At 43.3% G+C, this 71,109-nt stretch overlaps 5 protein-coding genes and 1 long non-coding RNA gene across 12 annotated transcripts; 1 reads left to right on the top strand and 5 right to left on the bottom strand.

Moving 5' to 3' along the window:
* Positions 1-15,060: 15,060 nt before the first annotated feature.
* coq3 (coenzyme Q3 methyltransferase) lies at positions 15,061-54,366 on the bottom strand. 4 transcript variants are annotated; one of them, XM_076981293.1, is made up of 6 exons: positions 54,111-54,366; positions 53,839-53,991; positions 53,309-53,408; positions 51,749-51,991; positions 51,072-51,231; positions 15,062-23,484 (listed from the first exon to the last, which is right to left on the bottom strand). In XM_076981293.1, coding segments are annotated over exons 1-6 (810 nt in total). In that variant the 5' UTR covers positions 54,263-54,366; the 3' UTR covers positions 15,062-23,482. The 4 variants fall into 4 exon arrangements, with proteins under 4 accessions (XP_076837405.1, XP_076837408.1, XP_076837406.1 ...); XM_076981291.1 differs by lacking the exon at positions 15,062-23,484 and adding an exon at positions 42,454-49,567; XM_076981292.1 differs by lacking the exon at positions 15,062-23,484 and adding an exon at positions 42,454-42,891.
* Positions 23,494-25,224, bottom strand: LOC143483318 (uncharacterized; the record flags this gene model as incomplete). Its single annotated transcript, XM_076982160.1, has 1 exon — positions 23,494-25,224. A coding segment is annotated over exon 1 (1,731 nt), but the record flags the coding sequence as incomplete, so codon positions are not given.
* LOC143482772 (uncharacterized) lies at positions 25,271-27,612 on the bottom strand. Its single transcript, XM_076981287.1, has one exon. The coding sequence runs from the start codon at positions 27,358-27,360 to the stop codon at positions 25,285-25,287; it is 2,076 nt and encodes a 691-aa protein (XP_076837402.1). The 5' UTR covers positions 27,361-27,612; the 3' UTR covers positions 25,271-25,284.
* Positions 32,255-47,333, top strand: LOC143482774 (uncharacterized). 4 transcript variants are annotated; one of them, XR_013122294.1, is made up of 11 exons: positions 32,285-32,347; positions 34,054-34,105; positions 38,589-38,817; positions 38,912-39,003; positions 39,558-39,602; positions 39,700-39,729; positions 40,407-40,445; positions 40,523-40,585; positions 40,786-40,821; positions 41,572-41,807; positions 42,054-47,333. XR_013122294.1 is itself a non-coding variant. In XM_076981295.1 (9 exons), the coding sequence occupies exons 1-9, from the start codon at positions 38,768-38,770 to the stop codon at positions 42,132-42,134; spliced, it is 654 nt and encodes a 217-aa protein (XP_076837410.1). In that variant the 5' UTR covers positions 37,684-38,767; the 3' UTR covers positions 42,135-47,333. The 4 variants fall into 4 exon arrangements, 2 of the variants coding, with proteins under 2 accessions (XP_076837410.1, XP_076837409.1); XR_013122293.1 differs by having other exon boundaries at positions 32,255-32,347; positions 34,054-38,817; XM_076981295.1 differs by lacking the exons at positions 32,285-32,347; positions 34,054-34,105 and having other exon boundaries at positions 37,684-38,817; positions 38,930-39,003.
* A 1,173-nt stretch (positions 54,367-55,539) lies between the features above and the next one.
* pnisr (PNN-interacting serine/arginine-rich protein) lies at positions 55,540-63,974 on the bottom strand. Its single transcript, XM_076981468.1, has 12 exons — positions 63,858-63,974; positions 62,828-62,944; positions 62,525-62,701; positions 62,186-62,418; positions 61,896-62,058; positions 61,596-61,783; positions 60,150-60,302; positions 59,186-59,285; positions 58,567-58,620; positions 58,069-58,242; positions 56,274-57,327; positions 55,540-55,882 (listed from the first exon to the last, which is right to left on the bottom strand). The coding sequence occupies exons 2-12, from the start codon at positions 62,913-62,915 to the stop codon at positions 55,852-55,854; spliced, it is 2,415 nt and encodes an 804-aa protein (XP_076837583.1). The 5' UTR covers positions 62,916-62,944; positions 63,858-63,974; the 3' UTR covers positions 55,540-55,851.
* A 2,117-nt stretch (positions 63,975-66,091) lies between these two features.
* Positions 66,092-69,321, bottom strand: LOC143482889 (uncharacterized). The gene is made up of 3 exons (XR_013122320.1): positions 68,624-69,321; positions 66,242-67,652; positions 66,092-66,129 (listed from the first exon to the last, which is right to left on the bottom strand). It is a non-coding gene; the product is annotated as an uncharacterized LOC143482889 (long non-coding RNA).
* Between the last annotated feature and the right edge of the window lie 1,788 nt (positions 69,322-71,109).

Here is a 71,109-nt window from a genome sequence, read left to right as displayed (position 1 = left end):
ACGTCACCAGGCGCAAGCACCTGCTGACCCAACAGCCGTAACCCCGTCAGGTGTTCGATAACATTTCGTTTTATCTCGGATTTTAACAATTGACGAGACAAAGACAGACCCACAGCCTCAGCTATTTCCAACAACTGATCCTTTTTACATGTGTCCAAACACTCGACTGAGGGACAACTCAAAAACGCCTGTATGTCAAAGGCAGCCATGTGCAGTACTAATACACCTCACCACACCCGTCTCATACACACTGTAAGCTCTTACAACAGCACAAAACAATCCCGGACGAGCCCCCACTTGTTACGACCCGGGACGCCACAAAGGTGAACTCAGGGGTCGCACATATGCTGTTACTATGTTCTGTGTTGTGCTGGCCAGAGAACCCACATAAGAATAGTAAGACACGGAAGCCAAGGTTGGAGGGATCAAGACTCAGTGTATTGCACGTATGCAAGTAACAGCTCAAAGCGCAATACACAACCCTTCAGCCCTGGGCAATGGGCTAGGAGCGGTGATGAAATAAACCAAACCAAACAAAACACCTATACTAAACCTTATCTCCCAACAACCCATCACATACAACATACAAAACCACTCTACACTAACCTGCTATACACATACAATAAACACATCACCGCCGCTTACCTGAGGTGTCTAGACAAGAGTTCAACTACGTGATGTTAAATGTAGGAGTGCACTCATCTACTCTTGCCCAGCCCAGAGCAGACAAAAGAGTAACAATCAATCACCTCTTCTCAATGCTACAAAACCAAGGAAAGAGACTAACAAACGAAGGTCGTGTGCATAAAATCAAACAAAAACACAGCAGCATGGCTCTCCTCCTGCTCTCCTGGTCTTCGTCTGCTTTTATCCATTAGTCCTGATTGTAAGCCCCGCCTCCACTCAGGCAAGCCTGCAAAATAAGAGTCATGCATGCAAAGCAAACAACCCTTACCAGAAGGGCATACCAGATCTTGGCACGTAACAATAACAAAGTCTATCATTGAGCTTATTTACAACAGAGTACATGGTACAAGCATTATGCAGAATATTGAGTTCCGTAATTTTCAGAAGACCCAATCGATAGAAAAGTGGTTCAGAGGGTGTATCAAATCCGGACCAAGAAATGACACGAATAATTTTCTTCTGTAAAATGAGAAGTTTCCTCAGATGGCTGGGAAAGGTATTACTCCAAATAATATTACAATAATTCAGATGAGGTTCAAATAAGGTCCGATATAATATTAAGAGTGCTTTTCCAGGTAAGAAATGCCTCAATTTGAGAAATAATCCAACATATTTTGATAATTTCTTTATTAATTCATCAATATGGCTCCTGAAGTTTACGAACTCATCTATGTGAACCCCCAGGAATCTAGTAGATGCCACTCTCACAATAGAGATACCATTAATTTCTATTTTCACTTGTTCAATATTACTTCGATTTCTAGGTGAACGAAAGCTGCTAAAATTTGTCTTTTTTATGTTTAAATATAATTTATTACTTTTTAGCCATGTATCAACTTTAATTAATCATTTAGAACATTTTCCAAGATATTTGTATTTTTGTGGGATATAAATAAATTTGTGTCATCTGCAAACAGTATGTTATGTAGAATATTGGAGGAAAGTGGAAAATCATTTATATATAAAATGAAAAGAAGTGGCCCTAAAATAGATCCCTGGGGAACACCACATTGCATTATTTGATAGAATAGCAACATATTGATGCCTCCCATACAAATAACTTTTAAACCAACTTAAAGTTGTCCCTCTAATACCATAATATTGTAATTTATGTAATAAAATTTCAAAATCAATGGTGTCAAATGCCTTCGACAGGTCAAGGAAAACTCCAATACCACACTCGCCTTTTTCAATTGCTTCGTTAATTTTTTCTAGAAGATCCAGAATTGCCATAGCAGTGGTACTCTTTTTCCTAAAGCCATATTGTGAAGGAGTCAAAATTTTGTATTTTTCCAAGAAATTATTTAGTCTGCTATATACAACCCTCTCCAACACTTTAGACAGTGCAGGTAATATTGATATAGGTTGATAATTGGAAAGATCATTTTTGTCCCCTGACTTATATACCGGTACGACTCTGGAAATTCATGTCAGGCACAACCCCACAGACCAAAGAAAGATTAATAGAGTAGACAAGTGGTTCCAGTTTGTGTCAGGAGTGGTTGCAACACATCTCCTGTATTCACTTCCCTGCCACTCATAGTCTCCTGTTCATCGTCGGTATCCTGATACTGTCTGAGCTATCTAGTGCAGTGTGTGTCATGTCTCCCTCACTTTCTGTGTTTTTGTTAGTTTCATCTTGTCCAGTTTGCTTGTCCTGTGAATTCAACTTACAAAGCCTGGAGTGATGTACCCTAACAAGAATACCCCCATTGTCTTACAAATACAACAACTCAAGTCAAGTCAAGTCAAGTTTATTTATAAAGCACATTTAAAAGACATCAAGTGTCAACCAAAGTGCTGTACAAAGGATAAAAAGTTAAAATAATAAAATAATAAAATTAATTAAGAATAATAAGTCACAAAACATAATAAAACCAGCAAAACAGACCGAAACACAGACTCTAAATGGATCCAAATGCCTGGGTAAATAAATGAGTTTTTAGATTTGTTTTAAAAGCCTCAAGCGTCTGAGAGGATTTGATGCAGAATGGAAGACTGTTCCAGAGTTTGGGGGCAGCAACTGAGAATGCCCGATCACCCTTAAACTTCAGCCGAGATCGTGGGACGGTTAACAACAGCTGATTTGAGGAGCGCAGCGACCGAGTGGAGGAATAAAAACACAGCATCTCAGAGATGTAGCTCGGAGCTAAGCCATGTAGCGCCTTAAAAACAAACAGTAGCATCTTAAATTCAATACGGTATCTCACAGGTAACCAATGGAGGGAGGCAAGTACAGGAGTAATGCTCTCCCTTTTCTTCGTACCTGTCAGTAGCCTGGCAGCAGCATTTTGAACCAGCTGCAGGCGAGCCAGGCTGGACTGACACACACCGAAGTACAGCGAGTTGCAATAGTCAATGCGAGAGGAGACAAATGCATGAATGACCGTTTCCAAGTCCTTGGTGCATAAAATGTGTTTAAGTTTTGCTATGTTCCTGAGGTGGTAAAAACCAGCACGCACAACGCTACTAATTTGTTTCGCAAATGTGAGGGTGGAATCAAAATTGATTCCAAGATTTTTAGCATGCATATGAACATTTAAAGATAACGATCCCAGAGCTTTTGCTACAGTGCTGGTTTGATCAGGGTTTCCGAAAATGATGATGTCAGTTTTATTTTGATTTAACTGTAGAAAGTTGTTGGACATCCAGCAATTTATGTCTTGCAGACAGTTTGTGAGGAGGTTGATTGAACCATCATCTCCTGGTCTAAGTGGAAGATAAATCTGTGTATCGTCAGCGTAACAATGATAAGAAACATTGTACTTCTGACAGATTGAGCCAAGTGGGAGCATGTATAGAGTAAACAGAATGGGACCTAAAATGGATCCTTGAGGGACTCCACAGGTAATGGCCGCAGTTGTGGAAAATTTATTTCCCATCTTAACACAGAAGGATCTGTTCTTCAGATAAGATTCAAACCACTTCAGCGCAGAACCCTGGATGCCAACATGGTAATTTAGACGGTCCAACAGGATAGCATGATTGACAGTGTCAAAGGCTGCAGTAAGGTCTAAGAGAACTAAGACAGCACATTTTCCTGAATCCACTGTTAAAAGCAAATCATTGGATACTTTTAGGAGGGCCGTTTCAGTGCTATGGTGTGGTTTAAAACCGGACTGGAACTTATCCGTAATAGAGTTTGCACATAAGAACCTAGAGAGTTGAGCAAGTACAACTTTCTCCAGGACTTTAGACAGAAAAGGTAATTTTGAAATCGGTCTAAAGTTATTTAGATCTGTCATGTCTAGTCCTGGTCTTTTCAAGAGAGGCTCAATAGTTGCATGTTTAAAATAAGATGGGACAGTACCATTAATGAGACTGCCATTTATAATAGATAAAATACTAGGACCAACGGACTGCAACACATCTCGGAGAAATTTTGTGGGAAGTAAATCCGAGGAGCAAGTGGTGGGTTTCATGTGCAAAATGAGGTCAGTTAAGTTTGACAAAGACACGGGATCAAACTGAGTAAAAGCAACAGTAATAACCGGTGACTCTGATGAATCATAATGGGCAGGTGTAATTTTTGCTCTTATACTGTCTATTTTATCCATGAAGAATTGGCAAAAGTCTTCACAGGACTCAGTAGTGGCCTCAGAAATAACCAAGGCCGAAGGGTGTATGACAGTATTTATTGTTTTGAACAAAGCCCTTGGACTGTGAGAGTTTTTGGCAATTATATCCGCGAAATACTTTGCTCTAGATGCTTTAACCGAGCACTGATATTTGGCAAGACACTCTCCAAGAATCTGGTAAGAGACTTGGAGTTTGTCTTTTTTCCATTTTCGCTCAGCCTTACGACACTGTTGTCGGAGCGCTCGGGTATCATTATTAAGCCATGGCTGGGTTGACAGTCTGGGTTTTTTGGGCTTAAGAGGAGCGATTGTGTTTATGATATTCTTGCATGTATCATTAAAAAGGTTAAGCCAGTCATTTGTGCTAATATGTCCTATGGGATGTTCAATATCACTAGCTACAGTAGCGTAATGGACTGAAAACTGATTAATTGTTTGTTGGGTTATAACCCGAGAAAAAGTTCTAGATATTTTATGCTTCGGGTTAGACCGAGGGATGTTAATATCAAATAAAATAGGTCTGTGGTCAGACAAGCAGACATCAGCTATCTCAACATCACACACAGAAAATCCTGATGACAAAACAAGATCTAATGTGTGTCCGCGATCATGTGTGGAGCCTAAAACAGACTGAGTGAGGTTGAATGAATCAACTAGCTGGAGAAATTCTCCTACTAAAGACTTAGTAGGGCAACAGACATGAATGTTAAAATCACCAAGAATCAAAACCTTATCAGAACTAGGAAGAGTAGCTGTTAAAAAGTCAGAGAAATCTTGGAGAAAGTCCTTATTGAATTTAGGAGGCCGATACACAAGAGCACAAAATACAGGACATGGAAATTCCACCACACACAGCTGAACCTCAAAACTGGAGTATTCCTTCACAGTCAACAACCGGCATTTAAAACGGTTTCTAAAAACAGTTGCTAGTCCTCCTCCACGGCCAGTGACCCTAGGTGTATTCAAGAAATTACAATCACCAGGGGACAGTTCGACAAGAGGGCTCAGATCACCAGCTGTAAGCCATGTCTCTGTTATGAAGAGGAAATCCAGATTGTGTGATGTGAAAAAGTCATTCATTAGAAAAGTCTTGTTCACCAGTGATCTGGCATTAAATAGCGCTATTTTAACTGGCGCAGAACTTGAAGGCATTGTTGGAGGATCGGTTGATGAAGGTCTGGTCACAGATGAGTATTGCAGTTGAAGGAGGTTACTGAAGTTAGCCCCCCTGTTTCGGCTGTACAATCTTTCAGGTCGATGACTCCAAATCGATGGAATACAATCGCCACCAGTTGTAAGACTGGAGATGCACAGATTGCGACGCGATCCCCGATGTATGTAACGTGGGCGTCGGGCTATCCCCAAGTCAACACAGCGTGCATAAATGCGCGAGGGAAGCCGGCCCACTGAGTTCATGCGCCAAAAATCCGATGGTGAGTATTGGACCATCTCACAGTCTGTGCAGGAGTTAATCTCCAGGATTAAAAGATCGGGATACAAGGTCCAATCCGCTGATCCGTAACGGGAATTATCACAAATGTAGGAGCGTCGCAGCTTACCCCATTCACCAAGCAGCTGACCGGGTAAACACAGCGAGGAGATCGGCAGGTGAGGCTCCAGTCCAATGAAGTAGCACAAAAAATAGAATAGAATAGTCTGCAATAAACTATTCATTACTGGAACTGGAATTTTATCCGAGAAAATTCGAAAAAAATCGACAAAACAGAAACAAACACCGGAGAGTAGCGGCAGCCAAACGCGCCTGCGTTCACATCAACCGGAAGTTGAAGTTGATCAACCGGAAGAACTCCATCCTGACCAATAACCACTCCTGGTCCCTTCCACTCAGTGCAGTTGGCTCGTTTGTAATATACTGTGTCACCTGTCACATATTTGTCATCTGTAGGCCTAAGCTGCTTCCGAAGTGCCCTCCTAATTCTTTCTGAGCATTCAGCTTCAGTGGATACTTTCCTAGAAGCATGCGAAGCTGATATGTGTTCTCCTACCCTTGCACTTACAGTGGTACCCTCTAGTGCAGGTAACTTATCAATTATGTTATCAATTAGGGGTGGGAATCGTTTACTATCTCACGATTCGATTCCGATTTTGGGGGCCACAATTCAATTCAAAAATCGATTTTCGATTCAAAAAACGATTTGATTTATAAAAATGTCTGCTTCAGTCTATAAAATCTGTATGATCTACTACAGTCTGCTTTGCAAGACAGAACAACAAATACAGAAAATTAAGTGTCTTTCACATTTAATTAACAAAAATTAAGTGCTTTGGTAAAATAAAATGGTTTTTGTTGTTACCAAAATTCTTGAGCTTCATTTTGCGAGCTGTCAGGGCTGGCTTGGATGCAGTTCCCCCAGCCGTCGCTAGGGGCACCAGAGTCAGTCCCAGACTAAACCGACGTAACCGTTAACCGTACGTTCTCAGCCAGTCTCTGCGATTGCTTATCGTTTAATGGTGTCTCGCCCAGTGGCGGACTTAGCAATTTGGGGGCTCAAGGCGAATTTAGCTAGGGGGCCCATCAACATTAATATGCGAGAAATAAGTTTCAGATATAACACCATTGTATGTCAAAATGGAAAATATTTATTTTTTTAAATAGTTAAAAAAGGAAACTTAAGCTTTCAATGCTAATTGTACTTTTTATATGTGCAATCAATAAACATATCTTTAAATAAAATATACGTCCGAAGGCCAAAAAAAAAAGTAAAGCAGTGTGACTGAGAGCGTTTGTGTGAGTGAGTCAGTATTTTTTATCTAGAATTGTAACTGAACTTAATGAGGAGAGAGAGGTCTGAGTGAGTAATGAAGAGTGTAACTGTGTGTGTGTGTGTGTGTGTGTGTGTGTGTGTGTGTGTGTGTGTGTGTGGCACCGGTTTTCATGCATCAGGGTCGGGGATGTGTACCATCTGTAGAGATCTAGAACAGAAAAATAAATGCAAACACATTACAGTTAACACTTTTTTGTAATATGATACACAGTATGCACAACCATTCAATTTGCTTGAGATGATAATGATTAAATGATTAATTATCAAGCAGGGCTCAAGTAGTCACAGGAATGCACTGCAAAATCATTACTTCACTTCTTGTCCCTGTATCTGTGCTGTCCTCCTCTCTCTCTTCCTTCTCTCTCTCTCTCTGTTTCTATACCTCTTCTTCTGCTCTCTCTCCCTGGAATGTCCATGTGTCTGGCCTTACTGTCACTATCTTCCTGCTTCTTTTTTCCTGTTTATTTCTCTTCTTATGAACACTGAACAGGTGGCAGTTTCTTCTCAAACAAATTTGAGCTTTCTCACTTTGGCCTCTGCAAACCTGCTTATAACTGCATCCATATCAAGGGATTGTTGGACCTCATGCTCAATTGAGATGGTTGCAAGGGCAGACAGCCTGTCATGGGCCATTGTAGATCGCATGTATGTTTTCAGGCGTTTCAAGGTAGAAAAGCTTCTCTCACCTGAAGCAACAGTGACAGGAAGAGTAAGGATATGTCTTAGGGCTATGCTGACATTTGGATAAATGTCTAAGACATTCTCCTTGTAAATGTAGTCTAACATTTGAAGTGGAGATGTGATGTGTGGAGGGAAGGACCGGACAGCTCCTTTGAGCTCCATCTTCAGGTCCTCTGCATCCACATCTCCTATTGCTTCCTCCAGTTGTCTGCAGCAATCATCAAGCTTCCCTCTCTGAATGGTGCTTCTCAATAGGTCAGATGAGTAAAGGAACCCATAAAGGTCAAAGAAGACCTGCATGTTAGAGAATCGTTCTCTTAAAGTTGCACTGGCTGTATCAACAAGATGGAGAAAAAACTCTCTTTTAAAGAGATCCTCTGGAGTAGACATGTCCTCATCTCTTCCCTCATAATCAAACTGCCTCTTCCTTTTTCTCTGTCGCACAACAGGCCAGCTCATCTCCACCTCCATCTTCTCTGCCACTTCCCTGGCATCTATTTGTGCTGAATTAAAGCCACACTCCCTATATTCTTCCAGATAGTCTGACACTGCCATGACCTCTCTCCTTAGTGTCTCAATAGACACACTGGGGCTCTGCAAGATCTTACTGACACGGTTTATGTGGTATAACACGTCGTACCAAACAAAGGTGCTCACCATGAATGACCACTTCATTATGTTCTCCTTGAGGCTGTCAGCAGTGGAGGCACATTCTGGATCCTTCTTCAATGTTGCATGCTTCTGCACAGCTGTCAATGCATCAACAATCTGAGGAAGTTGGTAGCGCACAGCCCTGACAGCATCCACACGGCACTCCCACCTTGTAGCGGACAAGGCCTTGACTGACAAATCTTTCACATGCTCCTGAAGGATGGTCCAACGCTGAACAGAGCTACTAAACAAATTGTACAGCCTTTGTAGTGTGCCAAAGAATCCCAGAGAAATGGTTGAGGACTTTGCAGCATCCCCCACCACCAGGTTTAATGTGTGGCTGCCACATGGCACACACAGTGCTTTGGGGTTGAGTTCCAGCATCCTCGCCTGGACACCCTGTGTTTTGCCTTGCATATTGCTGCCATTATCGTAAGATTGGCCTCGGCAGTTGGAGAGGTCCAACCCCAATCTTTCCAGGTGTCCCAGAAACAGCTGCAGAAGACCTTGGCCTGTGGTGTCATCTGCCACAAGAAATCCCATGAAGTGCTCATGGATAGAAACGCCATTTGTGAGCTCACAGTTGACAATTCGCAGCAGCACTGATAGCTGCTCATTGTGGCTTACATCTGGAGTGCAGTCCATGATGACTGCATAGTATTTGGCCCTCCTCACACGCTCCACTATAGCATCAGTGGTGCACTGGGCGACAAGGCATATTAATTCATTCTGTATGCATTTGCTCAGGTAGGTATCAGCAATCTGTTTCTCTTTAATTTTCCAGAGATGCTCCTTCATCACAGGGTCAAATTTGGCCATTAACTGTACTTGCCCTAGGAAATTTCCATTCCTATGCTCATACAACTTCTCCCTGTGCTCTCTAAAGGCCAGATTATGCTCAGCTAGATGGCAAACGATAGCAAGCAACCTTTTCATAACTTCTTTGCATTGAATTACTTCAGCATTGATGAGATTCTGTGTCCTCTGATCTATAGCTGTCCCACTTTGAAGGCGTGCATTCAGTGTGTGCCAGGCATCCATATTTTTGATGTGTTCAGTAGACCTCTCGTGGTACTTGAGGTGAGCCTGGAGATTTTTCCAATGATTAAAGCCATTGGTGGAGCTCAGCTGTGTGTCTCCCTTGCCAAAAAGTCGGCAACAAAAACACATGCCTGCGTCCTTCGCCTTGCTGTACACTAGCCACGTTCTGCTTATCCTTTCTCCATTCTTCATCTGCATATAGTAGTTCGCTGTTGTGAACCGCCGACCCTTTCCATTTTTTGGGAATTCTGATTGTTGCTGCACGGGCCCTCTTTTAACCAATTCGCACCGTTCCCTGTCACTAACTACTGTGGGCCACAACACCGGGTCATCACCAAGAACATCACTTTCTTCTGGGTGGTCAGAAACGGCACCAGTAGGCCTACTCACCGCATCCTCCACTGCATTTTCGTCTTTGTTGTTGTTTGATGCGTTTAGCTCCTCTCCTTCTCCTGTTGTTGGATCAACAGCCGGGCCCGGCGGCTCCTCCTTGTCCTCCTCCTTTACCAAAACATTCGGGTCTGGTAGTGTTGACACACTAAAAAAGCTTGTCAGTTTTGGAAGAGCATCTGTTTTTAGTTTTGCCTCTTCCTTCTTTTTTCTTTTTGTAGTGCCACTTGGGTAGTGGCGCTTCATGTTGCTAATTCGTCAAGTTCACGGCTTCGCTCACAACCCACTTGTACACTTAATTTCACCTCACTTTCGTCTTTCACAAGCAGCGCGTTCGCACAGCACTGCTCAATCAGAATGCGTTCTGAATGCACTGTAATTTCGCAGTGTGCTCGTTTGAGTTGCGCAGACATGCGATGGCTTGTTATTGTGTGAAAGGGGCGAATGTTTTGGAACTGTCATTTAGCACACATGGCATGGATGGAATATTCCATTTTAAGGCGAAAGAGAGGGGGTGTGCACGGAATCTGTATTTCTTTGTAATTTATTGTGTTGTTTTTGTTTCCATTTTAAACATACAAAAATCACCATTTATGAACGCACTATCTGTGAATTATTGTCCATATTACCAGCTGTAGGCCTATGGGAAGTTTGCAGCTAGTCAGGGGGCCCCTACAGTGGGCTGCAGTTGGAGGGGCCCAAGGCAGTTGCCTAGCTATGCCTCTATGCAAAGACCGCCTCTGGTCTCGCCACCTCTCTCTGTTATGCTTTCTTTACTTATTCGAGTATCTCATGCGTCGCTTCCTGACCCATCTCAAGATTTCCCAATCCTGTATGTCTTCCTATCCGTTTTGCCTTTATTTTTGGGAAGGATTTTATTTTGCTGCAGCGTTTTTTGCCAGTTACTTCTGCTGGTGTCCTTGGTTTCGTTTTTGCGTTGCATTTATCCGCGCTGTTTTTTAGTTACTGTTGTTATTTTGTTTCTTCCTCCCGTTTCACTACGGTTGAGTGTTATTTTTCACGCGTTGTATTTTCTGCATTGTTTTTTTTTTCTATTTGCTCCATGCCTTCACGGATTTGCTTTCTATTCTCTTGCGCGGTGAGTCTTCTGTGTTGTTTTGTTTGTTCGTTCTGGGTCGCTGTGCGCGTTTCCCTCTCGCTAATACATGTGACGTCTTGATCTTGCGAGCCGGCACTTGGGTCCACCCTTCTCTATATTAACGCTCCCGTGCTCACCGCGTTACACAAGCCTTGCACACGATCTACATTGTGTCCAGTTCGGTCTTACCCGGCATTCGGTAAAAACCAAAATGAACCCATATGTTTGCCTTAAATGAAGACCGGACAGGTTGAATATCTCTTTCCTCCATGTGTTTTGAACCTTTTCCGCGCATGAGTGTGTCCCAGAACATGCTGTGTAAAGTCTCGCGGAATTTTGTAATTACGTAACGCGAGACTTCACCACGACTTAGAATCGATTTTTGGACATTTAAAATCGATTCTGAATTGTAGTAAATGAGAATCGATTTTTGATATATTAATCGATTTTTTGGCACACCTCTATTATCAATCCCAATCTCCGAGGGGAGATTGGGATTCTGTCCAAAGACTAGTTGATGTGGGCTGTAGCCATGGACATTGAGCATACTGTTCTTGGCCATAAGGGCCCAGTCAAGAACTGTGTGCCAGTCACACCCATTCTCCCGTTTCACCTTCTGGATGATTTCAGTAAGTGTTTGATTATGTCTCTCAAGCAGGCCATTGCTCCAGGGACTGTATACTGCTGTTGTTCTTGTCTCAATATTGAAGTTTTCAGCCATGTCTCTCATCCAGTAGCGAACCGTGACCTTTAAACCTGGGCCCGCTACCCCCCCCCCCCCTCCCCCCCGAAATTATTTTTTTCCTTTCTTAATAAACTAAATAAAGAAAAACTGAGACGACAGTACAGCTTTAAAAACGCAATAAACAATAATATCTGTACTAGATAACATCTTAAGCAAAATAAGTTTCCAAACAAAATAAGGTTCACAGCTCCGTGGTTCTCGGAAGCGGAATATGTAAACAACGCGCACGAGGACGTCAAAGGGATGAATCGAAACTAGCTAGCGATGGTGCTAACGACAGCTAGCGTCGCCACAGCGGGCGGAAATTATCATACAGTTAAGCCCGCCCACTAAGAGAGAAGATATGATTGGTCAATTTTGCTGTCATTTGAAACTGGTATTGCACTGAATTATAACTGCCAGGCCCTCTGTAAACGAACAGCGGGCATCACAGTCCTGATAGGGGGAGACACAGGCTCACAGGCTTCCACTCAACCCCTCACCTTCCAACACAGATTGAATAGACACGGGTGAATATTTTATTTGCTTATATTTTTGTAATTGTTTAGATGTCGAATGTCAAACTGTAAGTAGATAAAATAAAATTGGATAATTATATATATAATGCTTTAAGAATATTTTAGGCCCTCTGAGAGGGCGTAGAGGGCCCTGACGGTTCCCCACTGCTCTCATCTCCTCATTATTGAACTCCCCATCGTTGTCACTGTACAGTCTCCGGGGGGCACCATGCACACTTATCTATGCGTGAATGAAGGAGTTAACAATCTCAGAAGGTTTCTTTGTTTTCACAATGCTTCCAGCACTAAAATGTGTGAAATGGTCGATTATATGTAGGTACCATAAGCCTGGTTCCAACTCGTGCAGGTCTACTGCTACTGTTCCGTTGTATTCTGAGGCCAAAGGTAAACCTACAATTGGATGATCTTTTGTAGGCGATCTGCAGAAGCATGGCCAAACTGTTTGTGAAGTTTCAGGAGAACTTTGTGCTTCTCATCAATGGACATGTTTTCTGTTACTGTAAGGACTTCATCTTCTGCTTCACCTTTTGTATCTGATGCCATATCAGTGATGGTGAGGACTTCAACTTCAGTGTCACTCTTTGCAGCATCTTTGTCTCTGATGTCTACACAGTAATGGCCAGAGCTTGTGAACTCAAGAGGTACAGGTTGCCTGAACATAACAGCCCTGTCATTTTTCATGTCCAAAATGGTGCCAGCTTTCTTCAGGGATGCTTTGTTTAGCAGCAGAGGGATATAAGCTTTGACCACTTCAGTTTCAACATGGCATTTTGTCTGTCCTATTTCAGCAGGTAGCTTCACGTTTCTGGTGGAATATACCAGGTTTCCATCTCCAAATCGAAATGGCCTGCAGGTAGGAATTTCCGTTTTCTGCAACTGTTTCACTTGGCTTGGGCTGAGATCTCTCACATAGCTTTCCAGCCACTTCTCCCCACATACAGTACGAGTGCAAGCAGTGTCAATAATAGCTGACCCCAGGGATTCAGCCAGGAAGATTTCAGAGCCAGACATAGAGGCTTTTGTAAAAACACTCCTCAACTGGATCTTTTTCAGTTAATTTTACATATTCACTTTTCTTATGAGGACAGTCTTTCACCCAATGACACGTGCTCTGGCAGATTGCACATCTCAATCTCCTACCGAATTTATCCAATGGGTTCGTACCTGCTAAAGGTTGCTTCTGTCTGTGTAGTGTGCCGTCTTCCTCGTCCTTGTGGACTTTGATCTCCAAAGAACGCTACATCCTGCTGATTCTCTTGAATTCCGTTCAGTGAGCTTGTCGTTTTCCCTCCGAAGATCCTCTAAAGCGCCGATTTCATGTCACTGAACGTTAAGTCTTTGCACGCCGTTAGTGCAAGTTGCCTGTTTTTCACATCAAGACAAGCAGTATCCAAGAGCTTAAATGCTAACACAGCGTCTGGTAGAGTCATACCGTACTTTTTCATACAATTATATCGCTGCTCAAAGTCAATAATATAGTCAGACATGGACAGTGAACTGTCTTTTGTAATTCTCTCAAAATGTGAATACGCTTCATATGTGCGATCTTTTTCCTCCCTGAAAAACACATCCAATCCAGCTAACAACGTAGTCATACTGGTATCCTTGTCCAAGTCGGCTGCTGGAATTTCCATGGCGATTTCCCGGGCTCTTCCTTCTAGCCCCAAAGCCACGGCAAGCGCCTGCTTTTTTTGTCCAATTTTGTAACACGTGTCCATACATTGATTTCATTTTTCCAACATTCATACAGTCTTGACTCATCAAACTTCGGCGGAACTTTGTAACTAGAGGCAGCTATCCTCTGCTACCAATGTTAAACGCAATAAACACGACGTTTATAAAGTTAACTACTTTATTTCTTAGCAGAGCAACACCAGCGAACCGCCATGAACATAACAGTCGCCAAAAAGAAACCGTCCACTCGAACATTTCCTTTTCCGGGCCATAGGGTAAACACAAAAGGGACAATATAAGTTAACAGTAACCCCCTGCCCTGAACATTTGCAGCATTGCAGTACCCCATTATTGCTGGTAGTCGAGCCTTACAATAAACTTCAGACAAACATTAAAACTGAGCAGCGAAATACCGTAAAATTAAGCATATAGGCGCAATAGTGGGCAGTCATGGCCTGGCGGTTAGGGAACTGGTCTTGTGACTGGAGGGTCATGGGTTCAATTCCCAGACCTGAGGCCATGACTGAGATGCCCCTGAGCAAGGCCCTTAACCCTCAATTGCTCACTTGTATAAAAAATGAGATAAAAATGTCAGTCGCTCTGGATAAGTGTGTCTGCCAAATTCCATAAAATGTAAATGTAAAATGAAAATGCAATCAGATTTAAAGCACGGATGAATTGCAAAAGTGTGGATAGCTTGACCGTGGTCAATAATGGTGGGTGTAATTCCTTGCTTGACAAGAAAGTATGACAGAAGATATGAATCATACCCTCTAGCATTGTGCGCTATGAACATGTATCCGGGGAATTTCTTCCTTCTTTATCTGTCGAGGAAAAGCTTCATGCAGTCCTCTCCAGAGGCGGTCCAGGTATATCCTTTAATAACCCATACAGCACAAAGTTAGCAACATGGGTACCTGATGCCTGGTGACACTCCAGATCAGGGCCGGCGCTTGAGGGGGCATTGCCCCCCCAAATTGTGTCTTTGCCCCCCCAAGCACAATGCAAGCAATGGCTATTTTTAAAATTATCTCTGAACCTATCACAAAACCAATGCATTTTGAACCAATGCATTTTGCTTTACAGCATGAAGATATTTCCTTGCTTATTGCCAGGGGCGTTGCCTGGGTATGTAAAGATCCTGGGCTCAGCCCAATTTTATTATATATATATATTGTTGGGAATTTTCTTCTCTGGACCCAGACGGGCCCCAACACCGCCCCGATGAACCGACTGGTTTTTGACTGAGTGGTCCAAGCAAAGTCTTGACAACAAAAGTTCTTTTAAAATGATTTATATAGAATATAATTGAATGCAATATAATAGAAGTATACGTGGTACAAACTCTTCAGTGCACTGGTGCTAGTTGCCTAGGAATCTACCTAACCCAAGTGGATCTCAGCAGTGTCCAAGCGAAAAAGCCTCTCGTGCTGGGCGATGTCCTTTCTTTCATACTCCCTGTCCATAAGTTTCGATTTGTTAAGTTTCGATAACTCCCCAATCCTGGCTGCTCTCCATGGAAATTCACCTGCTCCTCTTCTCCCAGCCTGTGTGCCTGGTTATCTAAAAACTGCTTGCTACACATCCTGCACTGAATAGGCCCCTTCTGTTCTCCTCAAGGCCACTGAGGCCTCCTTACTCCTGCTTTCCCACAGTCTTCCTGAAAAACACTAAATTGACACATCAAGTTATTAGCCTTTAATTTTCTTTTTTCCAACATTCCCCCTTTTAGACCAAAACATTGGTCTAACTCTAGTCTAATACTAAAATCTATCTAGCCCAGTGCACTTATTAAAAGAAAGACAATCATAAAAATCCCTAAATGTGTATACATTCATAGTGTGACTATGTCAGTTAGTACAACGTCTATGTGTTCTTTTATGTGATTTGTGGGTTCTGGATCACTCCCCAGTCGTGGGCCGAGACCTTTCAGACTATTCGGAGATGCCCCCCTTCATCTCCCACGGTCTCGTGATTTGACGTCGTCCCCGAGACCCAGGTCCCGCCTGGTGGGAGATCACCTCGACCCGTTCTATTAATGTGCCCATGTGTCATGCATATTACTTTTAAACTAGTGAATCAGCTTTCATGTGCTGTTGGTTGTGCTCTAATGTGTGGTGCGTCTTCATTCTTCATCAGTCGCTGACGCTGCCAATACCTACAAAGCAAGCATAATTAATCAAAAACAACAAGTTTTTCACACAGAATCGTCTTCTTCAGATGATATGTCATCATCATCCTCCGCCATCAGTGGCAGTGTATGGTGGTGGGTTCTTTGCGTCCCCCTTCTCAATCGCGGCTGTGATCAACCTTTGGGTGAGAGATCTGATACATGGTATACAACAACATCCACAAATAACAACAATTGCAATAAACACTGCTACTGACATAAACAAGGACATAATTAGTGCCTTCCATCTCCCAAACACCTTCGTGAACCACTCCTCCATGGGGTTACTGATACCTGAGGCCTCCTGCATCTCCTTAGATAAAGCCTTCAGTCCGTCCAGAGCTCTGGTCACCGACCCGTCCGGTGCGGTGTTATTGGGAATGAAGGTACAACAGTTGTCGCCAAACATGAAACATACACCCCCTTTTTCCGCCAGGAGCATATCTAGAGCCATTCTGTTTTGTACGGCCATCAGTGAGGTAGCTCTCAGTTGTTCGCTCAGCCCCTCTATTGCGTCTCTCGTTAGGTTGGTTAATCTCAGCACATTGTAATGGACAAAGTTGATCCTATCTACATTCTTGTTCGGTGTTACTGGAAACAAGGCTGATATAATTGGAATGTTCTCAAAGCCCGTAGCTATTTGATCAACTAGCTTGTATTCATTGGGAACCCCCCGAGGCACTCCTATGGAGTCAATGTATGTTGGTGACCCTATGGACAAATCAAAGGCATCACGCTTCTTTCTCCCTTGGGCTATAGCAGGCTGCGGTGTGATTTCCCTCAGCCCTATCATTGTTATTGGTGTGATTAGTCTTACCATAGCACAGATTGCTTTAGCTCTTCCTGGTATTAATGCCAACAGAGTGTGTCCTCCGCAGTACCACCAGATCCCTGCCCGGGCTACTCTCCCTATCCCCGGGACCTTCGTTGTGGCGTTACACCAGTCAGGTTCTATTTCTCCCACACTCATGATTGCGTCTTTCTCTGTCAAGTTAAAACATTGGTACTGTCCTTTAAGTTTTACTGGCACGAAAGGAGCGTTACCTCCTTCCAAATTTTTGACATATGGAAAAATACTGTCCAGGCTGGAACAATTTGAGGTCGTAATTGTTGTATTTGTAGGTAGGAATGTAATAAGAGACCAAATAAGCACGAAACACACTGTAATACGAACGTGGTTCTTTTTACTTCACTTTTCTTCTTCTACTCTGAACATTGGCTCTTTTTACTCACACAGCGACACCTGCAGGCAGGAGTATACTACACAACATATTTCCCCTTTTGTAGAAAAGCATAGTTACCACACAAGAACTGTATGCTAGAAATTCCAATAACATGAATGTAAAGCATAAACAACATGTACAAACAGAATGAGCCATTTTTCTCAAACAAGCATTTTCTCTTAAGAATTGTTTCATATGTTACTATGAAGTAACATAGTCCTTAGCCCAGAATGGAGCACGACGAACCCTACGCAATTGATTTGTGTCCGAATGTTCAGATGACACAGCACAAGGTGTATGCACCCCGTGTGGCACGTAGTTATCCTCAGGCACCATCAACATGGATGGAATAGCAGGGGGCAAGGATGTAGGGGCGAGGTGTGCAGCATTCCACACTTTCCCATCAGACAGAAGGTAAGTAGCTGGACCACGCTTTGCAATGACTTTATAAGGGCAACTGAATTTGGATTGTCCTTTGCTGACAAATCCTGGTTTCCTAATGCGAACATAGGAGTCCACTTGAATGCCAGGAGCAGTAGCCGCACGACGCTTGTCTGTGTACTCTTTTGCTTTTTGCTGCTTCCTTTGGACTGTCAGCTTCCAGGTCTTTGCGGACTTTGGAGGAGCTACGGCCGGAAGATCTCGAACATGAAGTTTTGTGTGCATCGGGCGGCCGTGTAGCAGTTCAGCAGGAGAGCACGTAGTGATGGTATGACGTGTCGCCCTGTATGTGTGCAGGAATTCAGTGACAAAGGGTTTCCATGGCTTACCTTCAATAGTAGCAGTTTGAAGGCAGTCCTTAAACACTCTGTTGAATCTTTCAATTTCCCCATTGGCTTGAAGAAAGTACACAGAGCTGCGGCAGTGTTTAATGTCCCTCCTAGCAAGAAAACTTTCAAACTCAGAAGCGGTGAATTGCGGACCATTGTCTGATACCACTTCACGCGGATTTCCTTCTCTGCTGAATACGACTGAAAGAAATGTAATGACTGTGGCAGAAGTAACTTCAGACATAAATGCCACCTCCGGCCATTTGCTGTAATAATCGATGAGTGTCACCGCATAGCGGCAGTCATAAGCCGCTTGGTGGAAGGGACCAACAATGTCAATGGCTACCTTCTCCCACGCCGCTGTAGGAATAGGCACTGGATGGAGTGGTGCAGCGTGTGTTATAGCAGTCTTGTCATGCTGCAGGCATGTAGTGCATGTTTTAATGGCATTCTCCACTTGCATGTCCATACCTGGCCACCAGTAGAGGTCTCTTAAACGCTGTCTAGTCCTGACAATCCCTTGATGCGTGTCATGTGCCAGTTGAATGAACTTAGGCTGCAACACTGCAGGTACTACCACACGATGAGTGCCGCGGATTATGTAGCCCTCTTGCACAGCTAGTTCGTCTCGTAAGCGGTGAAAGGGAGTAAGAGCTGAATCCATACCTTTAGCAGTACGAGGCCAACCTTTCGTTATGTAGGCCTTAACCTGGTGCAACACTGGGCACTGATCAACAGCATGCTGGAGTTCCTCAGCTGTTACAGCAGCGAACGCTGGCGACACCACTGCAACCATTTCAGGCTCTTGTTCTTGTTCCTCCTTCGTACAGGGTAATGGCAAACGTGATAAGCAGTCAGTAGTTACATTTTCTGTTCCAGGCTTGTAGACAATGGTATAATTAAAACACAGCAAGCGTGCAGACCATCTAGCAATTCTCATACCTGCTCTACCAAGACCTTTTGTAGACAGCAAGGTCGTTAGCGGGTTGTGATCTGTTTTCAGGGTGAAATGACGACCCCAAAGGTAGGTGCGCCATTTTTCTGTAGCCCAAACACATGCCAGGGCCTCTTTCTCAGTCGCAGAGTATTTACGCTCAGATTCAGACAGTGTCCTGGAGGCAAAAGCAACCGTCAGTTCAGTGTCTCCATGCCACTGTGTAAGCACAGCACCTAAACCATAATCTGAGGCATCTGTTGTCACAGTAGTAGGGCATGAGGGATCAAACAATGCCAGTGCATGGCTGGTAGAAATGATCTGCTTCACCCGAGAGAAATTTTCATTTGCCTCATCTGTCCAACAGAATCCAGTAGCTTTCCGCAACACAGCACGGAGCGGTTCCACCAAAGTGGCATAGTTGGGAATGAACTTAGCATACCATCCCGTCAGTCCAAGAAAAGAACGTAGCGCATGTGCATCCTGTGGAGGCGGAGCTTGTGTCACAGCCACAACATGCTCTGGATCTGGATGCAGACCAGTAGCTGAAATTACATGTCCTAAAAATGGAAGCTCAGTTTTTCTGAAGGAGCATTTCTCCATGTTGAGTTTAAGACCACTGTCTTGCAGGCGATGTAGCACGGCACGAAGTCTCCTTTCATGTGTCTCTGGTGTGTCAGCATGAATTATGATGTCATCCAGATAACATTGAACACCGTCCAATCCATCCAACATCTGTGACATCATTCTCTGAAACGCACTAGGAGCCGAAGCCAGCCCGTACGGGACCCGTGTAAAACGAAACAGTCCGTCATGCGTAATAAACGCTGTAAGGTCTCTACTGTCCTCATGTAAAGTCACTTGGTGATATGCATTCTGCAAGTCAATGGTCGAAAACACGGCTGATCCCCTGAGTTCTGTAAAAACTTCTTCGATATGCGGTAGCGGGTGGCTATCTATCACAACAGCCTTGTTTGGCTCTCTCAGGTCAACACACAACCTGATTCCTCCCGACTTCTTTTGAATGACCACTATGGGCGAGACCCATTCAGAGGAGTCTACTTTCTCAATGATGCCTTCCTTTTCCAGTCTCTTTAACTCTTGTGAGACAGAGTCACGCACAGCAAATGGCAGTCTACGCAGCTTTTGTTGCACAGGCGGCACATCCGAGCGTAGTTTGACTTTGTGTACAAACCCTTCAGCTACACCACAAACATCAGTGAAGTCGACAGCAGCAGTACACCCAGCCGACGGCCTAACACAGCCATCTCGTATTTCAAGTTGCAGCGCAGTGAACAAATCCATGCCAAGCAATGGAGTTCCTTTCTCCACAATGTAAAAATCCACTTGTGTACAGTGAGCAGAACATGTAACACTGAGAGTAATGCACCCCAGCACAGGAATATGCCTCTTCATGTATGTCAGCAGACTAACTTTTGGGGTAGAAAATGGCAGAGTAGAAAAGTATTGTCTGTAAATCTGCTCAGGCAGAATTGAAACAGCAGAACCAGTATCTACAAGCAAATCTACTTGAATGGACTGTCCATGATCATCACTCAGAGTCACTTTACAGGTGAGCTTCTTTCTTTGCTCAACAGTGAATGGGGTTGTAACGCTCAGAACTGTAAGGTCTGGTGTGGTCACTTCTTGTACATTGCATGCATTTCCTGAATTACGGCAAACTCTTGCAAAGTGGCCAATTTTTGCACACTTCTTACATGTCACTTGCTTCGCTGGACATTTTGGGTAATTTGCTAGGTGTGAAAGTGAGCCACAGCGATAGCATGACTTATTCTGGGCAGTTCGGTGGCAATTGGATGCTGTTTGCTTTTGCGTCAGCTCAAACTGGGAAGGTCTACGAGGCTTTGCAGACGCATAAGAACGTGCATGTACAGCCTTGACCACGACATCGCCTGGGCATGTCATTGCTTTAGCCTCAGTAGCCGCCGATTCCATTTGTCCCGCAATTGCAATTGCCTTTTGTAAGGTAAGGTCAGTCTCCAGAAGCAAACGCTCACGAACACGAGAGTTGCATGTTTTCTCGACGAGCTGATCCCTTATCATGTCATCCGCTAAAGTACCAAAGTCACAGTGCACAAGAAGTCCACGCAGCGCAGCCACAAATTGGACGACCGACTCACCTGGCCTCTGACTGCGTTGACGAAATTTGTTGCGTTCAGCCACCACATTGATCTTGGGCACGAAGAACGACTCCAAGGCTTCTAACGCAGCAGCGTAAGTATCATCCCCCACTTCCAAAGTGTAGAAGATGCGTTGGCCCTCTGTACCGAGGCAGTGTATGAGTAGCGCTCTTTTTCGTTTCTCTGGAATGTCGTCTTGACCAAGCGCCAGAATGTAGTTATCGAACATACGAATCCAGGAGCTGAATGTCATAGACGGCTCACCGGGAGTCTCAAGAAAAGCAGGCGGTGGTGGAAGTCCAAGTAAAGCCATCCTCGTCGCCAATGTGTTGTATTTGTAGGTAGGAATGTAATAAGAGACCAAATAAGCACGAAACACACTGTAATACGAACGTGGTTCTTTTTACTTCACTTTTCTTCTTCTACTCTGAACATTGGCTCTTTTTACTCACACAGCGACACCTGCAGGCAGGAGTATACTACACAACAGTAATACTTTTCACCTTAGTTAAATTCAACATACACTGATATCCTACTGGATCTGTTTCAGGATTCAGTGGGGCTGGTGAGGTCATTAACGCGGGTCGGGCCGCTGCACAGGCCACACAACCTTCTAACCCATTTTCTCTACTGTTTTGTTCTAGCCATGACAACCACAAATTCGAGCTGCTGTAACCGGTTGCTAATTCTATTAACTGCTGGGACGATAATTTAGTGAAATCTGTGGTTAGAGTGAACTTGTCTGCTGAATCCTCCACCTCTTTTATTTTTGCCTCAGGTTTTGCTGGGCTGAGTGGCTTGGGTTTGGCTAAATAGCTGAGTTTAATTATTCCCCATATGTCACGTCCTGATTGCTCCACCCCCAGGGTGAAGTACAATGGTCTGTTATTACCCCATATCTGCCCATTCCATCTGACAGAAAAAGTTACTGGATTTTGGGACACGTGATAATCTCGCTGAAACGACACATCGACCCACCATTTGCTCAAGGAGGTCGTGGACGGGTTACCTTTCTTATCTCCTAATGTCGGTTTCCATCTCCCCGAGTACTTTATCACTGACCCCCAACCAGGACACCAGTCTGCACTATAGAAACTCCCCCTTCCTTGACAGCCCGCATTAACTTGATTGGTCCAACATATGTACAAATCACATCCTCTGTATGAGGCATTGGCTCCCCCGCAGTCCACTACCTCACATAAGTCAAAAGTCCAGCTCGAGGCTGTACCATCTCTATAACTCAACTCCACACCTCCGTATGTCCGTACACACCGGTCCTTGGACTGTCCTACTGGCCTGGTTCCAGCTTCTCTTGGTTTTCTTACTTTAAAGTCTATTTTCTCTGGTTTGGTCGCGTTTACTAGCGGGTTAGGGCTGTGGATCTCATCGGGCCTCACCTCTTTGCAGGCAGTGTGATTGTCGTCCCACCGACACAAAGTTACGTTCACGTTATTGGGTTGTTTCTGATTTCCTACACTAAATATCACCACCGCTCCTATTATCACCGCGGCTAGAAATGTTCCCCCCATAGCCAAGTCCATGTTCTCAAAGTTAATCTCCCTACTCTAACATATTGTTGGTACTGAGCCTCATCTGGACGTCCCACACGTCCCGACAACATGTCTCTTATTTCCCACAGTTCCATCCTAGGATGGAAGATGGTGCACTACCACCTTGGTACCGGTTGGTTTAAGTAAAGTTTTAATGATTGGTTTCACAGTCCTCCAGTCTAATCCGTCTAGTCCACAACCCAGCTTCGGTATGGCTAGAGTGTTAATGTTCAATGATATTAACAATGTGGCCAGGTGTTGTATGCTTGAAATCAGATCTCCTAATTCTGGCTTCTCCCTGTAGTATCTTTTGGTCACTAAATGGAATATAATGTGTGTCTGTGTGGTTTGTGTGGCACACTTGCCTATGGGCACCTTGGCTATACCTGTAGTGCCAAACGCTTGTCTGATCTGCAGAGCCACTCCAGCTCCCAGGTTCAGGTCCGCGCTCACACAGTGTGCTATAGCCTCACAGTCAGTCTCCAACAGGTCTCCTTCACCTTCCTCCCACCAGTCCTCGGCTGTGATGTATTCTCTGTAAAAAGCTACACTGGGGTCGGTACTCACCACCAACTCCTTCCCTGGGGCTTCTCCTGTCTCCTCCAGGTGTGTCTTGATCTCTCCTGTGGTTCTTGTTGGTTCTTTTGCTGCAACACAGTGTGAAATGTGGTACCAAGTCTTACCTTTGTCTTTCCTCACTTTCACTGAGTGCTCGTTGGCACCTTCGACCTCCCACGGGCCTGTCCACCGTGGCTCGTTCCACTTCCTCTTGTGCACCTTGATCCTTACCCAATCCCCTGGCTTCACCTTCACCTTGGGTGATTCCAGGTCTTCTTCTCCTTTTTCCTGTTGAACAGACTTATTGATTTCACAAAGCAATTTGGTTAATTCTCTCATGTACTCTGACATCTCCTGTTCCTGGATTTCTAAAGCTGGTCCCTCAATCCTCGGTCGAGGGCACCCTGGCATGGGTCGTCCTGTCATGAGCTGGTGTGGTGAGAGATTGTATTCTCCCGTGGGGGTTGCTCTCATGGACATCAACACTAGTGGCAGCGCCTGAACCCAGTCCATGTCTCCTGCTGCGCACACTTTGGCCAGTTTAGTCTTAATGGTCTGGTTGGCTCTTTCCACCAACCCCTGTGACTGTGGGTGGTAGACAGTGCCAAACTTGTGGGTTAGGCCCAGCTTTTGTTCTACTTCTGCCAAGTGTTTGTTATCAAAGTGGGACCCATTGTCACTCCTAATCACTTTTGGTAGGCCGTACCTGGGAATCAACTCATTTTGCAACCATTTTATGACTGATTTTGAATCTTCCTTTTTGGTGGGTATAGCTTCTACCCACTTGGTGAATCTGTCTACCATGACCAACAGGTACCTGTACCCCCTTACCCTGTTGTCTGGCCCCATGTCTGTGTAATCGATCACAATCTCCTCAAATGGCCCCGCGGGCACTGGGTATCCTCCAATTCTCACCCGGTATGGTTTCTTTACATTGTATGACTGACAGATATCGCATTCGCTCACGTATTGCTTCACGTGGTCTCTGAGGTATGGATGCCACCATAAACATTCTAATTTGGTCACCATGGCCGACACTCCGGAGTGAGTTGGCCCATGTGCTTCGCATAGTATCAATTTCATCTTCTCTAAGGGCAGAACTACTCTCCCTTCTGGACTCCTCCAGAGTCCTTTAGTGACTGTGGCTCCCCGGTCTATCCACAATTGCTTCTCATAGACCGTGGCTTGTTCTTGGATCTGTGCCAGGTGGCTCTCCGTCAACTCAGGCATGTTATGAGTTTCCAGCAACAACAAGCTCTGTGGGTTGTACCCTCCAGCAGCTTTGGCTGCTCTGTCAGCAGCTTCATTACCTCTAGAAACAAAACTGTCATTACCCTGATGTCCTCTTACCTTTATCACTGCCACTTCTTTGGGTAACATGATAGCTTCACTCAACTCATGTACTGCTCTCAAATGTTTGATTGGCTGTCCTGTGGCGTTAGTGTACCCATTATCCATCCACCTGACTAGTTCATGGTGGATGACCCCATGCACGTATGCTGAATCTGTGTAAATGTTCACAATCTGACCTGACGCGTGTTCCAGTGCTCTAGTGAGTGCGACCATTTCTGCCAGCTGAGCTGAAGCTGGTTGTGGAACCACTCCTGATTCCACCTCCTCCCACTCTTCCCCACATGCTTGTACCACAGCGTAAGAGGCCTTCAGTTCGTTACCTTGTCTCCAACAACTCCCATCTGAACAGAGATCCCATGCTCCTGGTTTAGTAATTCTGACCTTGTGCAGTTCTGGTCTGAGCTGAATGTATCTTTCTGTGGCGTCAGCGCAGTCATGTGGTGTCGCATCTTTGGCTACTTCAATGTTATCAGTCAGATTCACAAGTTTTGACGCAGTGTTGTACGTGATGTGTGGCTGTGTGAGTATGGCTTTTATCTTGTTCTGTCGTGCTCTTGACAAAGAAAAGGCTTGTGAGTTTATGAACGCCATTACTCCGTGATTGGTGCTGACTATTAGTGGGTGACACATTACCAAGTGTGCTGTCTTCTCTATCGCTGTGGTGAGTCCTGCCATGTATGTTGTGCATGGTCCTGTTCCTATCACTGGTTGATCTAATTTGGAACTGTGAAAAAATTAAATGTTCCTTCCTTCACTCTCCCCCTTCTGAAAGAGACAAGCATGAACATGATTGTCTCTTACAGAAACATTTAAATGAAAAGGTTGTGTGTAGTCTGGTGCTGCTAATTCAGTAGCGCTAGCAAGTGCTTGTTTCAGAGTTATGAAATCCCTCTCTGCCTCAACCGTCCAGTCAAGCTCCACCTTCCCGTTACTCAGACCTTTTGACACTGCGAGTTTTCTGAGGCTGTGAGCTAAATCACTGTAGTTAGGTATGTAGTTGCGGCAGTAGCCTGTCAGGCCTAAAAATGACATCATTTGGGACACTGTAGTGGGCTTTGGAAATGACAGTATTGACTGTCTCTGATTTGGAGTCAGGGTGTGACCTTTGTGTGAGATGTTTCTCCCCAGAAAGGTGACCATCGGCCTGGCCACCTGGAGTTTTGACTTGTTCACTTTGTAACCTAATTCAGCTAACAAGGTTAGAATGGTTATGGTGTCTCTAAGGCACTTATCAGGTGAAGTACTAGCTATTAACAAATCGTCCACGAACTGTATTAGTACGGTGTTAGAGTCAATCAAATCATTGTCAGTTAATCTAGACAGATCTTTCAACAGACATTGATTGAAGATGCCCGGTGAGTCTTTGTAGCCTTGAGGTAGCCTGTTGTATGTGTACTGTTGACCTTTAAAGGTAAACGCAAAAATGTCTTTCACATTCTCATCAATTGGTATAGAAAAGAAAGCATTAGCTAAATCTATGCATGAAAAGCTGCAGTGTTCAGTCGTTAGGTTCTGCAAAGATCGATAGGGGTCAGGTACTGGTATGTTCTCAGTTACAGTGACATCATTAATGCACCTCAAATCATGCACCATACGATACTCATCTTTTCCAGGTTTTTTAACAGGTAGTATGGGCGTGTTCCACGGTGACGTCGTGGGTTTCAGAACTCCAACTTTGATTAAATCTGCAATGGTGTCTGTAATACCTGCCATGGCTTCTGGCTTGATTCGGTACTGTGGCTGATGAACGACTGTTTCTCCTGGCTTTAACCTAATAGGAGCCATGTGGTGTGATGCACATCCTACATCTACCTTTGTCGTGGTCCACAAGTTGGCTGGGACCGTCTCTAGTTGTTCTTTGGCCTGGGGGTGATCCAACAGTGCTCTGCCGTGTGTGGCTGACAGGGGCTGGTTACAGAAGTACGCCAAGTCACTGGTGTCACATGCGACTCTCCAGTACTTACCATCCGACGTACCCTCTACCCCTGGCAGACAGGTTGGGCGAAACTGTTCCTTCATGGCAGTGGCCAGCATGGGGCCCAGCTCACGAGGTTCGTGTCCAGCCGAGACCAACAGCGAGACATGTGGTAGTGAATCCTGCTGGTCCGGGTTTCTCCAGTACGTCATCTGTTCTCCTGTTAACACAACTAGTGCAGCCACACCTTCAGGTCCAACAATCATTGATTCACAAATTATATTTTGTAATTGACCTTCAATGTTATTCCACAGCTGTCCGTAAACCCCATCCTCCCCTCTGATGTAATTAAAAGTGCAGTGTGTGCTGTCTATTGGTGGGGTCATACTCTGAAGTGACAGGAACCATGGTTTCCATAAATTAAACGTGTAAAGCAAATTTTTTGCAGTTGCTTGTTCCTCAGGATGTTGTAATGTGGCCCAGTAAATGTGAGCTGGGCCGTCTGCTGCTTGTTGATTAAGTATTCTGAGGCGCTCATCGTGGTTGGTGACAGAGACAGCTAATTTACCTTCACTCGGTGTGCATTCAATAATGGCTGAAAATTGACACAACAAATCTCTACCTAACAAATTAATTGGGCACTGTTCTGAAAACAAAAATGTGTGCTCGACCTGTGGGCCTGAGCCCACTGACACCTTCAAGGGCACAGTCAGTGGCTGCAGTGTAGTTTTTCCCAGAAATCCAGTAGTGGATAGTGACATCTTCGACAAGTAGCCTTTCCACTTCCTGTCTGTTAAGACTGACGTGGTGGCTCCCGTGTCGACTAAGAACTCCACTGGCTCCCCCTCCACCAATAGACATACAACTGGTTCACTGCATGTGGGGGAACTGGACATCGGGCAGCTTCATTGGCCACCAGGTGGCGCTGGCATGTATTGCATGCCAGGAGGCACAACCTGTTGTCCTTGTGTGAGTGCGGGTTTCTGCTGGTAATTTACATTTTGGGGTTGCTGGTACTGTATTGGCTGTTGATACTGTACTGGTTGTTGCTGCTGTATTGGCTGTTGCTGCTGATACTGCATTGGCTGCTGGTACTGCATTGGCTGCTGCTGCTGCGTCATCGGACAATCTCTTGCCCAGTGGCCCATCTGGCCACAACCAAAACAGCCGTTGCTTTGTGTGGTTTGGAAGTTCCCTGCTCTGCCTCCCCTGAATCTACCTTTGGCTCTGCCTCTGCCTCGGTATGGGCCTGCCTGGGCGTAGTAACCGGGCTGTTGTGGCACCGCCCAGCTGTTGACCTGTTGTGGCATAACATAAGGTTGCATCATGGGTTGTATGGGTTGCATCACTGGTTGCGCGGGCGGCTCTACGGCCACTGCCTGTACAGAAGTGTCTTCCTTTGACACTAATTGCTTTTTAGGCTTTGAATTGTCCCTTTCCCTTAACAATTTAAGTAATGCATCTTTCATCAACTTATCGGTGTTTCCGCCCTTCTCTGCCTCACGCTTCATATGGTGTGTAATTGCAGCTTCCCATTCACTGTCTTCCTTTTGATCCAGCGCGACCACATCTTTCAGTTTCGTTTGCACTCCCTCAGATAAACTCGCCACGACCGCTGTTCTGTACATAGCTCGCACTGGGATTGATTTATCATACCTAACGCCAGTTTTAGCTTGCCAGATTTCTTTGCACCTATCTAAGTACGACATCGGGTCTTCATCTTCTTTAGGTTTAACCCCTGATAAGGCTGCCGTGTCAAACGTGTCCTGATTCTGCAATCTCAGCTGTCCCCACAAAGCACTTCTTATTCTACCGAACGGAGCCTCATCGGCCAGATGCTCTGTTCCAGCCGCCTTCTCGGCTGTAGACAACATACTTAAAACTCCCATGGCTTTAAACAATGTTCTTATATCTCCCAAACCCAACATGTCCCCAGCCGTGTACTGTTCAAATTTAGACAAGAAATACTGAATGCCCTTTTTAGGATTGGGTAATTTATCTATCATAGTGTGCAAATCTCTGTGTGTCCACGGAGCGTATGTGTGTGCGTAACTGCTCCCTGGCACTGCCATTATCGGATAATGACCACCAGGGGTCGACATGTTCTTGGCTTTTGATCGCGTGACTACACCGTGCCTGTCATAGTAGGCGGGCACTCTCACCCATTCCTCGGATTCAGACAGGTTAATACATTCATCTCCCACCTCGCTCTCCTCTGAAGAGGGAGTTTTCACTCGTCTGTTCGCCCCACCCTCGTCATTCTCCGCTTCCCATTCTAAATTTTCACCAGTCACAATCAATGTATCTCTACAGTCAGGTGCGCCTCTATTTCTCCTTTTATCATCCGCAGCGCATTTCTTTTGCTGTCTCGCACGCTCTTTTTCCAACTTAGCCTCTTCCTGCCTGATGGCTTTCTCCACGTCACAGACCACTTTCTCTGCTCTGTTCAACGTCTGTTCAAACCGGGTGGGGGCACTCAGACTCAAACTCTCATCCATTCGCTGTTCAATTCTTTGCAATGCATTATTTATCTCTGTTTCTCCAGCTTTCTCGCGATCACGGTCTTCGAGCCTCTTTAGTCTACTCTCTATTTTATCCATAGCCACATCACTGACAACCTCCATTACCACTTGTCTCCCCTCATCACATTCACGCTCTCTCACTGATTTTGGACGTGCAGAAGCCCCGTCCACATCAACGTCACTCATTTCACTCACAGACACAGGCGCCATCAGCGCTGCACGCGGACATTGAGGAGCACTGGGTTCACACGCTTTTTCTGCATAGGGAGGGGGCACAGGGGGTTCTGTCTTTTTGGTTTCAACTCGTTCTTTATCATTAATCTTCTGACAAATTTTCCGAAATGTTCTCACATACGACAAATAAGTTTCAGCTTCTTCCAGCTGGATTTTACGCTTTTGCTTAGTTAGGGCTCCGCTAGCCTCTAATCTTTTTTTTCTCTTTATTAACCTGTGTGACCCAATGCTTCTCGATCTGCTCCCAATCAACCTGAGACACACCACGGTCGTCCGGGTCTGGCCACAACCCTTCGGATCGCATCTTCTCAAAACATTTTTTCACATACATCACTGTGTCAGACCTCATTCTCGGCACAGCACGTTTCTCCATAGTATCAACCAAATAATCCTCCAAACCTTTAATATTATCCATGATATAACTCCGATTTTTAAACTACTTCCAAATTACTTTTGCTTCGATTCAGTAAATTTTAAAACTTTTTCGTTGTACTCACTAGCACTTTAATACCCCCAAATTAATTCAGTAAACTTTATCACTTTATCGTCGTGTTCGCAAGCGCTTTAATTCGCCAGCGCGCACCCCAAGGGCAGACAGACACAAGTTAATATCTCCACACTCCAAACAACTCCGGCTCAACACAGCTCGCGCGAGTTTCACTTCCAGCACTTAAATCGTACGTTTACGGAGCGTCATAAACCAAATTATAATTTCATGCATGAAAATATATAATAATTTTTGTTTTACACTTTAACCTCTTATGAAATGTTTCTCTTGTGCTTGTGTACACAATGATGAACGTCTTTCTTGGGGGCTCATGCAATTTACTCAGGGGTTCAACTGTCCTCACATAAGAGGCTCATGGATTTATGGGCGTGGGTTTGTAAGTCCCCCAATGAAAGGCTCTCAAGTTTTATTATAGCACGTATGCTCAAACAATTTATACAGGTCTTTATTCAACATAAAACCACACGGTACATGAAAACCAACCCAACACTGCAATTTTGCAAACACGCATACACAGATACAGCTGTAGTTTCACCAATCACGCACGCAATTTCAACAAAACACACGGGGGCCCCCCAAAACCGGCTGAGCGCGTCCTCCGGGATTTCTTTTGAATAATCTGTTATTCTTGAAATCCCAGGCTACCTACTCATTCATTTAACCGTGACCGAGCGCGTCCTCCACCGTTCTCTTTTTTTTTTTTTTTTTTTTTTTAGAACAATAGTTCCCTTTTTTTGAACGTGGGCTACCTACTCGTCACCTGAGCGCGTCCTCCACCGTTCTTTTTTGGAACCAAAGTTCTTTTTAAGAACGTGGGCTACCTGCTCTTTCTCTGGGCACGTCCTCCACCGTTCTCTTTTAGAACCAAGGTTCTTTTTAGAACGTGGGCTGCCTACTTTCTCTGAGCGCGTCCTCCACCGTTCTCTTTTAGAACCAAGGTTCTTTTTAGAACGTGGGCTGCCTACTCTTCAACCGTTTACTGCAGTTTACAGGGCGTCCTCCTCCCGACTTTATGAGTCGTAGGGCAATCCTCCTGTCTATATATCGAGTTTGTAACACGTATACAATTTCAATACTAAATTTACAGAGAGTATTTCGCCTCGACCATTTAGTGACTGAACTTTAATTTAGCCTATGACGTAGTAACATCAGCCAATAGGAGAGAATGGCTCCTTACCTTTTTTCAGACCGCGCGGTTTAGTTCAGTCACCTCACGGACGGATTGACCTCCTCTCTTGTCCTAATTGCAGAATTCGACTCCAGCCAAAAACCATCCTCTGCTACCAATTTGTTGGGAATTTTCTTCTCCGACCCAGACGGGCCCCAACACCGCCCCGATGAACCGACTGGTTTTTGACTGAGTGGTCCAAGCAAAGTCTTGACAACAAAAGTTCTTTTAAAATGATTTATATAGAATATAATTGAATGCAATATAATAGAAGTATACGTGGTATACACAAACTCTTCAGTGCACTGGTGCTAGTTGCCTAGGAATCTACCTAACCCAAGTGGATCTCAGCAGTGTCCAAGCGAAAAGCCTCTTGTGCTGGGCGATGTCCTTTCTTTCATACTCCCTGTCCATAAGTTTCGATTTGTTAAGTTTCGATAACTCCCCAATCCTGGCTGCTCTCCATGGAAATTCACCTGCTCCTCTTCTCCCAGCCTGTGTGCCTGGTTATCTAAAAACTGCTTGCTACACATCCTGCACTGAATAGGCCCCTTCTGTTCTCCTCAAGGCCACTGAGGCCTCCTTACTCCTGCTTTCCCACAGTCTTCCTGAAAAACACTAAATTGACACATCGTTATTAGCCTTTAATTTTCTTTTTTCCAACAGTGGCCAACCCGCGGCTCGCGAGCCACATGCCCCAGATAGCAAAGGAACATTGAATCAATGTTGATTTTGGGTTTTTTTGGTTGGTTTTGGTTGATGACCATAAATCAACTATAAATCAATATTGTTATTGGGTTGAAGTCTTAACTGTGATTCAACATTGAAAAGATGACATTGAATCAACATTTTGATTGGTTATGATCAACAACGCAATGCAATTACTTGACCTATATCGTATGTAAAATGTGTACACACATACGTACACATTAAATTATATATATATATATATATATATATATATATATATATATATATATATATATATATATATATATAATTGAATTTGAGCAAGCAACACAGAAAATTAAATAAAATACATGAAAAGACTGGGGCAAAATTTTCCCCTTCCTTTTCAATATAAGGACATTTATATAAAGTTTTTAGAATTAAGAAAAGACATACTGCCATCTACTTGCATTGTGCAAGACACAGCATTTGCACATATATAAAAGCCTATTTTTGCCATGTAAAATATAAAAAAAATCTATTTGTTTTGATTATAAAGTGAATTTCTATGTCATTATTTAGAGATATTCTCATTATTTAAGTTATTATTTTGAGTCACTATCAAAGGTACAATATATATTAGTGGTATAATAAATAAAATGTATTTAATAAATGCTGGTGAGTGGACCAGTCACATCAACAGCCTCTACGCACATGCCCCTCCCCTTTGGAGCTGGCCTTCTGGAATTTTCCACAGAACAGAGGAGCGCGCGTCGTGACAGGTAGGTAACGGCTGTTTAGGCTAGCTTGCCATCTTTTCTTTAGTAATTTTAGTAATTTAAATTCTAAAAGAATAATTAATATGAATTTTTTTCTTTAGCCTTAGTTTACCAGTGTCGAAAAGCAGACGTTAAACATTAGTTCGCTAGCTAACTAGCTAGTTTGCTAACTAGCGAATGCTAGCTAACTAGCTTGAATAGCCTCATTTTAGCTACAAGCTATAAATGTCATTTCTTCATATCTGCTTCAGATACTTGAGGGTAACTAGCTGTATAGCTAGCTAGGTACATAACTCTGTGTTCACCGTATGATAGTTTAAGAATATAGTCACATACAAATAACCATTTGTAAAATCTGCCGATCGTGTATTTTGTTTGAAAATCAGCCGATACCGATCTTTCCATCTCTAATTAAATATAGTGTTTCATTTGCAGGGTAAATAACTAAAATGCTATTTACCAGAGAAACTCAATACATTTGAATATCATCAAAAAGTGAATTTATTACATTGTACAGTTAATACAGAAATGTTGGCACTCCATAACACAAAAATGCTGGGCTTCTCTAACACCTCAGTTCAAGAAGCTGCCACACTGATGTAGTAACTCATGTAAAAGGAGCCCCGACCAAGTATTGAGTGTATATACTGTAGCCTACATGCTTTTCAGTAGGCCAACATTTCTCAGTCCCACCAGGATTTCGCGGGCCTTTTTTGTGATTGTTGCGGGCTAAAATGTTTGATGTTGCGGGTGTTTTTCAAAAAAATTGCGATGGAAGTTGCGGTGTGTTTTTGTTTTTTTGTGAGTACATTACAATAGGGAGTAAATGTTGTATGGTTTCCTCTATTTAGTAGTCCATTTTATTTATCTATTTACCTATTTATTCAGGGTTGCCAACTTTTCAAGATCGCTTGAAGTGAGATTTGAACCTGGAGGGGGTGGCGAACGTAAGTTGTTACCGGGCGGCCTGTAAAATGGACACAAATTAATATCGAGATCGATCGCCAGTGGTTGGCGCCAGAGCGAACTAGTAACTCATAGATATGGATTAGAGATAAATAAACTTTATCTCTGACTTTAAACTTTATCTCAGTTTAAAGTTTAAACTTATAAACTTTATCTCAGACCTTCGCCGCTGCGTGAGCTGCAGTGACTTCGCGGGCTACCGTTGCATTGTGGGGAATGTAGTGTTTGTGCGTGCAAAACACCATCGGGCGGCTGTAGCCTGCGGGCCGGTTCTAATAGTAATTAAATATCATCCAGGGGGCCATAGATAATCAATTCGCGGGTCGGATCTGGACAGTTTATCCCCGCTTTCATGTAGTGTACCGGGATACTGCTTTTCCCGATCTTTTTGCCGTTATTTTAGTCGCTCATGCTGCTTTCAGTCTGCTCCTCTCGAACGTATATACGGAAGTAAGGCGGGAGTTTGTCGACGTCACATCAATATGACATCAGTGATTGGTCAAATTTGCGGGTAAGTTGCGGTGATTGGCTGAAGTTGCAACACCGCCCTGAATTCGCGGGGTTTGCTTGAAGTTGCGTTGAAGTTGCAAATCGCAACATCGCGACTTTCTGGAGGGTCTGATTTCTATATTAAAATCCTTTTTTATTGTTCTAATGTAATATGCCATCTAATATGTAATATGTGTTATGCCAAACTTAAACACTGGTTTTTTTATTACAATTTTTTTTCTTTTGTAACCCAGGTGGTGAAAAGAAGCACAGTAGAGATTCACAGGTTTGTTGTGTTGAACAGAGGTAAGTCATTGAATGATACAGCAAACAGCATGGCTTCTTACTGGTCAAAGAGACGGAAGGTAATTAGGGAAGTAAGCAGGATAGAGAACGAGATCTTGCAAGAGTTTAAAAAAACAGTTGAGACAGGACCACATGGGGGCGAAAGCTTCCAAACTGAAGAGCACAGGTTTGTGAATTTGGCTAGTTCTGATGAACTGTGTCTGATGAACAATGTGCAGTTGGTAGCAGTTTCTCTAGTGAATCAGCTGGTGGTTCAGATGAAGATGAACCAAAGGACAATATGCTTTACATGAGCTTGAAACAGTGGGCAGCAAAGTTTTCAATTTCACTGGTTGCTCTTACAGCACTCCTGTGTATTCTGCAAGTGTTTCACCCAAAACTTCCATGTGATGGAAGGACACTCCTTGGCACACAAGCAAAGGTACCCACTCGTAAAATGGGAAATGGACAGTACTAGGGATGTCCCGATCCAGCTTTTTGAACTTCCGATCCGATACCGATATTTATTTGCACTTCCGATCCGATACCGATATCGGCCGATACCGATACCGGCCTATCCGAGCATGTATTAAAGTTTAAAGTTATTTAGCCAACTTACTTTATTGTCAAACTCATGTTGAAAAGCGTTTTACTCTTGATAACAAGTAGCCAGCTGAATTAGGTGTGTTTGAATAATACACAATGGTTGGTAAGGAGAAACTGACCTGTTTATTTAGCAATTAATAAACTCAAAATAGACAAAATATTAAATAACAAACAGAAATAGCATCAGTAAACCAAGGATTAAAAAGCCACAAGTGCAAATAATATTGTAAATTATATTTAAAAAAAAAACACACACAACCTGAGTGGAAAATAGTCTATTATTAACATTAACATCCATCAGTGCTCTTGAACAAGTGTAAACCAAAGCTTAAAAAAAAATCCGTGCACATATCGTAAACTAATTAAAAGCAAAATGCCTTCTACTCCACACTTTGCTGCTCCATCCCCATCTATACACTCCCTTCAATTCAAACGTTTCTGCCAGTGTTAGTTGTGTAGGACCTTTCTTTTTGTCTTCGGTTTTCATTAGAAACTCGTCATGTTGTTTATGGTGGTATTTCGCTAAATGCTTGATTAGATTGGTGGTATTAAAAGTTCTTACAGCTTTACCACAACGCTTGACTTTGCTGTGGCATATGTTGCACTCTACCTCTTCGTCTTTGTCATCCTTTAAGGTAAAATAATCCCACACAACTGACCGATAACTTCAAATTTACACGGCGGTCCGAGATGCCACGGAGCTAAATTGGGGCAGAAACTATGCTCGTGTGCTGAAGGTGTGCTGGAAAATGCGGACCGGATTTTACTCTCACTAGCAAAAACTGGAATGGATTATCTAAATGGGTGCACTGGAAAACCCGGATCGGACTTAAAAAAAACTGGATCGGGAGTCTGGATCGGCATTTTCTCGTGTCTGCCGATCCGATACCGATACGCATTTTTTTGCTAATATCGGCGGCCGATCCGATCCAAATATCGGATTGGGACAACCCTAGACAGTACTACCACTTTGGTTTAGAACAAGGGTTGCTCTCTAGATTAAAGTGTCTAGTTTTTCCTGCAGATGTCAACAAACTGAAACTGCAGTTCAACATTGATGGCCTTCCTTTGTTTAAAAGTTCTAGGCTACAGTTTTGGCCAATTCTTGGACTACTCGATTGTGATTACACCAGAACCCCATTTGTTGTTGGTATATACTGTGGAGCAGGGAAACCTGGAAGTGTCTTTGAGTTCCTAAAGGAATTTACAAAGGATTTGACACATGTTCTTACTAATGGCATTGTGTATTGTGGTAGATCTTTTCAGGTACTTCTTTCAGCTTTTGTGTGTGATGCTCCAGCTCGTGCTTTTGTCAAAAACGTGAAAGCTCATAATGGTTACTATGGATGTGATAAATGTACACAGGCTGGTGTGTGGAAGAACAAGATGACATTTCCTGATATTGCAGTTAAACCTAGGACTGATGCTGATTTTGCAGCTATGGTTGATGAAGACCATCACCTAGAACAAAAACTTAGCCCTTTGACAAGTGTGGTAAAAATGATTTCTCAGTTCCCTATAGATTACATGCATCTTTGCTGTCTTGGGGTAACAAGAAAACTCCTGTACTTCTGGCTGAGAGGCAAAAATTTGACCACAAGGATTCAATCTCAAGTAGTTGGCTTGATTTCTAGCAAACTTTTAGAGCTACGTCCTCACACTCCTGTTGAGTTTGCACACAAACCAAGGGACCTGACTGAGGTGGATCGGTGGAAAGCCACTGAGCTAAGACAGTTCATGTTGTACTCTGGTCCTGTTGTCCTCCAAGATTGTCTGCCTAGCGAGCTCTATGACAATTTTATGCTGTTTTCTGTTGCCATGCGTTTACTCCTGTTTCCAGGCAACAATGAACAAATGGTAAAATTTGCTCATGATCTCCTCGTGTCTTTTGTGCAGCACTTTGGGAAACTGTATGGAAGTGATGAAGTTGTGTTCACTATACACCAGTTGATTCACTTAGCCGATGAGTATAGACACTTTGGTCCACTTGACAATGTGTCTGGGTTTCCGTTTGAGAATTATTTGTGTCAGATTAAACGTCTCCTACGCAAACCACACCAGCCATTGCAGCAAGTTGTTAAAAGATTATCAGAAGCGACACCGGCTTTGGTGGAAATGCCTCCAAGTGAGGCTACAGTTGCAGGCTTGCATTATAGTGGTCCCTTACCCTCTCAGTTTTGTTATGCTGAGCAGTTCAGAAAGGTAACTTCCAGAGACTTCTGCTTATCCACTGAGACTGGTAATAATTGCATCGAGGTTTCAGGTGAGATTGGTGTGATCAAGAATGTCATCAGGGACAATGGAAATATTTTTCTGCTGTTTCAGAAATATAGACACCGTGAACTAGGGATGCACCGAAAATTCGGCCACCGAAAATTTTCGGCCGAAATGGCTTAAATTTGCATTTTCGGTTTTCGGCCGAAATACTTTCATCACCGAAACAACACGGCCGAAACAATGTGCTGTGATGACGCGAGCAAAAATCGCCACCTGCACGCGCTTATTTGGATAAAACTAGCAAAAAAGTTTTCCAGTGATGGCGCCGAGGCAAAAGACATTACACCAAAAATTATGGAACTCGTTGCCTTAGACGATCAGCCGTTCTCTGTCGTAGGGATTTCGTAGGCTAATAGAGCACATTGAGCCCCGTTATGTTTTGCTGAGCAGACGACATTTCTCAGAAGTGTGTTTACCCGAGCTGTTTAATGTTGTTGCAACTCACGTCACGTTTTTATGAGAGAATTTATATTTATCTTTCTGGCCAGTCAGTTATAACTAAATTTAACTCGTATAAAATACATATATTTATCCTCTAAGATAAAAACGGTCTGCAAGCGAGTTTAATTTAATTAGTGGTCGGCCGTTGTCAGCGGTATCGCCGTTAACGGCCCACCACTAATTTTATTTTATAATATGCATTACTGTAATGTCAGTGTTAAATAAATATATACAAATCAAATTTTGTAGTTGATTTATTCTTTGAATAGCAATGCCTTGATTTTAGTGAGGTTAGCCATAAATCCAATGTTACTAATAATTGGCATAATAATAATAATAATAATCTTTATTTGTATAGCACCTTTCATACATACATGTAACTCAAAGTGCTTTATGTATTTCGGTGTTTCGGTTTTCGGCTTTCGGCCTTGGTTTCCTCATTTTCGGTTTTCGGTTTCGGCTAAGAATTTTCATTTCGGTGCATCCCTACCGTGAACCCTACTTTGAGTATCCATGTACCTCCACATATATTGGTTGTTACAGGGTGTGTGATTTATCTGACAATCTGACAGTGGTAAAGCTTTCACACATACAAAGAAAGTGTGTTCTATATCCAGTAGATAATGGCTCTGTAGTCTTTCCTATGCTTCACAAATAGTCATCTATAGAGAACACACCTCAACTTCTGAGGATTTGGTATGTATAGTAGTGTTCAGGAATGTTGTAATAGTTCTATTTTTTGTGTTTGATGGAATAGGGTCAGCATCTAGCTGTTCACCAGCTACTTTATTAGAAACAATTGCCTGCTGTCACCGGCTACTCTAATAGGCTCTGTGTAGATCATAATCAATTATGTGGATAGCCCATTCGCTTCGTTTTTGTGGAGCTACTTTGAGCCTTGTTAATGGTGGAAAAATGGTGATATTTGCATAAACAATGCAATTCCACTATTGCTAGCATTGTGAGCCTGTTATCCTCGGCAAATAGAGTTGTATTTTGGAATGCTCTAAAAGGTGGAATACTCGTAAGAGATTCCTACTGGTTTTCATGTTTCACTACATCCCAAGTCCATTTCACACTGGTGTTCTCCTCTAAAAATGGAGGAGGATAGAGGCCTAATTTGAAAAGTTTCCTGTTTACCAGTTATCCAGTTCCTGTTTCATGTGTTTCTATGTTTCAGATGGAAAACAAACAATATTGTGTGGTGGAGTTCCAGGACAGGGGTACTGCCGTTGTGCCTAGCTGCTGGCTCAAGGGTGACAAATGTTCATGGCCACCCTATAACAGCCAAAAGCTGCAAAAATCTGTCAGACAAAGGGAAATATCCAGACCTGACTGGACTGTTCATGACAATGTGCGATGTCTAGTAACTACAGAAATACAGAAGAACGAAACAAAAGGAAAATGAGGTGCATTTGTAACTTTCTCTGACTTCTGTTTTATTTTTTGCCATTGTATGCTGGGAATCTGATCATTCACATAACGGTCAAATATTGTGTTCAGGATTAATACTCGTTACAGTGACTATGTTGATGAGGACCCTGGGGAATCAAAAAGGAGAGAGTTAGCCAAGCCTCCTCCAGTTGTGCTGCCAGGTACCTTTCTTTTTTAAATTAAATGAAACCAGTGAATATTTTCACAGATTTTGTCCATTACTGAGCAGTGTTGGAGCAGCTGTTGGTTAATACAAAGTTGGCTTGTAACACCACATCACATCATATGTGTCACGTTGAGGACCCCGGCCCCTCCCTTTTGGGCGTGTGTATACGTAGTCCACGTGCTTTGTCTGCGTCAGTGGGACTTCGTGGTGAGGGCTATGTCGTGTGAATAATGTGTCTCACCTGTGAATCGTCTCGTAATCACGTGGGGCTAATGTGGTCTGTCTATTTAATGTGCGCTCGCGCAGTGTCCTGTGCTCGTCGTTGTCTAAGTCTGCACGTTGTGTGATTATTCTGTGTTGCTCGTGCGCTATTGCGCAACCGTTATTTGTTATTAAAAGTGACGTTTGCCACGAAAGCAAGGATTCCCGTGTCTCGTCCTTCGCCCTGCCCGCACGTCACAATATGCTGAAGAAGTAGTTCAACAACTAAGGTACAACAAGGTCTACTTCTTCAGTGTAACAGTATTAAACTTTGATTTGTCTCATTAGAAGTCAGCCCGGGATATACGGCACAGGAACAAAGATCAAATAATGGTTAGAATTGTATTATTGTTATTTTATTCAAATTCTTTTTAAAAAATACATATTTTATAAAGCTGTTCAAAATGTTGAATTTTTATTCATTGTGCAGGATCATTCTGGGGACAGTGGCCGTCAAATGGTAAGTTATTGAGTAGTAGTTGTGTCTGTTTTCTTTACTTGAGTGATATTCCAGTATATATGATCATAACGGCATTCAAAGTTTGCAAAAATATAATTGACAGATTAAATTGTAATTTCTCAAAATGAAATGTAGATGTCATGTAACTGTTTGCAAATAATTTGTGACAGAGTAGTATTAGCAGTTGTTACATTGTGCTACATATTGGCAGTAAAACATTAAATGTTTGTGAATATTAATTCTTACCAAAAAATCTGATCTGAAAACAGTGATCACAGTGATCAGAATCACAGTATCGTTATATCATCTTTATCATGGGCAACGTATCATGACAATATTGTATCATCACATGCATATATTGCTAAAAAATACATTGCATAAAATACATTGTGGACAAAATTACTTTAAAGTGTTATGGGGATAATGAACAAGAAATAACAATAATCCTGTGTATACAGATGCAAAACAATGCTTCAGGCAAATAACTCACTCACTCCACTCAGACATGTTTTCACCATCTCACCTGTGCCCCAGTGCAATTCCATTTGAATTACATATGATATAATGAATAATCGAGAATAATAACCTGAATTGCAGAAATTAAGTGTGAGTGATGAGCCAAAACAGAAATAATACTAGAAATGTTAAAATAAACTGATTTACCTTTTTCTTTACAGGTTTGGGTTCAACAAACTGGTCTGAGCAGTGTTTTAATGGTTAGTGAACTTAATGAATTAAATGTCCATTTAAAAGTCTTAGAAGGTACTTGGTGACATTTTGTTTGTCATGTTAGACTCCCAAGGCAGCAGCAACCCAGTGTACCATACACTGCAAGTCCCAGAATATGAAAGAAATGGTAAATAATGAACTAATTAATTTGATATTTTAGATATTATTTCTTTTAAAGCCCTATACATTTTATCCAACCTAAATTTTGGTTTAAGCTTTACCTGTTATTGTTTAATTATTGAAATGTTCAAAATGAGTATGTTATTTAAATTCATCACAGTTTTACAATTTTAATAATTGTTCTTCAATATGATCTTGTGGGAGCAGATCCGATATGGCCAGGGTCAAGGCAAGTCCTGAAAGGTATGATACTTGTTTTAAAATCTGAGCTTAAAGACTACATATTACAGATTGATATTAAATCACTTCTCAAGTTAAAGCTATTTTTACAGTAGAAGTGTCGGTTATTTGACCACTCTGATGTCTTACTGGAGGCACTGTGCCTGATTTACCTACCTACCTGTCATTTAGCAGCAGTGTCCCAAATAAAAAAAGTATTATATATATATTTTTTGCGATCAGCTCACAGCTCTGCTCACTACCACAAACATTGTCTGAAACGATATGCCCACTAATAGAAATATACAGTACTAGAAGACTCGTTGCCTACCCATTGACACTGAATATGCATCATAGAGCCTCTATGATGCAACTATATAAATTTTTTATACATTAATGATCCGAATCATTTTCATTCAATTCCGATCCTTTGAAATTTACGAGATCAATCCCGATTTCAGATTAGGTGATTGGATCGGGGACATCCCTACTTGTAATATACCATTACCTCACAGAGACAGCAGGAAGGCTAAATTATTTAACATAAGCTAACACTGATCAAAATGTTCAAATCTATAGCTTATTAGGCTGCACCTTAGTAACACTACTGTTACCCATATTTTCCTTTATTACGATATTCACATTATCCTTGCTGTTCTGTATCTGTCTGATTTAATATTAAAGGTATATTTAATATCTTAATAGCTTATATAAACAAATGTGGTAGCCCTTTTGTTCATTTAGGATAATAATCTTGTTTGGTTATTGTTTCAGACATAGCAGTTAACAAAATGATGACCATTTTGGTTAATATCCGCGAGGACATAAAAGAAGCTCGAAAGGAGATCCTGACACTCCAGAAGGATGTTGGAGAAATTAAACAATGGTTTGGAAAACAGAATGAGAGCGTGGAGTCACTGGGTGCTGCTTTATGTCTGCCCTTGAAGACTGTGGAGGATTTTGAGGAAGCAGAGAGACAACTTCAGACTGAAGCAGTCCATCGAAAAATCGTAAATACTTATCAGTCATAGTATAGCACCTCGTTTTTTAGTACGTTCAATAGTAATATAACACGTACACACACATTTTCAAAGTTGAAATTGTTGGCATAGATAATGCATAATATGCAGACATGCACTACATTGCCAAAGGTGTCCACTCGCCTGCTCTCTTTTACAAAATGTACCACGTATAATACCAAGCAGAGCTAATTGAAACTAAAGAAACCAATGTTTATTTAAATTTTGATTTTGTAGGTGTCCAAATTTGCTGCTGTGGGTGGTGGAACACCAGAGACAACAATACGCCGCATTTTGCAGTCATCGTTGACAAATTAATTGGCTTGTCAGTTTAATTGGGCTGGGAAAGGATGTAAAAGGCCATTCAAAGACACCATCTTGAAAGACTGCATATTTGGTAGGTCTTTACAGGTGTTATCTCTTATCTCCCCAGTTTTCCACTTGCAGGCAGGGACATCTTTAGGCTGCAACGTGTCCAAGGTCAAAAAAAATTCAACGCCCCCTTTGTCGTCCCAACCTTTTGCACCTGCAGTTTTCAGTCTGAAGTAAAATGCAAGCCAACAATTGTTGAGTTCGGTTATATTTGGGAGTTCAGAACTGCAGAACACTAAACAAATTCAGAGGTGTCAATTCCAGGTTCAGAAAGTCAATCAATCAAAGTTTATTTGTATAGCGCTTTTCACAACACATGTTGTCACAAAGCGCATTACAGGATTTAAAAGGTTAACAATACTACGGGTCCAGAACCCTAATGAGCAAGCCAAGGGCGACAGTGGCGAGGAAAAACTCCCTAAGATAGTGGGGAATAGGAAGAAACCTCGGGAGAACCAAGACTCAAAAGGGAACCCATCCTCCATTGGGCGGCCCGTTAACACACAGATTACACAAAATACAGACAAATACACAAGTCACACACAAATCACACAATCAGACTAAGTAAAGGAAAAAATGAAAGTTCTGGGTTATGATATTGTCACTGTAAATGTCTGTTGATGAACGCCAGGCTTTCATTCCGTGTCGGAGCAGCGATGCTGGTATTGTAGGCTCCGACTGCAATGTTACTCTCCAGGTGAACCTCGGAGAAAAGATACGAGATGTAGTAAATATGTAACAGATTAATCAAAGGCCAAACTAAACAGATGAGTCTTTAATCGAGTTTTAAACATTGAGACTGTGTCTGAGTCCCGAATAGAGGCAGGAAGATTATTCCACAATTGTGGAGCTTTAAAAGAAAAGGCTCTTCCACCTGCTGTGATCTTTTTGATCCTAGGAACAGTTAATAACCCTGCGTCCTGCGAGCGAAGTGAACGCGCTGGGTTATATTGTTCAATAAGTTCACTAAGATAGTCTGGAGCTAAGCCATGCAGCGTTTTATATGTTAATAAAAGTATTTTATAGTCAATACGGAATCTAATTGGCAGCCAGTGTAATGACGATAGTACGGGACTAATGTGTAAAAGTAAAAGTCCTGACCAGGACTTTGCTCAAGCTTGCTAGATTTTCTAATTAGTGCAATCCAAGTAAAATTAGTGGAATCAACACAATCCAAGAAGCCTGAGCAAAATCCTCGTGAGGACTTTTACTTTCTGAACCTGAAAATGACACCTCTGAACAAATTCATACAGCACAGTAAATGTAAATTTCTCACAGACCGACAGACACAATCAGTATATAATTACTATTATTGTTGCTGATCAGTATCTAAGTCATACTCATGAATTGTTTATAGCCATAGTCAGTACTGCTCAGTCAGTAGTCTATAGAAATGGCATAATCATCTATTACATCATCAAACTCCAGACTGTCAACAATGTTATTTTCAGTGCAAAGTAGAGAGAGTGCATTCATTTGAGTTGGAACCATTGTGGTGTGTACAGACATGAGATAATGTTTAATGGTTTGCTCAAGCTGAGAAAAAATTTCAAAAACAGAACAGTGAACAGTAAATCCTTTTACCTTCCACACCTCATGTGAGCCAGCAACACTTGTGGCATTCATATAAAATATAACTAAGGATCAGGATATTATATTGGTGTTATAAACTACAAGAAATGTACTAGTATTACTGGCACTGGTATACTGTCACTCTTACTGGTTTTATTCAATTTCATAGTATATTTTGTAGTGCCCATTGTAGTGAACCATTTGCTATTTGAATGAATTGCTAAGAGACTGAACGTAACCTGAAAGTGTTATTTTTTTATTGTCTGCTTTTAGCTGCAGCCTGTTTATTCAATGTCGGACATAACGAGCAGTTTCAATGGTGAATCAACATCAGAAATCAATGTTGATTCAATGATAATGACTGATGTTGATTCAATATTGAATCAATGTCATTTTGCTATCTGGGGCGGCTCTTTGCCTGATTTCATGCGGCTCCCCAGCCGGTCCGCGGGCTCACCTGCACAAACGGGGCGACACACTGCTACATTTTCGTGGTGCGCGGTTAGTTTACAAGCCTAGCGAGCCGCTAATACTTTTAAAACCGGCGTAGTGGAAAACGCGCATTTGACTGTCTTCACAGCTAATAATTTACACTTGCCACCCCCCTGCTCAACAGATTACACTCGCCCATGTACGATGTGGCTCTTTGCCATAACACAGTAAGAAAAGTGGCTCTTGGTCTATGACGGGTTGGCCACCCCTGCCCTAGATCTAATATTAATGCTGGGTATCGACGTAGATAATATAAACATACTCCCGCAAACCGTAGCAATCTCCGATCACTATTTAGTCAAATTCGATTTTCACCTTAACATAAATACCCGCCCGTCTCCTTGGCAGTGTATAAAGCGCTCGATAAATTCATCAACAGCAACACAGTTTATTGAAACCCTCCCTGACTTAACTGCTTTAGCCCACTCGCCATCCGATCCAGGAGAGTTAGATAGTCTAACCGACTACTTAGAGAATACCTGCAGATCAGCTCTAGATATAGTAGCTCCACTAAAATATAAAAAAGCTAGATCCAAAAAGCTCGCCCCATGGTACACTGACCAAACTAGAAACTTAAAACAAATAGCACGTAAATTAGAGCGGAAATGGCGATCTACTAAGTTGGAAGTATTCCACTGTGCCTGGAAGGATAGCATTATTGAGTACAAACGGACACTCACTAAAGCACGCTCAGCATACTTAGCCTCACTGATAGAGAAAAATAAAAACAATCCTAGATTTCTTTTTAATACTATTTCTAAACTTACAAAAAATCAAGCAGGCACAGAACCTCAGATTCCAGTAAACCTCACTAGTAATGTATTTATAGATTTCTTTGATAATAAAATAGAGAATATTAGACAAAATATAAAACCCTTTATTAGCAATACAACTGGTATGTCATCTGGTTTGGTTGATATTGATTTAAATTACATACCGGGAGAAAAACTTGATGCTTTTCATCCACTCCCAAAATCAGAATTAGAGAAAATAATTTCTTCCTTAAATTGTACTACCTGCACACTAGACTCAGTTCCCTCAAAGTTATTAAAAGAGGTCTTACCAGCTGTAACTGAACCTCTTCTAACTATAGTTAACTCATCCATTACAATAGGTCACATGCCCAAATCATGTAAGTTAGCAATTATCAAACCTCTGATCAAGAAACCAAATCTTGATCCGACTGTGCTATCTAATTATAGACCCATTTCAAACACATCATTTATATCTAAAATCATAGAAAAAGCTGTTGCCCAGCAATTATGCCTATATCTGCATAGGAATAACATATTTGAAAAGTTCCAATCTGGTTTTAGGCCCCATCACAGTACTGAAACAGCATTAGTTAAAGTAACAAATGATCTCCTCCTTGCATCAGATCAAGGCTATGTATCACTGTTAGTGCTTCTTGATCTTAGTGCAGCTTTCGACACAATTGATCATAGGATCTTGCTAGAAAGGTTAGAACGCTGGGTTGGAGTCTCAGGCACAGCCCTTTCATGGTTTCAGTCTTACTTAACAAATCGCTATCAGTTTGTAGAGCTCAATAATATTTAATCCAAATGTACAAAAGTTAAATATGGGGTCCCGCAAGGCTCCATCTTAGGACCACTATTATTTACATTATATATGCTACCATTGGGCACAGTTCTAAACAAACATGGTGTCAATTTTCACTGCTATGCGGATGACACTCAACTTTACATATCAGCCAAACCCGATGACAAACTCAGTTTAGGAAAAATTGAGGCCTGTGTAAGAGATATTAAATGCTGGATGTCTCTAAACTTCCTACAATTAAATGAGGACAAAACAGAAGTTCTCCTTGTGGGCCCTAAGTCCGCAAGACAGAAAATTCCAAATTTAATGCTTAATCTTGCAGACTATCCCATTACACCTGGCACAGTAGCCAAAAACCTAGGCATCATACTCGACTCTGACCTATCATTTGATAAATATATAGATAATATATATTCCCCCAGCTTTGGAATAATCTTCCTAAATGTGTCTGGGACTCTGACACAGTCACAATCTTTAAATCTAGGTTGAAAACCCACTTATTTAGTCTAGCGTTTGATAATTAATATCCCCCTTAGATAAAGGTACAGATCCAGGGGTTCATAGATGAAGGGTTTTATGGTAGACTGGGGTGCTGGTGCTGTCATCCTGTCACTGCTCGTGGTCACTCAAGTTTGTTGACAGTGCAGTGGATGGATGCCATTGTCCCAGAATGCCCCCAAGCCTATGTTACCTTCTGGTTCTGCCTTTTTTAGCTAGGCTGTAATAATTTAACTTAGTGCCGGAGTTGCTGCCACACTCCAGAAATGTTTATAATTTTACCTGTCCTGTACATGTCCTCATACAGAGCTAATTTTCCCTGTTTCATTTCTCCACATGGCTGCCCGCCTGCTTGAGGAATAATGAGATGAGGAGAGACAAGCGATCCATCCTGGGCCGGCCACCTCCTGCCTAACCGGATGCCTACACCGGATGTCCATGATGGACATTATTACATGTTTTATATTCTGTCTAAATGGACATTATTGCATCTTTTACATTCTGTCTATATTGTTGTTGTTGTCATGGTGACCGGTGTCGGCCAGAGGAGGATGGGTTCCCCCCTGAGTCTTGGTTCCTCTCAAGGTTTCTTCCTCATGCAAAAAACTAGGGAGTTTTTCCTTGCCACTGTCGCCTTTGGCTTGCTCACTGGGGGCTAGGACTCGGCACTTGTAAAGCTGCTTTGTGACAACAACTGTTGTAAAAAGCGCTATATAAATCAAATTTGATTTGATTTTAACTATATATGAAACGTCTGCATATAATGAAAATAGCAACCAAATTAGTGATAATATAAAAATTAAAAACAATTAAAATTTTACAATAATAATTCTGACATAAAATGCCCTGCCGCGACAACTTTTGGTCTCCTAATTAACTGGATCAAACACAATATATTTGAACTTCAAGGTGTCTTTCAGTGTCCCAACACAAGGAAAATGTTTATGCAACGAACGCATTACATGTAAAAAAAAAAAAAAGATCAGGATTGACAGGGTACTTGCACTTAGCCTGGCTCGGTGAGGGCGCATTATGAGGCCTCCATGACTGAACACCCTCTACTGGTGCACTGGAGGCAAGTCAATACCAAGTAAACATTAGGTTGTTACAAATAACACACTAACTGTGACTCTAAGCTTGTTTGTAGCAGATGCTAATGCAGATGCTTTCAGGCAGTGACTAACCTTTCCGGGTGGGTTTTCAGGTGGCGAATAAAATTAGATGTGGTGGAACTAGAGTCCTGTATTTTTTATGCCACACACGCTGCAGTTTGCTGCTCTTCTATTTGCTAGTTGTGCAAAGTTTTTGCACCGAAAACTTATTACGAATGGTGGAACAGAAGCGAGCGTCCTCGGCATCGTTGACAGGATCGCGATGGTTTGCGGCACGCGCATTTGTGTCACGTAACGTTACGTCAGCAGGAAGTGAAAGGCATACAGACAGGCGGAGAAGAGATTGTCAAATTAAACACAAGAACATTACAAATAAAAGCTTGTTAATGAGTCTCACGAGTCCAAGTCGAGTTGGAAGTCTTTTGAATTCAAGTCTAAGTCGAGTCTGAAGTCACTGTATATGCGACTTTAGTGCGACTCGAGTACGAGTCCCAAACTTGAGTGCCCATCACTGATGTCAATATTATTAAAGGATGTCACTTTCTACAAGATGTGTGCAATATCTACTTCCCCAAAGAAAAAAATTGCAACAAGCATCACACAAAAGTAAGACTTTTTTTTCTTAAACACCCCAATATGTGTATATTTTTCCTAATTCAATACACAAAGTTCCATAATATTTGCTGGTTTTTTAAATTATTATTTGATCATATGTTACAGGTACATCCTTTATCGCTGCTATGACCTCATTGCGTAGATCATAACAAGGCCCACTCAAACAGTTCGCCTTAGTTCACATGGGCATATGGTAGATGCATCAGATATTCTCTCTCTCTCAAAAACCTGAGCAGGTAGATCTAGGCAGATGTGCACTAACATTCTGGCTCCAAACTAATGCTAGCATGAAGAGCAGTTTTCTCCCACACCTAGCCCCAAGGTGGCCGCTCTTTATCCTGTGATCCTTCATCTAAAGGGATACAGTTCCATCACATCAAGTCCAAGTGGGTACACATTTTCATCAATGAAAGGGCCATCAATGAAGCAGACATTGTGACATCGCTGTGAAAGTCATGATGTACATAAAGGAAACAATTTTATGGAGTCATACATACAAACTTAAATACTCAAAAATCCATGAACGTTGACAAAATTTATGAACAAAGAATTTTGGGAGCTTTTGGTGAATGGCAATCAGCACCATTCAGAGCCTTTGATTATACACAGATTATGAATTCCCCAAAGTTTGTTTTGGCAAAACTTCTTATTATGATTTCTTATTGTGGCCCAGAGATAGACCTTTTCTAGGAGATAGGAAGATGAAGTCCTCAACTGGCATGCAAACTTGGTTTACAGTATAGCAGGTCATGTCATCACATTTTATGCATGAGGCAAAACATTTCACAAGTGCAGAATGTAATTAATATAATAATATAATTGTATAGCGCATTAATTAAATTGCAATTAATTAATTAATTAATTTAATTGCAATTTAGTGCTTCTATTTACATGCGGTCTACAAACTGAAACTTCTACAACCACATAGCGTAAATGTCACCAACTATGTTTCACATTTACAGTTACATTTTTATTATAAGTCATCAATCACACCAATTTTTTGCTTGAAATTGCTAGTAACTGATCTCAAAATAGAAGCTAATTATGATTCATACAATGTAAATAAAACTATGCTTGTATGTGTATGTATGTGTGTGTGTGTGTGTGGCCTGCTCAGTGGGAACCAGCAGTATGTGCAGACTCCTGCCCCTCACTCTCAGGGTGGGTGTGCAGACTCCTGCCCCTCACTCTCAGGGTGGGTGTGCAGACTCCTGCCCCTCACTCTCAGGGTGGGTGTGCAGACTCCTGCCCCTCACTCTCAGGGTGGGTGTGCAGACTCCTGCCCCTCACTCTCAGGGTGGGTATGCAGACTCCTCCCCCTCACTCTCAGGGTGGGTGTGCAGACTCCTCCCCCTCACTCTCAGGGTGGGTGTGCAGACTCCTCCCCCTCACTGTGGGTGTGATCCAGCTGCTCCTCCCTCTGTTTGAGCGCATGTAGTGCGTAGGTCACAGATGTACTCCTCTGCCAAGTCCAAGCTCCAGAGGCGGGATTATAGAGCATACCCCGGAGAGACTCCACAGAGAACCCAGCTGAGACACACACACACACACACACACACACACACACACGGATCTGTCCTAGGACCCCCATTTTTCTCTGTATATACCTCCAAGTGACAGGATTTGAACACTGTGCTCGTTTCTATGCTGATAATACTCATTTTACATCCCAACTAAACCACTGGACAAATGTTTAATGAGGACACACAAAAGCTAATTCATCCAATTCATCTGATTTATTTATCAATTCAAGAATGAACTACTGTAATGTCTTACTGTGTGGCTGTGCTATTAAGTGCAAAAACAAACTCCAGCAGGCAGAGTTCTTACTATAACTACAAACTGATATTTCTTCTATGTGAGTTACACTGTATTGGTTCCCACAAATTCTCAGACTGATTATAAAATACTTCAAATGTTTCTAAGGTTTTTCAATACTACCTTGAATGAAGAAATATACTCCAGGGTCAGAGCTGCTCACCATAGAATTACAGTATGTAGGTTAGGCTGAAAGCGTGTTTGCATTGTCGGGCTGATTAAATACCTCTTATTTTACGTAAACGTGTAGATCTAGGGGCTCATGGGAGTTATGCTAAACTGTGATATGATGCAGTCACTGAGCTACGACGTGGTACTGGTTACAATCATGTCCTCATGCCTGTGTTTTTTTCTGGCTAAGCCATTTAAGCAGCGCCGTCATAGCTAAATCTGCCGAGTCCATCCTACAGATCCCCAATTTATACACTTTAGTGTTTGGACACGGAAGAGTGTTGCTTCTCTTTCTGCTGAGGTGCATCTACTCCAAGCAGGGTATCTGCACATTTTTAAATCTCAAATTCAATGACTTTTAAGACCTTTTTAATACCTCTCACAAGAAAAAATAATACTATTACTGGGGATGCAGGTGTGTTCCACATCGTTGACGGGGGGGGGCTGGCGAACGAAAATTGGTGACGTTGTTGAGGCCGTATACTCCAACGCTAGGAATCTAGCACTAGGACCCTGGAGCGGTTATTTTCTGCATGGTCCTAGCGCTAGATTCGGCAAAGTTCACATCGCGCCAGAACAACTGAACAACACACTTATAATAATTTAATGCCTCCCCTCATAAAATTCCAGACATTTTAAGACATTTTTAGGCCTTGAATATGGAAAACTAAATTTAAGACATTTTAAGACTTTTTAAGGACCCGCGGGTACCCTGTCCAAGTGTCATGATATTACTGAGAGTCTCAGCTGCAGCAGCTCCCACCACCCCCTGAAGCCCCCCACACTGTACTGTATTTAATCTATTTATACATATATTTTTAAATATATAATTTGCAACATGTCACAAAGTAGGGCTTTGTGACATGTTGCAAATTATATATTTTAAAATATATGTATAAATATATAAATAAAAAGGTAGTGACTTGTTTCATGTCATACGTTCCCCATAATTCACTCTAAACATTCAGCCTCCATTTGCTGAAACTTAATTTGCTATATTCTAATTTAAATATATAGAAAGAAAGTATTCTTCTCTGATACTTACAGGACTCCAGCAATCTCTCTAGCTCCACAGGGGTGATGAATTTGTCCCAATCATGAGTTCCACTGGGGATGATTCGGAGTAGCCACTCCGCTAGTACAATCCCCAACACATAAGAGAGCTGAGTGCGGTTTATGGTAGTGATGAAGAGAGAGCCACCAGGCTGTTTACCAGGAAAAAAACAAACATTTTTGTATTGCTGTACTGTTTGTGCTGCTCTCTCACATGAATCTAGATTTAAACTATTGACTAAAGCTCACACACTAATCCGATAGGAATCTACATACATGGCTAACTGATCATACTTCTGTAGGCACCACTAGGGGGCAGTAAGAATTCTCATCACTTTGCCATACTCTGTAGTTTGAACTCAGAGGACGAATTAATACCAGACGCCCTGTGTGCATACACGTCAAACACCATACTGTATATTGCAAGATTATTTTGTATGTCAAAATGTTACCCTCAAGCACAGATTAGCAGTTCCCAGAGAAAAGGTTGTTTCATTAACCCTAACCATAGCTTTGGCTTGCTTGTTCATATTATAAGAAGCTTCAGATTATATTCTCAAAAACATCCTTGATATCAGGTAATAGTAAAGGGCAATTAAAGATGTCACACATGCATGCACAAACACACAAAACTGATACTTAGTAGTTGTTCATGAGTGTCATTTTTACCTTCAGCACATGATGACAGCAGTGGATAAAGGTGTCTAGATCGGCGAGGTGTTCAAGCACCTCAGATGCCAGGACTGCATCAAAGCCCTCCTCCTCCTCATGGGCCAGATCCTCCAGGGTGCAGGCCCTGTACTTCACACACTTCTGCAGCTCTGGGTCGTGGGAGGCGTGCAGCTCAGCAATGCGTACACTGTCCTCCACTGGATCAACACCGACCACAGCGGCACCCAGCCGGCCCAGAGGCTGAGAGAGAGGCCACACATCAACTTCAGCACAAACATTCAAATCCACGTAAACCACCATAATGACCACAAAAGCAACACTCCTCCTCATTCTTCCAGTACACACGTCTGATAAAAGAGACTCCTGCTTGGATGAGCCAAAGTGCACATCAGCAGCCCAAAAACCCCACTGTCCAGGTTTTCAGAAGCATCTTAATATCTTTATGTGTATATACACGTGGTGCATTGTGAAAGTGCAATCTGTGCAAATGAGCCATCTGTAGTGGTATAGTGGTCAACTCACAGGAGAGGAATGAACTTGAACTGCATTACTGACATTAGATGCTTGTGTGTCGTGTGATTGTGTCTCAAGAAAAATGGTGGTTGGGATGAGGGGCAGTGGGTGTCACATGTTCAGAGTCTTGGTGGGTAGAAACTGTATTGTCTGTCAGTTAGTAGAAATGTGAAGGTTGTGTTGAAGGTGAATTTTGTCTTTGATGATCCAGTGGTGTAAGGACCATTCCAGAGACTGTCTGGCCTCCCTCTGCAAACACTTGCAGTTTCCAAACCAGACAATAATGCAGCTGGTGAGAATGTTTTCAATAATACTCATAAAACTCCTATAGAATTTCCTCAGAATTCTGGTTGACAATTCTTCTCAGGAAATGTAGTTGTTTTCTTAACCAGCTGTGATGTGTGACCAGGTGAGATCCTCACTGATGATGCAAAGAATCTTGAAGGTAGTCACTCTCTCTACTGCTGTGTGATGAGTAAACAGTTGTTTATGCTGCTGTGCTCGCCTCCAGTAGTGCACAGAATCATCTCCTTTGTTTTGTCAACATTTAAGGAGAGATTGTTGATGTGACGCCATGCTACATGATTTACCCCTTCCATCCTCAAAGCTGTCTCATCACCCCCACTGATCAATCTCAAGATCTCACGACTGTGGTATCAGCCGCAAGTCTGATGGTGGAGGTGTTACTGTGAGAGGCAATCAGGGGTGAACAGGGTGTACAGCCCACAGCCATGGGTGTCCCTGTGTTTGTCATCCTAGTATTGGAAGTGTGGTTTCCAGTCCTGACAGACTGGGGTCTCCCTGTCTTGCCTTAAAGCAGGTGGGCAGTAGTGCGTGTGTAAAGGTTGTAGATGTCTGCAAAAACATAATGACCCAAGTGCACGACCAGGTATGCTGTGTGGGCCAGCTGCTTTCTGTGGGTTAACCCCGTTTACAACCTTCCTCACCTCAGCAGATTAACCTAGAAGAGCTTCTCTCAAGTGAATGACCACTGACTGACTATGCGAGTCAGAATGACATTTTAAGCACTGAAACAAACGTTACCTCTGTAAGTAAACCACCACCACAGCCTACATCCAGGATCCTCAGTCCAGCCAGGGGTTTGCCCAGAGAACGCACACTGTGCACATTCAACAGATTATCCCTACAAGGAAGTTCAAAGGTCAGGAGAAGCCTGTTAACCGACACCAACATGTCCTCATATCACTTTTCTTTTACAGTTTGACTGTGAAACATCACATTGAACAGAACTGGTAACAATACATGCTTAAAGATTGGATACCACAGCAAAAATACAGGGGGGGGGGGGGGGGTATTATATCGCCAGTAGTTGGCGCCAGAGCGAACTAGTAACTCATTGAATCAGGTATGTGGATCAGAGGTAAATAAACTAGATTTTGTTTTTTCAGCGTGAGAAATCGGAAGTGTGTCGTGTGAAGACGGTCAAATGTGTGTGTCTCACGCTCAATGCGTGAGAGTTGCCAACCCTGCAATCAGACAAACATACAGCAGCATGTACTAAAACACATATCGACATGAGACAGCACCGTGGCACCACAGACGGGAGCACCGACCGTATGAAGGGGACCCTGAGCTCATTCATGGCGTGCAGCGCGGCGCAGCCTCCCTGAAGGTCCCACCACCTGCTGGACACAGCCTGGAACTTCCTCAGCTCGGCCGGGTCCACGGAGCTGCTCCACACCGTCCGCGCCGCTTGGACTCGTGGCCTGCGGACATGATCACTCACGCTTGTCCAGTAACACAACTATGGACACGTGTTCATTACTCATTACTTTAATTACTGTATCGTTAACAGATGAAGGACAGTAAGAACTCCGCATCTCACCCAGCTGCGCTTCCCGTCAACTTCACAAACGTCCAGGAGGCGAGAGGACGCGGGGACATTGTGCGCAAGGACACGCTTACATTAATGGGACATTTCACTCTTGACTCACGTAAGACCCTACAAGCCCCTCGACAACAGTTACTGGAATACATACTTACATATTTAGTCCGACTGTTTTAATAATATTTCATGAGATTGCACTAGCGTGACTGCAGTTGGCCACCGTGAACGCGTCGGTGCTGCATTACGTTGTGTCGTGTCGAAACTTATACCACCAACATAAAGGTTCCGCTGACTTAGGACTTGATATAACACAGTGGACCAACACCAGCAGACGACATGGATCCCCAAACCATCACTGATTGTGGAAACGTCACACTAGACCTCAAGCCTTTGGGTATCCTGAAAGGCGCTATATAAATTAAACATTAATTAATTAATTCATTCATTCAAGCAGCTTGGATTGTGTGTGTCTCTGCACTCTTTCTCCAGACTCTGGGATCTTGATTTCCAAATGAAATGCAAAATTTACATTCATCTGAAAATAACTCCTTAGACCTACACCTGCTGGTGTACATCCACTGTGATATATCAAGACCAAAGTCAGCACAGCCATCTACCAGGAAATTTTAGAGCACTTCTCTGCTTCTCACAAGCTTTTTGGAGATGGACGTTTCATTTTTCCAGGACGTGGCACCTGTCCACACTGCCAAAAGTACCAATACCTGGTTTTATAACCACAGTATCACTGTGCTTGATTGGCCAGCAAACACATTTGACCTAAACATGCAAAAGGATTCAAGCCCTGACCAAGTATTGAGTGCATTTACTGCACAGAACTTCCAGTAGGCCAACATTTCTGAATACATTTTCTTCTTTTTTCAGTTGGTCATATAACATATAAATGAAATGATTTTAGGTTTTAAAATTAATCAACAAACAGAAATAAACACTTGAAATAGTTCACTCTGTCATGAATTATTATGCATTTCACTTTTTGTATTGAATTACTGAAATGTTTTAGTCTAATTTATTGAGATGCACCTGTATTTATAATTAAATGAAACTGGTTTAAAAGCAATTTAGAACACTTTTTTTTTTTACACCCTTGATATTTCTGTAAACCAAATCTGTGTACATGGCCATGTGTATACCAGGCAAGCCCCTAATATAGTGTTCAGGTATTTCTAATCGTCAACCTTATTTTTATACATTTGGCCAGAATCCATAATTATATAGATAATAGAAACCTTAAGGAACAGTGAATGCTTGTCAGGACTCCTTTATGGTTTCATATACAGACCCATAAGAGTGGAGTAGTTCCCATTATTATACGTGTTATATGATGCTTACGCGTCTGATTATTAGTGTCCTGTATTAGCCTGTGTGACGGCAAGAGTTATTCAAGTTATAGAAGGCAGAGACTGGAGAGAAGTAACCATTGTTTTATTGAACAATTTACAACAAATATGAATCCACTTCCTCTTGCTGAGGGTTTTAAAACATTACAGCTTCAAGAGTCTAGTAACTACCTAATGCTGAGACTTGCATAACACAAGGCAAAAACCTATCATTCAAAATGTCCTGTATTGCAGACACCAGTTAAAAAATATCACATATTTACACTGAGAGTTTGGGGGGAGTGAAAGAGTGGAGAGTTCACCTACAACGTTGCCTCCATAATGAGACAAGCCCGTTAAACTCATGGAATTTTAAAATAAGTGATTGAAGAGCCGAGCTGTTAGCGCCTGCGGTGGCTGGGAGACACAGACCTGCAAAAGAACCACGGAAATGTCCTTAGTGCAATTTTCATTCTCTCACACACACACACACACACACACACACACACACACACACACACACACACACACACACACACACACACACACACAGACATCCAGAGGTTACAACCCAGTCACACCTTTCACAGCTACAGCATTAACACTAAAGGAGAAGCAGCAGTGTTAAACTGAAGCCATGTCTGCACTTGAGAGCAGCGCCCTCTATTGTACTATCATTAGTACTTAGTACAATTCTAAAGAATTTAACATTTCATCAAACAGGATTAAATAAACAGAAACACACATATAATCTGTAATTATAGACCACAGACAGATAAACATAGATTAATATATTAAGAAGGAGAGAAAAAATGGATACTACCTTGATCGCGACTTAGACTTGTGTTTGCGGCTTGCCTTCTTACCAGACTTGTGAGATTTTTCCGTTGATCTTGATCGACTATGTTTATTTTTTTTTGCCTTTTTTCCTTTGCTAAGCTCAGGGGACGGGGACCTGCTGGAGTCAGAGTCAGAGTACTTCCTGCTAGCTTTGACCGAGCTCTTCTTACTGGACCTGCTGTCCTGACGGGAAAGTTTGCCACTGTGGGAGTCTGTTATCTCACTCCCTCGCCTCCTCTTATACCTGCTCTCCTCCTCCCGAGCAGAGCTGCCATCTTCCCTCTCTCTCCCCCTTTCTCTCTCCCTCTCCTTTTCTTTGCCCTTCTGTTTCTCTTTCTTCTTTTCTAGCTCCTTATCCCTTTTTTTCTTGTCCTTCTCGTGACTCTGGCTCCTGTCCCTCCTCCTGTCTCTGCTGGCTGTTCTGAGTCTCCGGCGACTGCGGCTGCTACTGCGGCTGCGTCTGTGATCCCTGCTGTGACGTCTGTCTTGGCTGGAGCTGCGGCTAGCTTTGGCCCTGTCCTTGGAGCCGCTCTTGCGCCCCCTGCTGGAGCGGCGCAGGCGAGAGCGGCTGCGCTTCCTGTGGTGGGTGGAGCGCTCATGGCTGGGGTTCCGGCTGCCTCGCCTCCTCCCCCGGACGCCACGCTCCGACTGCTGCCTGTGGGAACTGCGGCTACGTCTGCGGTTGCCACGGGAGGTAGAGCGGCTACGCCTCCTCTTCCTCCGTGGTGAGGACGAGCGAGAGGAGCTACGGGAGGACGAGGAAGACGATGATGAGGAAGACTGGGTGGAGGAGGAAGACGAGCTAGAGCGAGAGCTGTGACCGTGGCGTTCATTAGGTGAGCTGCTATCCACGCTTCCACCCGCACGCTCCTTTCCTGACCCCATCCGCTTGACCTCACTGACCTCTGGTTCACTACGTGATCTGCGCCGCTCTACCACTAACTCCGCCTCCCTATCTCTCACTTCCTGTTTGTGATTGGGCTCTGACTGCTCATCCTCAGAATTCTCCCTCTCCCTGTTCACTCCTCCTGAGGTTTCTGCAAGACACACACACACACACACACACACACACACACACACACACACACACACACACACACACATATGTATGATGTATACATGCGAACAAGTTATTAGACCTGTGCTACATGCAGGCATGTGGGTTATCAGACCTGTGCTGTGAACATGCAAGTGCGGACCTTTGCAGAGTGTGTGCATGCATATCAGATATTGCACATGTGCTGTATACCTGCATGTGGGTCATCAGACAAGCGTGTGCTCTGTGCTGATAATCAGACCTGTTGAGTGTGGGTGATCAAGCGTGTGCTCTGTGCTGTTGATCAGACCTGTTGAGTGTGGGTGATCAAGCGTGTGCTCTGTGCTGATAATCAGACCTGTTGAGTGTGGGTGATCAAGCGTGTGCTCCGTGCTGATAATCAGACCTGTTGAGTGTGGGTGATCAAGCGTGTGCTCCGTGCTGATAATCAGACCTGTTGAGTGTGGGTGATCAAGCGTGTGCTCTGTGCAGGTAATCAGACCCGTTGAGTGTGGGTGATCAAGCGTGTGCTCTGTGCAGGTAATCAGACCCATTGAGTGTGGGTGATCAAGTGTGTGCTCTGTGCAGGTAATCAGACCCGTTGAGTGTGGGTGATCAAGCGTGTGCTCTGTGCAGGTAATCAGACCCGTTGAGTGTGGGTGATCAAGTGTGTGCTCTGTGCAGGTAATCAGACCCGTTGAGTGTGGGTGATCAAGTGTGTGCTCTGTGCAGGTAATCAGACCTGAGTTCACTGGTGTCTCCAGCGTCTGCTGCTCCCGTTCTTTGCGGCGGAATGCATCCTGTTTCTGGCGGATCCGGTGCCGAAGTTCCTCCTCATCCGTGTCGGACGACTCGGAGCCCTTCGCACTGCGCTCCTCATCCTCACTGTCGTCTGAACCATATGCTCCGAGACCACCTGCAGGGACAAAGCCCCTCTTATAGCAGTCAGCCCCGACACAGCGCCGCCTCCACCATGTCTTCCTTCTACTCGCTCACTTGTGCCCTCACGCATCATAAAGCATGCATGCTTTTAACAACCTGGACAGGTAGTCTGATAACCTCACAGACACTGAGATGCAGATGGCTAACCACTGCATGAGGATCTGCTACAACAGCTCATCATAAAAGATACAAAAGAGATGTGGCAGACAGAACAAGTTATGCCCAGAGACCAGTCCCACCACAACCCGACCCGCCTGGTCCCACCCACCCGCTTGATCTGAGGCCCGTGAGCACTTACCGAGGCCGGTGAGAGAAGCCAGTGCACTGGACTGTGCCAGCTGTTTTGCAGGAGCTTTGATTCACATCAACAACAGGAACAACATGTTAAAACACATACAGCCACCATTTTCTCAAAGTCTCTAGTGAGGAGGGTACAGATATTCACTATTCACAAGCGTGGCCTTTGGCAAGAACAAAACAAAATGGAGAGAAGAAAAGGGTTAACAAAGTTTGTCCCACACACACACACAGTAAACAGTGGAGAAGAGGTACAGAACCACTCTGTACTAATGGAGTGTCTCTCTGAAACAGGAATCCCCCTGGTATAGCAGTGAGAGTTCTGCTCCGAGATCGATCAGGACAGTTTGGAGCACTTGCGAACAAAGACTCAGTCTCAATGCCCTTCTCTTCTCTTTGTTGCTTATTCCTCTCCGTTTGCATTAGCAGAGAATGGCTGGGGAGACACTGTCGTCTGTCACATAGCTTTACTAAAGTCATACACCAGTCATAAATTAGTTTTTCACATATCTGAAATCAAACAATGCCTGAGTAATTCTACTATGTGAGGAACCGTGGCCTTTCTTCACTGTGAAACAGGCAGGCACAGTTGAATGGGCAGAAGAGAAAGAGTGGCAGACCTTTGGTGGCTTTGCGATGCGTCTCCTTGGCCACCTGGAGGATTTCTTCATTGGTGACCTCGAGGAGAACTTCAGTTAGAAGTGTTTTGGTCAGGAGCATCTGTTTACAACAAGAGACAGGGAACGGTGATGCTGTGATGGCCAAAGTGATGATGGGCCTGTTGTCGGAGGGGTGTGGGGCGTGTGGTCGGAGGGGTGTGGGGCGTGTGCTAGGCGTGTGGTCAGAGGGGTGTGGGGCGTGTGCGGGGCGTGTGGTCGGAGGGGTGCGGGGCGTGTGGTCGGAGGGGTGCGGGGCGTGTGCGAGGCGTGTGGTCGGAGGGGTGCGAGGCGTGTGGTCAGAGGGGTGTGGGGCGTGTGGTCGGAGGGGTGTGGGGCGTGTGGTCGGAGAGGTGTGGGGCGTGTGGTCGGAGAGGTGTGGGGCGTGTGGTCGGAGAGGTGCGGGGCGTGTGGTCGGAGAGGTGCGGGGCGTGTGCGAGGCGTGTGGTCAGAGGGGTGCGGAGTGTGTGTGGGGCGTGTGGTCGGAGGGGTGCGGGGCGTGTGGTCGGAGAGGTGCGGGGCGTGTGCGAGGCGTGTGGTCAGAGGGGTGCGGGGTGTGTGCGGGGCGTGTGGTCGGAGGGGTGCGGGGCGTGTGGTCGGAGAGGTGCGGGGCGTGTGCGAGGCGTGTGGTCAGAGGGGTGCGGGGTGTGTGCGGGGCGTGTGGTCGGAGGGGTGCGGGGCGTGTGGTCGGAGGGGTGCGGGGCGTGTGCGAGGCGTGTGGTCAGAGGGGTGCGGGGTGTGTGCGGGGCGTGTGGTCGGAGGGGTGCGGGGCGTGTGCGAGGCGTGTGGTCAGAGGGGTGCGGGGTGTGTGCGGGGCGTGTGGTCGGAGGGGTGCGGGGCGTGTGCGGGGCGTGTGGTCGGAGGGGTGCGGGGCGTGTGGTCGGAGGGGTGCGGGGCGTGTGGTCGGAGGGGTGCGGTATGGGCTGACCAGCTGAAACTCTCGCTCCTCTTCAGTCATTTCTGGTTCGCTCTGTTCCTCAGGCGCAGGTGACGAGTTCCTGCTGGTAGACTCCGGCCACTTCCGCGATGCCACATCCTCTCTGGCCTCACCTTCATCACCATCCTCATCCTCATCACTATCCTATAATCAGAAACATACAGAACGTCAGAGAAATCTCAGAGCGATTAGGAGCTGGTGGAAGAGTCCTATATTTTTGGGTACTTCCCCCCTGCCTGACATTTGGCTGTTTGACCCACCAGGCATTATAACATTCTCACCTCAACACTCACACTGAACAGAGGGCAGTACTGCTGTAGATGACCACAGGACGTGTGAGTAGGGTGAGTGTGCAGTACTGCTGTAGATGACCACAGGACGTGTGAGTAGGGTGAATGTGCAGTACTGCTGTAGATGACCACAGGACGTGTGAGTAGGGTGAATGTGCAGTACTGCTGTAGATGACCACAGGACGTGTGAGTAGGGTGAATGTGCAGTACTGCTGTAGATGACCACAGGACGTGTGAGTAGGGTGAATGTGCAGTACTGCTGTAGATGACCACAGGACGTGTGAGTAGGGTGAATGTGCAGTACTGCTGTAGATGACCACAGGACGTGTGAGTAGGGTGAATGTGCAGTACTGCTGTAGATGACCACAGGACGTGTGAGTAGGGTGAATGTGCAGTACTGCTGTAGATGACCACAGGACGTGTGAGTAGGGTGAATGTGCAGTACTGCTGTAGATGACTACAGGACGTGTGAGTAGGGTGAATGTGCAGTACTGCTGTAGATGACCACAGGACGTGTGAGTAGGGTGAATGTGCAGTACTGCTGTAGATGACCACAGGACGTGTCAGTAGGGTGAATGTGCAGTACTGCTGTAGATGACCACAGGACGTGTCAGTAGGGTGAATGGGCAGTACTGCTGTAGATGACCACAGGACGTGTGAGTAGGGTGAATGGGCAGTACTGCTGTAGATGACCACAGGACGTGTGAGTAGGGTGAATGTGCAGTACTGCTGTAGATGACCACAGGACGTGTGAGTAGGGTGAATGTGCAGTACTGCTGTAGATGACCACAGGACGTGTGAGTAGGGTGAATGTGCAGTACTGCTGTAGATGACCACAGGACGTGTGAGTAGGGTGAATGTGCAGTACTGCTGTAGATGACCACAGGACGTGTGAGTAGGGTGAATGGGCAGTACTGCTGTAGATGACCACAGGACGTGTGAGTAGGGTGAATGTGCAGTACTGCTGTAGATGACTACAGGACGTGTGAGTAGGGTGAATGTGCACTACTGCTGTAGATGACCACAGGACGTGTGAGTAGGGTGAATGTGCAGTACTGCTGTAGATGACCACAGGACGTGTGAGTAGGGTGAATGTGAGAGAATGTGCATGCAGCAACCTCAGGGCTGCTCTGAATGAGATGCTTACAAACTTGCTCTTGCGTGGCACGCGAGGCCCATCCTCCTCTTCCTCCAGCAGCTCATGGTGGTGGTGGGACGGCAGCTCGGCACGCTGCTGCTCCTGCCTCTCCTTCTCCAGCCTCTTCTGCTTCTCGCGGTCCATCTTCTCCAGACCCTCTCGTATCCATGCCGGCAGGGTCCTGCGTTTCACTGCATCTGAACCACAGGTAGGAGCAAATGTCACCACTAAAGGCCATGCAGTGTCCTCCATGAAGACAGGAGCCACACATCCTCTGCAGCAGTGAGTCCCTATGGCAGGAGTATGTACCAAGAGCTGGTGCTTCTGGTTTGATGCCCAGTTGGTTGGGCGACCTGGGCCGGTCTGGTCTGAATCCTGGGAGCCTGTCTCGTCGGTTCTGGGGTCCATCGGGCCAGAATGGCGGGTTGAACGCTGAGCCAGGTGGCCCATACGCCCCCGCTGCTGCCCCGTGCTGCTCGTGAGAAAGGCCAGAACTCAACACTGTGCTCCATTCCAGAATTATATTAACTAAATTTGGTATAAGGTGGAAATGCACAGCACACACATCAATTTAAAAGAATTTCAGTCAGATTTCATACCTGGTAATCAAATTGGTTGACTCCTATTGGGGGCATTGGGTAATGTTCAGGCTGGCCACCAAAATCATGACTGTTCTGAGGGAAAACATTGTGGTGGGGGTCACCAGGGAAATCCCCACTGTCCTGACTGTTACTGTCTTCAGACGGGTTAACAACATCCATAGGTCCTGGCCCTGGAGGGATCCACGCTTGATCTGCAGGGGGAGGTGGTGGTTGCCCATGCATCCCCCATTCTAACCAAGAAGCAGGTTTGTAAGAGTAAGAACAAACACAAGGAGACAGTAGCACAGCAGCCATTTCAACGTATTCTGGCTGGAAAAGGAATCATGTTGTTCTAACCAGGCTGCCACATCCTCCCAAACCCGGAGTGGGTCTGGCAGGCTGTGTGGCTGTTGTGCGTGTCCAGGCCCGGCACGTCCTGCCCGTTGGGCTGAGGGGGCTGAGACTCCGCTGGTCCACCACTGGACTCTTTCTGTGCTATCCATGCCTGTGCCAGGGCTGCCCAGTCCACCTGACCTGCAGGGCACGCAAACAACAACAAACTCATTAAGGGATCCTGTGCACTTAACCACTGCACTACTACCAACCGCCTTCATTCAGCTATAAGAATAACAATGAAGACCAACAGCAAGATAAACTTACTTGGGTCTTGCTGATGTTGGAACGACTGCATCCACTGCTGCTGGTTTAATGGCCACTGCGGCCAGGGCTGTCCTCCCTGGTCCCACATCTCTCACCTTCTGGTTCTGATCCCCAGAGCTTAGTGCAACAAACCCAAAATAAGAGGACATTCCATGCAATGTTCAAAACGGATGTTACTGGATAACACGGCAGGGCCCAGAACAAGGCGGAAATATTCCTAAACCTCCCATCAATTTGTATACTTTTATTCTATTTCTGCGAGCTGAAAGAACTTAAGTTGATATAGGTGAAATAAGAAAGCATGGGATCCAATAAATGTACTAAAGACACCAAAACCTTCACATTATAGTATTAATAAAACAGCGAAGAAAGCCAAAAACACGCAAATCCATCCCGAGATCAGAGAGTTACCACCGGCCCGAAACCTCGGGACTAAACAATGCTGGGCAGCAGACCCAAGACGGTGCACTAGGACACAGAAATAGCCACGTATTACATTTAAAGAGCAGTTAAAGATCAGACAGACAGGACAGATCAGACATACAGGACAGATCAGATATACAGGAGAGATCAGACAGACAGGAGAGATCAGACAGACAGGAGAGATCAGAGAGACAGGAGAGGAGAGATCAGACAGACAGGACAGATCAGATATACAGGACAGATCAGACAGACAGGAGAGATCAGACAGGACAGATCAGACAGACAGGAGAGGACAGATCAGACAGACAGGAGACATCAGACAGACAGGACAGATCAGATATACAGGACAGATCAGACAGACAGGAGAGGAGAGATCAGACAGACAGGAGAGATCCAGCAGCACGTCCGTCATTACAGCGTTAGTGTTTCTGTAGCTACGTGAGACACTTAGCCACCCAGCTAACTAAAACATACACGTTCAGTCGTGTCTAGCGCAAAAGCAGCGAACGTGTTAGGCCGCATAAATAAAACGATCACACGATCAAAACCACATTAGGGTTGTAGTGTTTGTGTGGCCGGTGCGTGTTGGTGTTTTATCCGCGTTCACCTTCTCAGACGCGTCTTCTCCTCGCAGCGTCTCGCTCCTAAAATGGCGACGATCTGCTGACCCGGAAATGTTTGATCTTCGGCGGCAGGACCCGGTTGTGGTTGAGCTGTGTTCCACGTCCTGTTTCCGTCTGTGGAAACTTGTGGTACTGAGGCCAAAACGCAGGTATGTAAGCTCATATTTTACTGGAGTTGCTATTTCAAACCTCTTAATGCTGAATCATGCTGCCATGACAATGTAATTTTACCTATTTATACAATTAGATGTAGCTATCTGATTGTTTGAACGCAACTAGCAGACACTCTTATCCAGAGCAACTCACAAAGTGCTTCTGATCAGAGTTCATCCTGTAATAGTGCAGATGGGCCAGAACTCAAGACACCACCGAGTCAGACTACAGGAGTTAATGTCATTATGAGTCACTACTACTGACTACAGGAGTTAATGTCATTATGAGTCACTACTACTGACTACAGGAGTTAATGTCATTATGAGTCACTACTACTGACTACAGGAGTTAATGTCATTATGAGTCACTACTACTGACTACAGGAGTTAATGTCATTACGAGTCAGACTACTGACTACAGGAGTTAATGTCATTATGAGTCACTACTACTGACTACAGGAGTTAATGTCATTACGAGTCAGACTACTGACTACAGGAGTTAATGTCATTACGAGTCAGACTACTACTGACTACAGGAGTTAATGTCATTACGAGTCAGACTACTGACTACAGGAGTTAATGTCATTATGAGTCACTACTACTGACTACAGGAGTTAATGTCATTATGAGTCACTACTACTGACTACAGGAGTTAATGTCATTATGAGTCACTACTACTGACTACAGGAGTTAATGTCATTATGAGTCAGACTACTACTGACTACATGAGTTAATGTCATTATGAGTCAGACTACTAACTACAGGAGTTAATATCATTACGAGTCAGACTACTACTGACTACAGGAGTTAATGTCATTACGAGTCAAACTACTGACTACAGGAGTTAATGTCATTATGAGTCACTACTACTGACTACAGGAGTTAATGTCATTACGAGTCAGACTACTGACTACAGGAGTTAATGTCATTACGAGTCAGACTACTGACTACAGGAGTTAATGTCATTATGAGTCACTACTACTGACTACAGGAGTTAATGTCATTACGAGTCAGACTACTGACTACAGGAGTTAATGTCATTACGAGTCAGACTACTACTGACTACAGGAGTTAATGTCATTACGAGTCAGACTACTGAATACAGGAGTTAATGTCATTACGAGTCAGACTACTACTGACTACAGGAGTTAATGTCATTACGAGTCAGACTACTGACTACAGGAGTTAATGTCATTACGAGTCAGACTACTACTGACTACATGAGTTAATGTCATTATGAGTCAGACTACTAACTACAGGAGTTAATATCATTACGAGTCAGACTACTACTGACTACAGGAGTTAATGTCATTACGAGTCAGACTACTAACTACAGGAGTTAATGTCATTACGAGTCAGACTACTACTGACTACAGGAGTTAATGTCATTACGAGTCAGACTACTGACTACAGGAGTTAATGTCATTACGAGTCAGACTACTACTGACTACAGGAGTTAATATCATTACGAGTCAGACTACTACTGATTACAGGAGTCAGAATCATTATCTAGTGCAGGAGTGGCCAACATGGGTCTCCCCAGCCGGTCCACACTCTCTCCTGCACTAACGGTGTGTGTCGTGGCCCGGTTACCTCATCAGCTGTGAGGGCGACACACTGATGCATGCCCAGATAGCAAAAGAACGTTGAATCAACGTTGATTCACCGTTGTCTTGCTCAACGTATAAATGTTGAATCAACGTTGAAATGTGACGTTGATTCAACGCTAAAGTGCACATACGGTTCTACGTTGAATCAACGTTGAAAACCGGTTGACACTGGACGGTTGATCAACGTTGGTTCAACCATTATCTAAATATTGTTTTTATTAAAATCCAGTCCTGCTTTATGTACAGCAGGATGCCCATAAAGGGAATTATAATCAATGAGTTAATTAGTTAGTCTATTATTAATAGACTAACTAATTAATAGAGTAATTAGTGTATTAGTTATATAGTAGTCAAATATATTAATAATAATAATAATAATAATAATAATAAACAACAATCACAGTCACAAATAACTTATGCAAGAAAATTTATTTTAATAAATGTAGAACGTTGAATTTCACTGGTCAAGGGGTCTTGCTACTTCGCCACTGCAGCTGAATAAATATGAATAGAATTGAAATTAGATTATTGTATACGCACTATTTGAAATTTCATTTTCATTGTTCAACCACACATAAGAGTACCTGTAAGAGTAAGAATGAGTACCTGATGTTTATCTTCTCCTTGGAACTCCTCCTTCTTTCTCTGGTGCGTATTTTAACCATTTCTTTACTGCATCAGCAAATCCTATGTGGGTGCTTCCAGGAATTTGCTTCTGGAGAGCGGCTGGAACAAACACAATTTTTATGATAAGTAGATATTCGATATCAGTTGCCTTTATAATAAAAACATACTTTAAGAGATGTTTTGAAGCGGGTTCGGGAAACGAGGCAGAAACTGCTTAATCCAGAAAATCCCGAGGAGGAAAACTATTTTCCACCGCAGTGTCACTTAAAGGGCTAAAACTCCCTGAGTGGCCAAGTGCCTGTCTGTTAGGGAATTCGCTGAGAGGAGTACTAGTCGCTACAGTTTAATAGGTGTTTAAAGAATCTTTATTGTAAAGGGTACTATTAGGGTTTATTATTATTAAGGTTTGCGCCTGCTTCATTATTCATGCAAAAACGTTTGTAACACGGACATTTTTGTGAGTTAAAATGAGGTAAAACATGGCGCCCGTAAGCGGTTTGAGTGTGATGAGTCTCGTTCTCCGTGTCGTCTGTGTGTTATGGCGTTTGCTTGTTCCTATTTAAGTTCTTTCTGATCGATTTGCTGTTGTCTGTTGTTAACGTTACATTGGTTACATTACATTGTTTCGCTCAGTTTCATTATAATCTGAGGCTGAAAACCTGCGTTTTCGTATTCGTTTTGCACATTATTTGCCTGTGAAACTAACTAAAAGTAAAACCTAAGCATTTCACATTTAGCGAATTAAATGATCAAATGTATGTAAAGGTTTGAACAGAACCTTTATTGCTTTGTACTGGTGTTCTGACATTTTGACACCCTCCAGCAAATAGAGCTGTGTTTTTGCAGAGCGAAAACCACGAGGATAAACTGAGGTAAGAAAGTATCAAATAGTTATCTAAATTAAGGCGGGGAATAAGTGGGCATATTTGATTAGAAATTAGATTTGACTGTTTGAAATTCTACATAATTCAGTTATGATAATGCTTTGAGATGTGTATGTATATGCATATATATTTAAAAATAAATAAATAAACAAAGTTTTTTTTTCTCTTTCCTTCCTAATCTGAATGAAGTGTATGTGATTGCCAATGGAAATTGGTGCTTAATCATTTGTAAAATTTAAGCCCTGACTGTAAAATTATGAATATTACTTGATCCTCAATAAACAATAAGTTAAAAAGAAGAAGATAGTTAACATTCCATTTACAGCTAAGCAAAGCTAAACAGCACATTTTCCACAAACAGCATTTTAGATGTGGGACCATCAAAAGAGAAGTCGAACATCCCTGTAGATTATGGACTAATGTCCACACAGGTGGTAAGAAGTATCCACAGTGGTTATAGGATGTGCACGCAGCAGATCAGGAACTGCAAACATCGTCAATAAGGACTGAAAAAGAAAATACAAGTGTCGATACAAGTAATTTTTCCCCTTCAGAGGGGCAACTCGGCCAAAGATTGCAAATGAGGTGTTACTTAAGCAACTTTAACCCAGCCATGTACAGTCTTGCTGCAGTCCTGCTCCTCATCCTCACTATCATACCTCACTTAATACACACGAGTGGTAAAAGCAGTTAAAGTGTGATGTCTGTTTGCCCAGTCAGTGGGTCTGGGGAAGGAGCGGGAAAGAACGCACGAGCAGCCTCTTCTCGTGCAATAAATCGGCGTCATAAAATAAACGTTATTCTTTTTGGTTTATTACTTCTAGTTTCAAGGTGGGTTGAACAATACGTTTAGATCAAATTTCCAAATGTCTACAAACAAATTAATTTGAAAACGTTAATTTAAGTATAATAAAATATATTATAATATAATATAATAAGAATAATAATTTGAGTTGACATGTTAATTAATCTACAAGCTAAAAGTTACAGCCAACGTCAAACGATAACGTTAGCTAATTATCGCTATGGCAGCTATCAACTTAATTTCTACGATTAATTCACGACGAATGTCTTAACCAAATCTCGCTGTTAAATATTTCGAATAAATCAGCCAAGATAGCTAATTAGCTAACGCTGGCTACTGAGATACAAGCAGCTGTGCTGTCGCCATAGAAACAGAGCCAGTTAGCTAGCTAGTGTAGCGCAAAACGGCAACTACAACGGCTCTGCTTCAGCCTAACCAACGGGCTGTAGAAACGAGAAATGCTAACCGAGGAGTTTTAGCAGTTTACCACAGAGAAACGTTATACAGAAATATATAAAAACACACACAAGACAAAGCTATTAATGGTAGCTTGGAAATTAATGGTAGCTAGTTAACTAGTTACAGTAGCTATAACGACAAAAGGTCTCTCGGTTAATTATATGGTTAGCTCATTAGCTAACTAGATAACTCATTAAACACAGTGGGACATACCTTGAACTCCAAACATACATGAAGCATAGGGTTAGACTTAGCCTGAAGGGGGAAATAAAGGTTAGTTTAATCTCACAACATCAGTAAAGTCTAATTTCAGGTTCGAAAAGGCAACTATAGTAAAAAAATACTCACATCTAGCTCGGAAACTAGTCACGTTTATAATCAATGCATGCTAACTAGTTAATAAATGTTAATACCGTGTTAATAAATAAACACGGTAAAAGCTCACCCACGCCGAACTTCACAATCTTGCTCCCGGATCTGCTACACTTGACCTATGTAAACTGGCTCAGAACTGGGATACGTAGGCGGGGTAACTCCAACTATAAATCCCGCTATTAGCCAATCCTTCTCTAAAATTAATTTGCATCCTGCCCCCTTTTTATTCGCCCTATCGGTTATGACCAGCACATTCATACATCCACTTATAACTTCTATGTGTACAGAGAGCCTGAGCTTGCACGCAATAATCAATGCAATGTACACTTCTGCACACAAGTGTCTGATGTATTAGGTTGCAAGTAAATTTAATAAAAATATGTGGGAAACCATATATTATTAGGTATTTATTATAAGGTGCATGAAATGTGAGTTTATGAAAATAGAAATACTTATTATAATCAGCTTTTATTTTTACGGAATGCCTTTATATCAACAATTGCTTTGGATAGCTCAGTGTCAGACTGGTATAAACTCAAAACATGGCAGTTAGGTGTGTTAAATGAACTGCTAATGTACTAATTTGACATTTACAAACTCCACTTTCTTTTGTTTAATAAGTCATATTATTTAACAGTGAGCCCCATGTATTCTGAACCACCAATGCAAAATATAGGAAATCTGAGCTTTGATGTGTTTTCACAAATGTGAGAAATGTTTCACAAGTCCAGATGCACATGAAATGCATTGCTCCTTGTATGTACTTGATACCTTTGTGTTTGTAGGTGCACATCAGAATCAGAATTGCCTTTATTGTCATTATAATTTACATTACAATGAAATTTGATTCTACTCCAAGGTGCTTGCCAGTACAGTAAATACACACATAACATAAAACAATCTATAAATTGAGGTAGTGCCGCATATACATGTTTCGTGGATTACTTGCGTGATATTTTGAATATTGCACAAGCTATATTACAATGTATCTTACAAATATTGCACATATTACAAATATTGCACATATTGCCCGTGGGAATTATTTACATGGGTTATATTTCACATGGCTTGGGAATTTACATTTAGTGCAGTGATGGCTCTAGGATAAAAGCTGTCCCTGAGCCTACGTGTACGAGTTTTGTGCAACCTGTACCGTCTGCCTGAGGGTAACAGGTTAAACATGTGATTGCTGGGGTGGGATGAGTCCTTGGTGATGCTGACTGCCCTACTGAGGTAGCGAGAGGTGGCAATGTCCTCTAGGCTGGGCAGGGAGCAACCAGTGATCCCCTGGGCCGTGTTTATCACCCTCTGCAGCGCCTTTTTGTCTGCCACTGAGCACCCTCCGTACCATGCCGTGATGTAATACTCGAGGATGCTCTCAATGATGGAGCTGTAAAAGAGCACCAACAGTTTCTCCTCCATCTTGTTCCTCTTGAGCACTCTCAGGAAGTGGAGTCGCTGCTGGGCTTTTTTCACCACTGTTGTGTTTGCAGACCAGGAGAGGCTGTCGGTGATCTGCACGCCCAGGAACCTGATGGAGCTGACCCTTTCCACTCAGACTCCGTTTATGAGAAGCGGGGCTGGGTCAGTCCTGCCCTTCCCACATGTTCAGTTGCACATGTTAAAAAGTTGAATTAACCCATGACTTTTATTTTGAAAAGTTGTCTTGGCACTGAAGCGCTTACCAACTAACATGAACACTTCGTTAATTCCTAGATGTGATCTTTTCACATCTTCTAAATTTATCTTTTCTGAAAGCCATTGTGTGGAGATAAATTCACAATATGTGAATATTGTGCAATATGTAATTGCATAATAGGTATCTATCGCATACATACAATCTATCTGATTTCTTTAAATAACGAGCCCATTCTTTCGTGAATGTCTGGCGAATATAGAACGCTGTGCCATTGGATCCGGTGTTGTGCCGAATTCCGACTCCCCGGTAGAATCTGTTGAGATTTACATTTTAATCCCTTCATATATTGTTTACATTACAGTATTGATCAAGCAGCTTATCATAATCCATATATAATTTGACCAGTCTTAAAGTATTAATTAAACTTCTAATATTAATCACTTTATGTTTTGCTTACAGTATAGTATTAATCAAATAGCTAATTATCAAGTGTGTCTGAGAAAAGGCCTGTATGCTCTGTCCCATATTCCAAATGCCTGTCATTTTCTAAAAGAACAGGATGCTTAAGAAGAAGAATAAGAACGTATATCAGTTTGACAGGACCAGGAAGCGAAGGCCTCTCTCCCACTCTTAGTAAGGAAACATCTGTATGTTTAACGTATGTGATCTACGTGCAACTCCTATC

The sequence above is a fragment of the Brachyhypopomus gauderio genome, chromosome 19, assembly GCF_052324685.1.
Source record: "Brachyhypopomus gauderio isolate BG-103 chromosome 19, BGAUD_0.2, whole genome shotgun sequence".
Lineage (NCBI taxonomy): Eukaryota > Metazoa > Chordata > Actinopteri > Gymnotiformes > Hypopomidae > Brachyhypopomus > Brachyhypopomus gauderio.
The sequence above is the reverse complement of the archived record's forward strand: the minus strand, read 5'-3'. Positions and strand labels throughout refer to the sequence as shown.

Coding starts and splice junctions, on each gene's coding strand:
- LOC143482774 (XM_076981294.1), top strand. CDS start 38,768: ATGTCTAGTAACTACAGAAATACAGAAGAACGAAACAAAAGGAAAATG. Junction 39,730..40,406: donor GGGACAGTGGCCGTCAAATG/GTAAGTTATTGA, acceptor TTTTCTTTACAG/GTTTGGGTTCAACAAACTGG. Junction 41,808..42,053: donor AAGCAGTCCATCGAAAAATC/GTAAATACTTAT, acceptor TTGATTTTGTAG/GTGTCCAAATTTGCTGCTGT.
- LOC143482772 (XM_076981287.1), bottom strand. CDS start 27,360: ATGTCCAGTTCCCCCACATGCAGTGAACCAGTTGTATGTCTATTGGTG.
- coq3 (XM_076981290.1), bottom strand. CDS start 29,196: ATGGCGCCTGTGTCTGTGAGTGAAATGAGTGACGTTGATGTGGACGGG. Junction 23,485..27,683: donor AGGCAGAGGCAGAGCCAAAG/GTAGATTCAGGG, acceptor TCTGTTCAACAG/GAAAAAGGAGAAGAAGACCT.
- pnisr (XM_076981468.1), bottom strand. CDS start 62,915: ATGTGGGACCAGGGAGGACAGCCCTGGCCGCAGTGGCCATTAAACCAG. Junction 62,702..62,827: donor CCAACATCAGCAAGACCCAA/GTAAGTTTATCT, acceptor CGTGCCCTGCAG/GTCAGGTGGACTGGGCAGCC. Junction 61,784..61,895: donor ACCAGAAGCACCAGCTCTTG/GTACATACTCCT, acceptor CCTGTGGTTCAG/ATGCAGTGAAACGCAGGACC.